Raw genomic sequence first — 72,089 nt, 5'->3', positions numbered from 1 at the left:
CAGGATCAATCTGTGGCTTGCTCTGATGCTTAATCATAACTGGTGTTGCAGAATCCCAAATCTCTCCAAGGTTCAGTAAGGTGCGTGGCTGTGTTTCTTTCTTTGTTACTGTCTTCTCCTCTGGCTTCCTCCACCTTGTTTGATCAGTCACCACCTACCCGATGACCCAATGTGTTCCCCCCTGGAAATGTATTGATGTCCTGCACCCACAATGGGTTCTTATGGCTAAAGAGCTTAGCCTTTGTTTATAAAAATATCTTAGAGGGATCTTAAGGGGGCACATAAATATGGATGTATGGATGAGTAATGTCCTATATTTAAGTAAAGACTCTCTACCCCACTCCCCAAATTATAAATGAGAAAATGGAGACTCAGGGAGAAGAAGCAATTTGCATACAGTTGCATTTAAAAATAGTAAAAAAAGACGGGATTGAAACCCAGTTCAATTGGCACTCAGTCCAGGGCCATTGCCACTAACCTGACTTTGTGGCTTCAGCATAACGACATTGGTAACATGGCTATTTTCTTCAGAAGTTTCCACTCTTTAAAGGAAAAACAGTTCCCCAAAATGTATTGAATTCTGAAAAATAATAAACCCAGGCAACAGTAAAAGTTTTGGGGGAACATTTTACCCTAAGTTTTTGAATTTCTTTTAAAAATAAACTCCAATATTAATAAATGTTTAAAACTGGGATGGTTGAGAGTGGGTAGCTATTATGCTCCATCCTCTGTCAAATGATTACAGATAAAATAGTGATTTCATTCATTCATTTATCCACTTTAAAAAAAAAAAAAAACTATTACCTTAAACTCTTAGGATGAGGACAAGCCTTACAATGGTGTGTGAGTGTGAGTGTGTGTTCATGCATACACTCACATCCCTGTTGTGGGTGTGTGTGATGTCTGTGCATTTCTATGTGGTATGCATTCATATGCATGTGTATTGGGTACACTAAATTTGGGTTTGCACAGAAAAGAATAAACAGAATTGTACTGAAATAGTCTACCTAGTGCTTCCTCTAAAAACAGCACACACCTCATTTGGTTTTGCTGATTTTCATACTCTGCATCCACAGAGCACGCTGAGGTCTTTCCTATCACCTTGACAATGGGAATTTGACCCCAACCACCTTCACTGCAGTTGGACTGACAGGCAGCAAGAGCTGCCCATCAAAGACAGCTCTGAGGAGGCTTTCAGGAGACACCCAGGTGCCAGGCTGGTGTGAGAGAGTGGCATGACTGGGCTGCTAAAGGCACTGAATCCTAGGCTGGGAGGAGAAAGGGTGCTGTGGACTGGGGTTGCCAGGGATCCAGAAGACGGACAGCTGCCTGGAGACGAGGTTGCAAGGAAGAAAAAGCATAGCTTTAGAAGGAGAGTGGGGTTCAGTCATCTCTTACCACATGGGCTCATTCGTTTCGTTTCTTCAAATAGTAAACATTTGATGATAGAATTTCCATTTTCTTTTTCAGCGTTGCCCATACGGCCCAGCAGATAGTTTCTGAATGCTAGTTGACCAATAGTCGTACCCTATTCTCTGTTCCAATAGTACTTACATGAGGATTTCATTCATCAGGCATTCAACAGATAGTTATTGTGTGTCTACTTTGTGCCAAGCAGCATTTAACTCCGGTTACAACAGTGAACATAACAGACAAAAATTCCTGCCTTTATGGGGCTTACATCCTGGGGTGGAAGATAACAAGAAATCAGATAATTTGGTGAGATAGAATGTGAGTGCCAAAGAGAACAAGCAGAAAGGGAGAGTTCAAGTGTGCAGGAGAAAGCAGGTGAAAATTTTTGAGAGGGTGTTCTGGGAAGGCCTGAGTGAAGATCTGAGTGAAGGCCTAAAGATCTCCTAGGCTGAAGATGAGAGGAACTTTCTGTTGGGATCACTTTGTATCAGACCCAGCACATCAACACATCGCCACCTACAAAGTGGGTCTTTTGTGAAACATCTTTCTTTACTTCTCAGAAGAATCCATGTTCTTGTTTCTGTGTCAGTCAATTCCTTCTTGAAGTTCTGGCTCTGCCTCCAGCCTCTACCTTAGTTCAGATAATGAGAATTGCAGTCATAAAGTGCTTAACTCTTTCAGAAGCACTGGATTCCACCATCCTGTCTCCTTCAGTATAGTCTGTAGTGTGTGGTATACCTGTAGTATAGTCTGTAGTATGTCTGTCTTACGTGGTTGAGATAAGGACTGAGATACGCCCTGGTCTCCTGTAGTACCCTCAGGCTTATTAGGGTGGGGAAAAATTCCACCCAGGTAAATTTGTGGTCAGACCAGTTCTCTGCTCTCGAACTCTGTTTTCTGTTGTTTAAGATGTTTATCAAGACAATATGTGCGCTGCTGAACATAGACCCTTATCAGTGGTTCTGCTTTTGCTCTTTGCCCTGTGATCTTTGTTAGACCCTTATTAGTAGTTCTGCTTTTTGCCCTTTGAAGCATGTGATCTTTGTACCTACTCCCTGTTCTTATAGCCCCTCCCCTTTTGAAACCCTTAATAAAAAACTTGCTGGTCTGAGACTCAGGTGGGCATCACGGTCCTACCGATATGTGATGTCACCCCTGGCAGCCCACCTGTAAAATTCCTCTTTTTGTACTCTTTCTCTTTACTTCTTAGCTGGCCAACACTTATGGAAAATAGAAAGAACCTATGTTGAAATATTGGGGGTGGGTTCCCCCGATACCTCTTATTCTTAACATGTCTTGAAGTTCCGGCTCTGTCTTCAGTCCTTACCATTGTTCAGATAATGTGAACTACACTTAGAAATCACTTAACTCTTTCAGAAGCCAAAGTAAGGACATCACATACATCTATGCATTTAATCCTCACAGCAATACCTCTATGAGGTAGGTCCTGTTTTCCTCATTTCACCAGTGAAGAAACTGAGACACAGAGAATTCCCTGAGCTACGTAGCCACATAACTAATAACCCACAGAGCTGGGATCTGGATCTGGGAAGGCATGGGTATGTTAACCATGCTGTTTGATGGCTTCTTTGGCACCTTGGGCTGCTCCCAGCTGACCCAACTCAGCTGGAAGATTTCTGACTGGTGTCTGTGCCCTTGCCATCCCAGCATTGTGCCTGGCACGCAGTAGACACCCAACATGCTCATTATCATCTTTATTTGACATGTCCATCTAGCCCAACAAGCTTGAGTGTGTTTTCTAAAATATACATCCTCCCATGTATTTTCCCTGTTGAAAGCCCTCATTGGCTCTGTCCACCAAGAACCACATCTCAGGTTCAGAAGCAGGCCTTTGCTGACTTGTCTAACTTTACCTGTGAGAACTTTCCTGTGTGCACAACTTCATACACTCTAGGAAACCACTTGTAGTTTCTGGAACACTGGGAACTTCCTCACAGCTTTGCCTCTTTGTATCAGGAGGACCCTGTCTAGAATGAGCCCCCTTCCGCTGCTCATTGGCCAGCTCCTGATCCTCTTTCCAGTCTCACAGCAGGCATTGCCTCCTCTGGGAGCTCTTCTTGAACCCTTCCTCCATCCCCCACCAGAGGTAGACTCCCTCCTGTGCACCTGCAGAACGCTCACCATAATGGTGTCTTTAATGTGTCTTCTTCCAGTGGGCAGAGAATACCTCAAAGGCAGCAGGACGTTCACTTGTTCATTTTTATCTTCAACTCTAGCACAGGTTCTAGGGCAGAGTAGATGCTCAGTAAGTGTTGGGGTTAAGTAATAACTGTTTTCAGTACTCTGTGGCTGGTTGGCATTCAGAGGTCAGAACCTAAATTGTGGCCTTTCTCTGGACACAAGTGTATCAGCTGAGGGAAAAGTTACAGAAACAGAAGACACCTGTGTCAGGTTGACTTTGGAAGGGTAACCTTTGCTGCCTGGCAGTCCCTTGGATAATATAAGAAAATGTTGGCAAAACAGTGTTGGCTGTGCTTGGCTTTGAGAATCCTCCCAAATGGTGGAGAAATAAGAAGTAAGACTCACAGCAAAGGCAGAATGCTAGTCAGCTCCCTGTGTCTTGTCTTGTGTTGGAAGAAAAAGGAATCATGCAAATGTTGCCCAGTTGTTTACTTCATCATGTGAGCTTGTTCCTCACCTAATTATGCACAGAATTTGCAAGTTGCTTTCTACCTTCCTCCCATTTCAAACAGCTGATCTGAACCTTCAGCAAAGATTCATATTAATTAGCAGGCCTCCATATAGCAAATATTAATTTGGAAACTGATGTGAGGCATCAACATCAACTTATAACTTCCATTATAGAATCAGAAAATGCAAATCTTTCCCAGGCCCTAAGATGTGGGGAAGTTTGACTCTATTTTGAGGATCTGCATAAGTACATTTGTTAGTAGGTTGTAACCATTGCTCCTGGGAATGGCCCCACTAAGCAAGGACAGAATGGATGTTCAGCATGGTTTTTACAGAAGAGGTGTAAGGATTAAAACTGATGAAGGAAACCCAGCAGCAAACAGAAGAATTACTATGGACAGTGCTCAGGTAAGTTTCCAGGGATGCTCTGGCTGAGTCTGCTGATTTAGTCTTCTCTTGAACGACATGAGCATAAACAGTGAGTATTCCTCTTGATCATGCCTTGTAGTTAGTGCTTAGGGAAGAGACAAACTGGGAGCATGGCATACGTATGGGGTTCTCCCTTCAAAACCATATGATGCTGTCCCACCCCTCCCTAGATTGAGAAGGAGAAGAGAAAGGGAAAGGAGGGGCTCTTTGGGAACCCCAACACCCCTCCACATATCAGCTGGGAGACATCAGCCAAGTTACTTACCCATTCTGAGCTCCACTTCTTCCCTTATGGAATATAGATAATCACTTCTACTTCCTAGCAGAGTTCCAGGAGAGAGGATGAGAGATTAGAAAGAAAGAAAGAAAGAAAGAAAGAAAGAAAGAAAGAAAGAAAGAAAACACATAAAGCTTCTGGAAGAATCATAAACAAGAGAAGCCATGATTGCAGTTTTTTTGACCAAAAGAGAAGGAGCTGCAGTACCCCAAAGTTCCCAGAGGAAAAGTCTCAGTGGTTAGTTCTGAGAACTGCTTAGCCCCTTTTAGTTCCTGTATTGGTCAGGGTTCTCCAGAGGCACAGAGCTAATAGGATAGATGTATACGTGAAGGGGAGTATTGACTCACATGATCACAAGGTGAAGTCCCACAATAGGCCATCTGCAAGCTGAGCAGCAAGGAAGCCAGTCTGAGTCCCAAAACCTCAAAAGTAGGGAAGCTGACAGTGCAGCCTTCAGTTTGTGGCCGAAGATCTAAGAGCCCCTGGAAAATCACTGGTGTAAGTCCAAGAGTCCAAAAGCTGAAGAACTTGGAGTCTGATATTCAAGGGCAGAAGACATGCAGCACAGGGGAAACGTGAAGGCCGGCAGACTCAACAAGTGTTCTTATCTTATCTTCCAACTTCTGCCTGCTTTATTCTAGCCACACTGGCAGCTGATTGGACGGTGCCCACCCAGATTGAGGGTGGGTCAGCCTCTCCCAGTCCACTGACTCAAATGTTACCTCCTTTGGCCACACCCTCACAAACACACTCAGAAACAATACTTTGCATCCTTCAATCCAATCAAGTTGACACTAAATATTAACCATGACAGTTCCCCTAGAAGATTTCTGATAAAACCCCAACAGATACAAATGTGATTGGTATTTTCGTATTTCATAAAAAACCTAAACCCCCAATTTTCAGCCATTGTTAATGTTTATTCTTCATTGTCTTCTTGGTTCTCAGTCTACTACTTTGCTCAAAGAACCTTGGGGCTTAGTATTGGAGAGCTGATGTGGCTTCAGGAGCTCGACACTGCTTTGGGGATGTGAATGAAACTTGTGTGGACACAAGGGCCCTGCATTGAGCCATCTCTTTCTTGGTACTCCCAACCCCATCCTGACCAGGCTCACCTCACTCACTCTACACCAGGGGTCAGCCCGTATGTGGGAGAATGGGTGCCTCACCAGTACAATGCTCTTTGATCAGGAGCTGCCCCCATGATTAGATGCAGAAATGACAGCAGGAAGGAAACAACAGCTGTTTTAAAGAAATCCAAACCACCCAGTCTCAGGCAGTTTGGTGAAGAATCTTCTCTTTCCCCATCTATGAAAAGTTCAAGGGCCCAGGAAGGTGGCTTTTTAAAAAGCACTCCAAAAGCCAGGTAAATATATTTGTGCATCTTCTAAATTAAGACCAGAGGAGTGACATACTGTTTGTAAGCACTTGAAGGTTGTAAACTTTAAAAAGCTGAGAGGGAAGGCTGAAGGGCTGCAGAAGAAACTGTATCTTAGAGTATCTAGTGGAACAGGATGAACACAAAATTATCAAGGAAATTAAGTCCAGAAGAGTCCTGCTCGTCTGGGGCTGGCACCCTGGGAAGGCATGAAGGCAGCTGTATCTGTGCTGTCCCCATCTCCTTGTTGCATGAAGCCAGGGACCCGAATGGAGGGACCAGCTGGAGCCGCAGCAGGGGAACACAAATTGTGAAGATTTCATGGACATTTATCAGTTCCCAAATAATACTTTTATAATTTCTTATGCCTGTCTTTAATCTCTTAATCCTGTTATCTTCATAAGCTGAGGATGTATGTCATGTCAGGACCACCATGATAATTGTGTTAACTGTACAAATTGATTGTAAAACATGTGTGTTTGAACAATATGAAATCAGTGCACCTTGAAAAAGAATAGAGTAACAGTGACTTTTAGGGAACAAGGGAAGACAACCATAAAGTCTGACTGCCTGCGGGGTCGGGCCAAAAGAGCCATCTTTTTCTTCTTGCAGAGAGCCTATAAATGGACGTGCAAGTAGGAGAGATATTGCTAAATTCTTTTCCTAGCAAGGAATATTAATATTAATACCCTAGGAAAGGAATGCATTCCTCGGGGGAGGTCAATAAACGGCCACTTTGGGAGTGTCTGTCTTATCCTGTTGAGATAAGGACTGAGATACGCCCTGGTCTCCTGCAGTACCCTCAGGCTTATTAGGGTGGGAAAAAACTTGCCCTGGTAAATTTGTGGTCAGACCAGTTCTCTGCTCTCAAACCCTGTTTTCTGTTGTTTAAGATGTTTATCAAGACAGTATACACATAGCTGAATATAGACCCTTATCAGTAGTTCTGCTTTGCCTTTGTCCTGTTCCCTCAGAAGCATGTGATCTTTGTTTTGCTTTTTGCCCTTTGAAGCATGTGATCTTTGTAACTACTCCCTGTTTTACACCCCTTCCCCTTTTGAAACCCTTAATAAAAACTTGCTGGTTTGAACCTCAGGCAGGCATCACAGTCCTACCGATATGTGATGTCACCCCCAGCGGCCCAGCTGTAAAATTCCTCTCTTTGTACTCTTTCTTTATTTCTCAGCTGGCCAACACTTATAGAAAATAGAACCTACATTGAAATATTGGGGGCAGGTTCCCCCAGTATCTCAAGCTGGAGAAAGGGAGGATCCTTCAGAAATCTAATCAGGGAGACAGACAAGATGAGTAAAAGGGGAGTTTTAAAATTTATGATGAATGATTCTTTTCTATTACCTTGACCTTAGAAAGATACCAAGAATGGAATGATAGTAAAGTCATACAGAAGCAATTAAGTTATAGATAGTTATAAATTAAAAAAAGAATTTCCAGCCAGTTCACTATGAGTAATAATTCATGTTACCTTAGGAGAATCTGACAGGTCCCTAAGAGCCTGTGGTATAATCAAGGCTCCCACCAGGAAGTGATGGACTTACTAATCATGAAAGGAAAAAGGCATACATGTACTCTTGAATTTTGCTTTTAATTAGCAGTTCATTACCAATTAGCACTTAATTACTAATCATTTTTAATTATTGTTTTTAATCTCTCCTTAAGATGCAAAATTCCCCTTTGAGCGTGCCTGTTTTCTGTTAAATTAATAAATTAGACTAAGAATAGGGGTTTCAACAAGGAAGTAGTCCTTAAATGAGCATTTACTAAGAAGAGTTATGTTAGCCAAATGGATAATTCCCATAAAAATGACTCTATTCCTAAGTAAAAACATAGCTTTGTTTGAATAAACATGGAGGAACTTACACATATAAAATATATATTGTGTAAGTGAAAGAAACCAGTCAGAAAAGCTCCATACTGTGTGATTCCAACTGCATGTCTTTCTAGGAAAAAAGCAAAATTACAGAAACTAAAAGGATGAATGGTTGCCAGGGGCTGAGGGGAGGAAGGGATGAATAGGGGAAGTTCAGGGGACTGTTAGGGCAGTGAAACTGTTCTGTATGATACTGTAATGGTGGATACATGACACTATGCATTTGTCAAAGCTCATAGAATATAAAATGCCAACAGTGAACCCTAATGGAAACCATGGGCTTTAGTTAATAATAATGCATCAATATTGGCTCATCAATTGAAACAACTGCAAGATGTTAATAATAGGGGGAAGCTAAAGGGAGGGGTGGTGTTGGGGTGGGGAGAAAGAATCTATGAGAACTTTCTACTTTCTCCTCAATTTTTCTCTCAATCTAAAATAAAGTCTATAAATTGAAGAAATATCTTCAATCAACTAGGTGGCTGAGAGCTTCTAATATTAGAAGAAAAACCTAGTGAGTATATTTATCTTATTCTTTTATTTCATTAATAAACACTTATTGTGACTGAGCACAGATTGTAGGCTTGGAGGACCTGAGATTAGACAGAATTGCCACCTTCAACAGTACCAAGCAACACATCATTACCCCAACAACAATGACAAATGTTTATTAAATACTTATAACTAGGCCCTGAGTGCACTATCTCATTTACTCCCACAAGAGAAACAAATAAGGAGACTTACATTTAATATTGGCTTGACAAAAAAAAAAAAGGGAAATGAGTTAAGAAAATTTAAATAAATTGTCCAAGGTCACGCAGCTAGAAAGCAAGAGTCAGACCTGTATTCAAGTAGCTTGACAAAGGTCATACTTAGAAGTCTAATGTGTCCCCTAGTGTGTCCCCACAGAAAAGTGTTGTAAAGCTGCTTTGAAGTGCTTTGTTTGTAGTGAAATATTTAAGTAAAGATATTAGAACGAATTCCATTACAAACAAGAATCAGATATGCTGCTCACCTTAGTCAGTTTGAGCTGCCAAAAAAAAAAAAAAAAAAAAAAATGCCATAGAATAGTAGATGGCTTCAATAACAAACATTTATTTCCCACAGTTCTGGAGGCTTGGACATCCAAGATCAATGCGCCAGTGGATCCAGTGTCTGGCGAGGACCTTCTTCCTAGTTTGCAGATGGATGACTTCTCATTGTATCTTCACACGGCAGAGAGGAAGAGAGATCATCTCTTCTGTCTCTTTTTATAAAGGCACTAATCCCACTCATGGGGTTTCCACCCTCATGACCTAATTACCTTCCAAAGGCCCCACCTCCAAATACCATCACATTGGGGATTAGGTTTCAACATACAAATTTTGGGGGTACACAAACATTTAGTCCCCAGCCAGCACTGTCCTACTTCAAAAAGCAGAATAGCACTTTTATAGAATAAATCTATCAGGTTATATAATTGTATTTCTCCATTCAAATTAAAAACAATTATCACAATTATTACAATTATCATTGTTTCTGGAAACATAAAAGCACCTTAACACAAGGCAGAACTTTATAGCTGTTTGGAATTATAGTACAAAGAAAGTAAGTTGAAAAATGAGGTAAGGCTCAAATATGTATCTATATTTAACTTCATATAAATAGGAGAATTAAACATCACTGCTGCTTAGTACTGTTAAGTCTTTTTCTATTATCCTGGCAATGTTGTTGCTCAGAACACTCCTAAAATGTAAAAAGAATAGTGACTGTGGAAAATTAGATCCTTTCTTTTTCCAGCATAGGTTTCCCATAATCACACTTCAAGGACTCATTGGCTTTCACAATTATGAGACCATCTTGAATTGATGTAGCCTTTCTCCTAAATAGGACACACATAGTCAATCCTCAACAACAAATATGTACCATGCCTAAGCAGTATATTAGGAGTCACGGACTAAAAGAAGTGGGAAGTAAGTTCATAACTGAACTGGGGGACAGACAGATAAACACACACACATGAACAGAAATAGCTAGCTCTCAAAATGAAGAGAATGTTCTACAGGTGGATAACAGAAGCCTTGAAGATGAAAAGATCTTGTTCCAAGGTTTGCGAAAGGTCTGAACCCACAACCTGTAACATCTTTGAAATCCACAGCTCCTGAATGTTGGCCTCCCAAGTTTCTGTCCACCTCTGTAGCCCTCATTGCTTGTTGTTTCTCGAATAACTGACTTTCCCTTATGAAAAGCCCAACTTCATCCATTGCAACCAGTTTCGTCTAGGACACACCTGCCTACTCAAAGAGGTTCTCCTTTGCAAGGTAGGTCCATGGGTTTCCACTGGGCTACATTTGTGTAGAGATCAACTCCTTCCTCTGACCAGGAACTTTATAGCTATTAGGAATTAAAATACAAAGAAAACAAGTTGGAAAATGAGGTGAGGCTCAACTATGTATCTATACTTTATATGAATAGGTGCATTAAACATCACTGCTGCTTAAGGTCGCTAAGTCTTTTTCTGTTATCCTGACCATGTTGTTGCTCAGATTACTCCTAAAATGCAAAAAGAATAGTGAATGTGGAAAATCAGATCCTTTCTTTTTCAGACATAGGTTTCCCATAATCACCTTTCAAGGATGATTATGCAAACAGAGTTGACCATTTCATGGATGGTGAGTAGAGGTTTGGCAGCTTCTTGTTGGAAGGTGACCTTTCCTAGGACAGGTAATCCTCAGAAGCAGTGAAAACAGACAAATTTCCATACCCTGAGACCCTCTCTTCAAGGGCAAAAAGTGACATTTTAAATTTTCTCCTTGGAGTGGTAGAAAATTACTAGTAGCTCTAATCATGAACTTAAATGGTAAAGAAAAAAGTCTACCTGGACTCCTCATAAAATGCCTTTGGGCTTATTATATTTCCCAGTTTGTCCAATGATAGACATGTTCTGTGGTCAAATAAGTCTGGGAAATGCTAAAGCCTTAGGGATTTATACTGCTGAATAAAAAAACACTAACAAATTCTGCAGTAAAATATGAATTTAACTTTTCCTTTCCCTTTTTATGACACCAGCAACATTCCTAGGAGGCTTCTTTGGGAACTCTTTCTTCAGAGTCAAGTGATGCTCATGAATATAAATACTTATTCGGGGTGCCTGGTTGATGAATTTCTTTTTTCTGAGCGACCGTTGTAGGATAATTAGTTCTGTAAATTGTCCTTCATGACAGAAAGTTCATACACATCCTCTCACTGCCCTCCATCCATTACCTGGAGTCTGAAACAGAACAATCGATGTATTATGATGTAAATAGAAAGGGCAATTGTGTCTGTCAAGACCAGGGCTTGTAAGAGAAGCAGAAACGTGCTGGTTTTCTAATGCTCTGAGTCATCTTCCCAGGGTCAGTTACTTCTCAACTTCTGGAAAAATAGACGCACAGGTAACAAAGTCCTTGCCATTTTCTTAGGAAAGGAGGTAAGGCACTCAGTGATGACTCAGGGGTGCTGACAGAATTTTTGATTGATGGGGACCTGTTCCCACCAAAACGTGGACAGCGATGTGGCTGCCCACAGGTAGAGAGTCCTGGGCTCCTGGGACGCTGCCCTTGCCTTCCACACCTCCTGTCATCCCTGGGCCTGTGATGCTCATTGTGCGGAGGCCCAGGGCTAATAACCCAAAGACCGTTAAGTCTCTTTTCTGTCTTCCTGCCCCACCAATGTACCCTCCATACTGCATTCAGAGGGGTCTTTCCAAAATGCATGTGTGTTTACCTGTCATTTCTATGAGACTCCATTAAAATGATAGTATAAACCCCAAATGATGAAAAGAATAGGATAAAAAATGTAAGCAGGTGAGAGGGTTTAGCAAACTTCTGAAATAATGAGAGCAGAGAAGATGGTGTTTGAGGAAGCAAGGGAGAGAAAGCAGCTGTAAGGGGTCCACAAAGGCACAGGAAGGTGGAGGACAGAGAAGATGCAGTGTCTCCCGCGGAAAATGTGGAGGAAGCAGCTGTAGGAGGCAGGCAGCTGAAGGAGGAGCACAACTGCAGAGCCTAGGAGGGGCTCAACGCTCAGAATCTCCAAGTCTCGCCAAAGACAGGAATGAGAAAAGGGTCAAAAATATGAGGAATACTTGAAAGTTTATATATGGAAGAGTCAACCTCTCCACCAGCTTTTCTCATCCCATGTGGAGAAGGCCAGACATTCAAATGTCTGCCTGTTAGGCAAAAAGCAAATAAAGAAATAAACATTGACAAATATATTGTTATTGGCCTAAATGTGTCTCCTCGATGTAGAAAAATTCACATATTGAAGTCCTAACTTCCCATATTTCAGAATATGACTGTATTTGGAAACAGGGCCTTTAAAGAGGTAATTAAGGTTAAATTAGGTCATATGGGTGGGCCCTAATCCAATATGGCTGGTGTTTTTGTAGGCAGAGGAGATGGAAGCATGGACATGCACAGAGGAAAGGCCGTATGAAGGCACAGGGAGAAGATGGCCAACTACAAGCCAAGGAGAGAGGCCTGGGAAGAAAGCAACTCTGTTGACACTTTGATCTTGGACTTCTAGCTTCCAGAATGTAGAAAATAAATTTCTGCTGTTTAAGTTATCCAGCTTGGTATTTGCTACGGCATACTCAGAAAACTAATACATACATTTTTCTTAAATAAAATTGACAATATGACATTCATGCGTATCCCGAGTAAAGACTAGTTCACTGTGTGATCACCCTGGAAGGAAGACTGCTTGGCGAGAAGCAGGCTCCTTACCCTGCACACAGCGTTCATCAGCTTTGTACTGAATAACTATTAAACATGAGGGTGCTACCAATATACACAGGGTCACCTTCAAGGATTTCACAAAGATCTCCAGCATAAAATTGAGAATTTAAGATAAATAATGACCACAGATGGAATAGATAATTCAGGGAAAGAAAGAAAACTTAGAAACCTTCTAGTTAACATTCTTAAAGAAATTGGAGAGAACATTCCACTGTAAAGCAAGAACAGGAGTTATGAAAAAAGTATGGAGAAAGAATAAAAAGTCTGGAGGTTGAATATGCAGTTGTAAAATGAAAGTAACTGAAGAGCTGGAAGATATTGAAGAATATCTTAGAAAGTAGACTTTCTAAACTAAAGACCGCAAACTAAAAGTTCTAACAGGACAGAAAATAGTAAACACAGATGGCCAATAGAGGGGAGAACATCTCATAACAGAAATCTCCAAAAAGAAAAAATAGAGAAAAATGGAAAAAAATTATAACATAAATAATATAGGAGTTTTTTTTTTTACCCTTGAAGAGTAAGAGCCTCCAAATTAAAATTAGTACATAAAAAAAGACCCGAAGACCATTCTAAAATTTCAGAACATCAACAAAAAAAGAAGAGACTAAAAGCTTCAGGAGATAATAATTAAAAAGGTCCTGTGAAAAATGAGAATCAGGCTGGGCATGGTGGCTCACTCCTGTAATCCCAGAACTTTGGGAGGCCGAGGCGGTTGGATCATCTGAGGTTGGGAGTTTAAGACCAGTCTGGCCAACATGGTGAAACTCCATCTCTACTAAAAACACAAAAATTAGCCAGGCATGGTGGTGCATGCCTGTAGTCCCAGCTACTTTGGAAGCTGAGGTAGGAGAATCGCTTGAACCCAGGAGGCAGAAGTTGCAGTGATTTGAGATCGCACCACTACACTGTCCAGCCTGGGTGACAGAGTGAGACTCTGTGAATATAAAAAAGAAAGAAAGAAAGAAAAGGAAAATTAGAATGATACTGGATTTCTTATCAGCAGCACTGGATAATACAACACAAGAGAATAATACTTAAAATTCTAGAAGAGAATTATATTTAACCTGAAATTATATACCTTGGTAAAGCATCACTCAAATATCTGGATAAAATATAACCATTTTCAGGAATGCAAGGAGTCAGAAAATATGTGTCTCATACATCCTTTCCTAGAAAGTTACCTGAGGATGTTCTCTAGCAAAATAAAATTCAGAAATCAAGAGGGAGAAAGTCCTGTTATTCTGGACAGGGAATTCAATCCGGGGAAGAAGAAAAGAGAAGTCCCAGGAAGACACCTGTGCATCAGATTTAGAAAGTAACTAGTTTGAAAGCAGCAGGTTAGCATGCTCAAGGATGGAGGTCTTAAAAAGAGGGAGGGGGAAGACTTAATAGATTACTTATCATGATTGAAAATTTGAAAAAAAAAACAAAATTAGGACAGTTCGTAATTCTAGGAAAAAAACAAAATGGGAATATAAAAAATATAAAAGTGTCAATTGAAAATTGTAGAAAAAAACAAGATAACAAATGTAATCAGAGTCCATGATCTTACTCTTCAGTGAACAATTTACATAGTCAATAGTTAAAAACTATATTGGCTTCCCACTTTTAGAATCTATCTGTCTATCTATCTATCTATCTATCTATCTATCTATCTATCTAGAGCTTCTTAGCCCTTTGGCTAAGATCAAGTGTAGAATCAATTATAGTAAAAGCACAAAAGCATGAAAGATTTAACTATGATTATAAAAATAATTAACATGGACAATCTAGAAGTAAAAGTATAGATGAAAGAGACTGAGAGATCAAGGTGCAGGAGGGTGTCTGAAAAGTTGAAGGGATAAATAATCTCATCTTACAATCTGGGAGTTAAGAGATATTGCTTACATCTGAAGAATCAAGAAATAATTCTGTGGGTATGTTACTTAAAAGTGCAAGAGTAAGATGAAAAAGAATAAAAAGCAGGTCATTTGGGCAGTGATCAACAATGAAGAATGAATAGAAAATTTGGCACATCTTGATGCAATACCACGCAATAAAAAAAGGATTTCATTTGGATATAGGAAAATGCTTGAGATATAATTTTAAGTGGAAAAAAGTAGATTATAAAATTTTAACTATAAAATGTTATTTAGTTATGTCTGGATAATATGTACAGTTTATGGGTAATTTTTATACTTCATTCATTCAACAGATTTTCTGCATTTCATTCATTCAACAGGCTTACTGGAAATCTACCATGTTTGGGGCAAGATAAATGGATATGGCAACTTACAAAGACAATCAAAGTCCTGCTACACAGTTTACTGTCCAGCAAAGGAGGCATATATTGTACCAGTAACTATAACAAAATGTGAGCTTTACAATGAAGGACATTCATGCTGTTAGGAAAATATAAGGCACAGGTGCTAAACCTAATATAGGAACCTGGGGAAGATTTCTTCAACAAATTATTTTTCAATGAATTAATTAATTAATGTAAATTGACAAATAAAAATTGTTTATGGTGTATAACATGTTTTGATATATGTGTATATTGTGGAACGGCTAAATCAAGCTAATGAACATATCCATTACCTCACTTACCAATTTCTGGTGATGAGAACATTTGAAATTTACTCTCTCAATTATTTTAAGTGTTAAAATGAGAGGTGTTTTTTTTTTTTTTTTTAAAGCAGAGATTCAGTATTAAGAACATGGTATTATCTAAATTATGATTATGAGCTCAGGAAAAATGCTCAAGGGAGACAGCAAAATATTAATTATCTGTGATGATCTTTAGATTCTGATATTCTGAGAAATTTTATATTCTTTATGCTTTTCTGATTTTTCTAAGTTTTCTGCAAAGAGCCCATATGGCTTTGATAATCAGAAGAGATTAACAAAAGTTATTGTTGCCAGTGAAGCAGTTAGATATTTTGCTGTTTGAGAACCTTTCCTCAGTCCTCCTGTGGAAGCAGAAGACAGTTACTTAATCTATGTAAAGAACAGTTATAAACAATTACCAAACCACCTGTCCACCCTAGGCATTTCTGAAGGCTGTCATTGGAAATGGTAGATTTATTTCAACAAATGTTTCTGTTAGCCAACTTGGAGATGGTGTTTTTTTGCCACGAGCTATGCTAATAGAAGTTTGTGAAGGTACAAGGTGATGCAAGTGACAAAAATATGCCCACCAGTTACCTATTATTTCTGGTATTTCTTTATTAGACTGTTGTGTCGGGTCTGTTTTAATTTACCTGTACCGTATATTATGTAACCATTTCCCAGCTACACAGGAGGCTGAGGCAGGAGAATGGCATAAAGCCGGGAGGCGGAGCTTGCAGTGAGCTGAGATCTGGCCACTGCACTCCAGCCCGGGCGACAGAGCGAGACTCCGTCTCAAAAAAAAAAAAACAAAACAAAACATGAAGGAATCCCTGTTTTTGTGCCCATGTTTCTTGGATTGTGTTTTTAGGTTTTAAAAGCATTTAAATTGATTCTCCAATGACTCCTTTCCAGAAGTTATTCCTACATGTAAGATCAGATCTGTTAGGGGTGATTTCTACGGATTTGGATATTTAGTTTACTGCACATTTAAGTTATCTGCATTATGTTATTTCTCAAATCATAGATCTATATTATAACTTTAAGAATCCCTTTCACCCTCCATACTGTATCCAAAGATCACTTTTTTCAAAGGTCACCTAGGCAGAATAATCAAATTAATGCATTTTAATTTGGTAATACTGAAAAGTAAATTGCAATGTATGCACACACATTGAAAATCAGGTGCCACAGACATAAGCATGCACAGAGAATTTCTGCATTCTCATGCCTTAGTTTATCAAATAAGGAAAATGTATAAAAAGCTACTCCACAATTGGTGTGTGAATATATTACTTTATTTAAATGCATCTTCTCAGGCCAGGCATGGTGATTGATGCCTATAATTCCAGCTGCTCAGGAGTCTGAGGATCACTTGAGCCCTGGAGTTCTAGGCTGCAGTGAGCTATTATGGTGCCTTCAGCCTGGGCAAGAAAGTGAGATCCTAGCTCTAAAATGTTTTAAAATTCATCTTTTCACCTAAATTTGTGTGCCTCTGCTGGAAAAGAAAGTCCAAAGCTTATTGTTACATTATGCAAATAATATGGGCTGGTAATCAAAAGAACTGGGTCCTAATTCTCACCTTACCACTAACTAGCTGAGTGACTTCAGGTAAGTCACTTAATTCTCTGGTTCTCATTTAAACCGAGTGATCTCTTTAAGTCATTTATAATGTGAACACTGGGTGATTTAATGAGATACACATTTTGGATAATGATACAGTTAGGTTGTGCCCCCACCCAAATCTCGTCTTGAATTGTAGCCCCCATAATTCCCACATGTTGTGGGAGGGACCTGGTGGAAGGTAACTGAATCGTAAGGGTGGGTCTTTCCCATGCTGTTCTTGTGATAGTAAATAAGTCTCATCAGATCTGATGGTTTTAGAAAGGGGAGTTCTCTTCCACATGCTCTCTCTTGCCTGCCACCATGTAAGATGTGCCTTTGCTTCTCCATTGCCTTTTGCCATGATTGTGAGGCCTCCCCTACCATGTGATAATGTGAGTCAATTAAACCACTTTCCTTTATAAATTACCCAGTCTCTAGTATGTCTTTATTAGCAGTATGAGAACAGACAAATACAGATAAATTGTGGCATGTAGAGGCTGCTGTGCATAGCTTCTCCTCCTCTGGGCTTCAGGAACATTTTTTTCCTTACTCCCTAGTTGGAGCCACTTTGGCTCTATTAATGACATACCCCAAGAAAACCTCACAGCAAGGACTCAACAGTGATGAGGGAGCTATACTAAAACAACATCCCCCAGATAGCCCAATGGGAGAGAGATTGGTATGGGAATGGGGTTAGTCAGAGCCCAAAACTTGTGTCTTCTCTTGAAGAAACTCCCAGACCTCCCCAGCTAAACTCATAACAACATCCGTTTCCTAGTTTCTCCTCTGTATCCATTTACTGCACTGAAACTGCCTATTCCAAGTCAACGTTTCACCTCCAGCTTGACATTCAAGCTGAAATCTGCTAATGGGGTCAGAAAACAGGTCATAAAGGAAAGTAAGCAAAAATGTTGAACCCATTGCAGCTTAACAACAACAACAACAAAAAAGCCCACAGTAACAAAATCTAAGGTTCTGTGTGTTTTCCTACCAATATAAAACAGCTTTCTCCCAGAAACTCAACCATTTTCCATAATCATGATCTATTAACAACTCACATCTTTCCAAGTAGGCACATTTCTTTCTCTGTTCTCTTGTGTCAAAAGTACATAACATGGTGCAGTGATCCAACTATGGGCTGGCTTCTCTGCAAACTGTCAGCATTTCTCTCCCTGCCTTCCCTTTGTTCCTAAGAGCAGTTGTGGATTGGTATAGACCCAAAGTGGAAGTTGAAACATGCATTGCATCATTTGCCACATTAGCTACAAAGGAAGCAGCAGAAGTAATCAGAAATGAGGAGCAGGAAATTTCTGATAAACAACTCTGATGGTTATCTGGAAGCTGAATTGAATCACAGGCACAAGAACTTGGAATTGCATTTTGAATTGCAGAATTAGAGGTAACTGCCTCCCACCTATATGATAGTGTCAATTAATTCAAAAATTGAGTATAGTTTTACAGGCTTAGCATTCCATTCCATTCGGCGATATGTCAGAGAGCATTTATTTATTTAACAGGCTCACATGAAGAACATTTGCATTCGGAAAAAGAAATGATTAAAAAGAACCACTCTGGGTGGCCCAGATATGGATACTATTATGGATGTTGATAGTATTTGGAGGTGAAATGAATGAGATTACTTTTTACAGACTCAATATTGATCAATGAAAACAAGTAACTGATGAATTTAGCCCTGTGGTCAAGCAGTTTAAGCCTTTTTCAACATAGATTAGGACGTTAGAATGGACACCTCTCACTGAGTTTGCATTAAGTAGAGTAAGTAAATCTTGTTTAACTCATGCATCTCTCACTGGCCTTCTCTCTCTTTAATTTGGGAATGGAAAAGGGAGTCCACAATTAATTTTAGATTGTGAGAAGAGAGACAAAGGAGGAGCAGAAGAGTTTCTGAGAGAACCTAAAATCTTTGTCACACCCCTTACTAACCCTGGTTTGTGCTCCTTCACCATAGGAGTAGCTCTTGTCATCATTTTAAAAACTTCAACAAATTTTAAGAGACTTATTGGTCTTGCTTCCTCAGGCTCATAACTCCTTTATGTGCTTGCTCTTGGGAGGAAAATGCAGATAGACGTTTAAAAGCTAGATGTCCCTGCACACCCTTCTCCTGATGCTTCATTCTTTTCCAGGCAGAAAGATGGTGGGACTCTGTCCCTAGCAAAGGGATATTTCCAGATACTGAGGTGTTGTCAGAGACACCTGGTCAGGGAGGTTAGGAGAAGGGGCATCCAAATCCACTCCCTCTAACTGGCTGCTGCCTTCCTGGCAGGGCTGCACTGGGACACCTCCCTTCCTTTCCACTTCCCCTTCTTCCTCCCATTCGCTGTCTCTTTGCACACCCCTAATATGGCCTTTCATAGTAAGAGGTCAATATGTTTTCACACTTGGGAAATCTCATTCAAGAATTTTTGTCAATGGACAAGTCATAAGAAGCCCTTCCATTTTAGGGCTCGTTGACGTCACCAAGAGGCGATAAATATCTGTTGATATAATTGGATGTGAGATTCAGTGTTGAGATAGCAAAATTCTGCCCCTCGTTCCTTGGCAGGGCCCTATGATTTATGCAGGAGCAGAGGCAGCACGCAATCGAGCTGTCAAGAGAGCGTCAGCTTATTAGGCAAATGCTGCGTGGTTTTTGAAGAGGGTCGACACTATAAAATCCCACTCCAGGCTCTGGAGTGGAGAAACTCGGAGACCAAGTCCATTGAGAGACTGAGGGGAAAGAGAGGAGAGAAAGAAAAAGAGAGTGGGAACAGAAAAGAGAAAGGAAGACAACCTCCAGAGAAAGCCCCGGAGACGTCCCTCTGCAGAGAGGCGGCAGCACCCAGCTCACCTGCGAAGCGCCTGGGAAGGTAGGGAGCGCCTGGACGGAACACACCACCAACTTTGCGTTGCCTGAGCTGCCGCGATGTGCGCCGCAGAGCCGGCTGCCACTGCCTGTGTACGTGTGTATGCATGTGTGTGTGCGTATGTGTGTGTGTGTGTGTATGCGCGCGTGCGTGCATGTGTGTGTGCGCGCGTGTTCGCGGACTGTTCCTTAAGATTACAATAGTAGCTGGGATGTGGCAAAAGCAAACTTAGACGGCTGCTCTTCTTTACCCGTGCTGCCAGTTGCTCCTAGCTGGCTGTGTAAAGGAGCTCCCCCACCCGCTTCTATCCTAACCCCCGAGAGAAGGCAGCAAGGGCAGGGGTGGAGAGGGAGGACCAGGCGGCAGTAGTTAATCAATTTGGAAGAAAATGCTGAAATATCCGAAAGGGAGGTAGTCAGCGCGGGTAGAATTTTAAATCTGTGGCTCTTCTCTAGGCTAGGGAAAATTAGTTTTGAGGATCATTAGGAAGAGGACGCAGGGACTGTCCCTTCAGAATCTAGAAAGAAGGGTCACTCCTGGCCGGCGAGCGCGTGAGCTTAGGTGCGGAGCCCGGCAGGCACCCCCTTCCCCGCTCCCCAGGTGTTTCAGCACCGCGGACAGCGCCCATCCTACCAACTGAAGCCAGCACGTCTAAGGTAGTCCCGTAGGAGGACATCGTGTGCACCTCCCAGTTGAGCGAACTCTCACCAACTCTTTCTTTCTCTCTTCCCCTCTCTCATTCCGCCCTCCGCCCACCTCTGTGCCGCAGCGAGTGCCCCTAACATGCGGCTGCCGCTGCTCGTGTCCGCGGGCGTCCTGCTGGTGGCTCTCCTGCCCTGCCCGCCATGCAGGGCGCTCCTGAGCCGCGGGCCGGTCCCGGGAGCCCGGCAGGCGCCGCAGTACCCTCAGCCCTTGGATTTCTTCCAGCCGCCGCCGCAGTCCGAGCAGCCCCAGCAGCCGCAGGCTCGGCCGGTCCTGCTCCGCATGGGAGAGGAGTACTTCCTCCGCTTGGGGAACCTCAACAAGAGCCCGGCCGCTCCCCTTTCGCCCGCCTCCTCGCTTCTCGCCGGCGGCAGCGGCAGCCGCCCTTCGCCGGAGCAGGCGGCCGCCAACTTTTTCCGCGTGTTGCTGCAGCAGCTGCTGCTGCCTCGGCGCTCGCTCGACAGCCCCGCGGCTCTCGCGGAGCGCGGCGCCGAGAACGCCCTCGGCGGCCACCAGGAGGCAACGGAGAGGGAGAGGCGGTCCGAGGAGCCTCCCATCTCCCTGGATCTCACCTTCCACCTCCTCCGGGAAGTCTTGGAAATGGCCAGGGCCGAGCAGTTAGCGCAGCAAGCTCACAGCAACAGGAAACTCATGGAGATTATTGGGAAATGAAACGGTGCGTTTGGCCAAAAAGATTCTGCATTTAGCACAAAAAATTTAAAAAAAATACAGTATTCTGTACCATAGCGCTGCTCTTACGCCATTTGTTTATTTTTATATAGCTTGAAACATAGAGGGAGAGAGAGAGAGAGCCTATACCCCTTACTTAGCATGCACAAAGTGTATTCACGTGCAGTAACAACACAATGTTATTCGTTTTGTCTACGTTTAGTTTCCGTTTCCAGGTGTTTTTAGTGGTGTTTTAAAGAGAATGTAGACCTGTGAGAAAACGTTTTGTTTGAAAAAGCAGACAGAAGTCACCCAATTGTTTTTGTTGTGGTTTGAACCAAAGAGAATGCCATTCTCTTGGGTGGGTAAGACTAAATCTGTAAGCTCTTTGAAACAACTTTTTCTTGTAAACGTTTCAGTAATAAAATATCTTTCCAGTCCTTGGTCAGTTTGGTTGTGTAAGAGAATGTTGAATATTTATATTTTTAATAAAAGCTGCAAAGGTAATCATGACTTTATTTTTTCTCTTCAGTGCTCATACACTGGAAATACTCTCATCTCTTAGCTTCCTCCAAATTGTCTTCAGCACCAGAAAAGAAAAACAAAACTTCCTGCATTGTACTTTTCCACTAAAAATGCAAACATATATCAGTGGCTTACACAGACCCTGCAGTCCCGTTGGGCTCATCTCTGTGCCATGGACTACTTCTCTGAGGTTGAGTTAATAATTCAGGAAGTTGCTCCCAGCAGCTCTAAAACATGGTAATTCTAAAAGGGAAGATCATTTTATAATGGAAATAACATTTAGCCCTGATCAATTAAAAGATGTGAAATAATTGGAGAGAGTGGGGAAAAGATGAAAGGAAAAGAGAAGTGTCAAGGTAGAAATTCCTCCAAACTATATGACCAAAATGCTGCATTCTTTTTCTATGAGAAAGACTCACTCTGTCAAACTACTACTTTGGTACCATGAAACAATTTTTTGTAAGCTATTTTCCAATTACTACTTCTAATAAGAGAAACTTAATAGCATCTCCACTTAAGATGACTAAATGTAGTCATTATAAAATGTCACATAGGAAAAATTTTCTTATGAAGAACATTTTGACTTTAATAATTACACAAATATCCTCCACATTTATGCCTAGGCCAACCCTACCCACTTTTATTCTTAGGAACATGAACTACCTTTATTCATTTCTAAAACTGAACAGCACATTTAATTAGTTTTACAGTGCATTTGCTTTTGGTAGTTTAGTTATAGCTTTAAACAATTCAATCAAATATTTAATACTTCAAAATTAATTTGTATGAAGATGCATCTTATCCTGGGACCTTTGAAATACCCTTAACTAATAGATGAATAAGATAATACAGAACATTGAATAAATCATTATAAGACAAAGCTTTTAAAAACATCATTTATTTAAGAGTTCATATAGAGTAAAGTTACACTTATGTTCTGAAGGAGGCATTATGGTGGGACAAATATTAGCAAAGCATGATTTAAATATATATATATATATTTAATGTGTGATATGTTTGTATATATATTTAAATACATGCAATTGTTCTACAGTATACCAGATTGGTGCCACAGTGAATACAAGAGAAAGCAGACAGCTCTTGCTGGAAGACCTTTTTCAATTAAAGTGCCTAATATATGAAAATCTAAAACTAATATTAGAAAAATGTCACAAGAGATGCCCAGGCCCTCAGCTTTCTGGACCATGAAAGTGTCACCAGATTCAAAGAACATTTCTGAATGTACATCCAGTGATATCTGTTATGCAAAAGAGGAAAACTTTGTGAAACATTTCATAGCTTTGGTCAATGATTTACTTTTTGTCCATGTATTGATAAATCAGTCACTTCTGAGTTGACACTGATTTTCACTGACCACCTGCACTGTTAAAGAGTAAAGGAAATGAGAACTACTATAATATAATAACAAAAAGCCAGCGCCTATGAGAGACAAGAGCATAGTGACCACTTTTTTCACCATTTGCCACTTGTGACTGACATACACATATACCACACTGACACACCCTTCACAATGTTTCCCACACAATAAAAGATTTGCATAAGATCAAGTTTATTATTTCCAGTGCTTTCTGCAACTATTTTCTCAAAATATTCTCTCCCCCAAATATGTTAGATAAGTCATCTGGAATTACACTTTTGGGTTATTTTTGCAGAAATCCCGTTAAGAGGTCCCTTTCATCATTTGCATAATATTAATTTCACTTGGGCTTCCTGCTGCCCACATGCATCTCAGCCAGGCAGACAGAGGGGCAGCAGTTGGAATGAATATCATTCATTTAGGGAGTTCAACCAGGAAAAGGAGAAGATATGGCGAGCTGGCTCAGAATCAGCTCCACTGCCACTCGCTGGAGCTGCAGCCTGTCCCTGGAGGGGAGGAGCCTCAAATCCAATCTGCAATGGAAGAAAATGGGAATCAGAGAAAAAAAGAGATTTGTTAATTTTGGATTGGTCCAGTCACTTTTCTACTGAGGAGAAAGTACAATAATAGTAACAATTATTATTATAATAACAATATTATTATATGGGACATAATCATTAGAAATGGAAAGCAAGCTCAGATTATTTTGGCTACAGCCAAGAGTCATGAAAATAATTCACCCTTATGATACAAAAAGAAGGAACAGTAATGCATACAGTGAAGAGAAGTTCTTGGGAAAAAGGAGTTCAGGCTATACTAGTTTTTTTTTTTTTTTTTTAAAGCCCACTTGTAAATGATTTATTCAGATGAGAGTCTCATTGAAACTGCTAGGAATTGGGTTTAGAAAAGCTTGCAGAATTTTAAAAAAACTCCAAATTTAAATGACACTGCTATGCCACATAACATTGTGGGACATAATATAATCCCTCCACTGCTGAAAAAGTTTCTACCATGTACATACATATATATTATCTTACTATAAGTTTTGCAAAACTACAGGTTTAATTTTGGGTAAATCATGATGGGATTTTTTTTCTCTAGGTAATAAAATCTAATAACCATATCCATATTAAATCAAATCCAATATTTGCTGAAATGCAATTTGATTTTATGAGCTCAAACTCTTTACATTTCAAGGTACCATGACAAACGCCATTCTTCTTAGGAGAACTATGGATAAATAAGCAAACACGTTCCGATGACATAACTGGTAAAACTATCCCACCAGATTAGAATGCCACTGATTTCAAAGCAATGAGGTAGCCACATGCATTCAGCTCAGAAGCACTGGATGATTTTATGAAGCTGCGATATGAATGGATAATACCTGGCACAAGCAAAGCAGAACTTCGGTTAAGTACATTGTTTTACTGCCACTCAAAATAGTCTTGAGAGCAAAACAAGTTATTGGCCTGCACTTTACCAGATTTTACCCTACACGTATGTTTGGGGATGATGTTTCAAGAGCAATAAAATTATCCTAAGTCTTTATGGCTTTGGGATAATCCTTTGTGCTGCCACATCATTTCCTGATAGAAAGTTAAAAAGGGTCATGAAATCATATTAGCCACAGTAGAATAAAACTGAAGTATGTAGTTTTCTATGAAGGAATAGTGGAAACATCAAGTGAAATTGGGCTTTTTGAAAAAGAATGTAACTAGATTGTGTCGGTAATGTGTCAGATACCTCAATGTCCTTGAAAGTGAAGTAAAATAAACATTATCCTGACAGAATCCTGCACCTATTTTTACATGTCGAACTCCTCCCTTGCCCACCATAATCTTCCCACCCTGGCTAATAAACAAACAAATGAACAAACAAAAAACAAACCCTTAAGTCTCATGTATGGTTTATGCAAACAACAACAACAACAAAAAACCCAAAAGCCCAAATGATGTGGGAATATCATAAGAAGACTTATTTCTAAACATTCAATTTGAGTGAATAGTGAATTCCGCCTGGATGAACAGACCATCAGAGTCCATTTCGTGGCCTGTTTTTCTTGAAGGTAGTTTCTAAACTAAAGGGAACTTCCATGGCAGCTGTTCTGAAATAGCTGAAGGGTGAAACGAGTGGCATAATGTGTTTTCTGCAAAAGGCATAATCTTTGGGAAACTGCTGGTAGCGAACAAGCCCCTGGGACTGCTTTTGGGATGTGTATAAATTTTTGTGCTTTCCTGTACTAGAGATTAATATCTATCTTCCATTTAAAATGTTTTAATTGTTAACCCACTATTGCCTTCATATTTGGGATTACATAGTTTGGGTTGGCTTCTCTTACACTTCCATGTTTCCAGGAAATTATTAGGTTTTCCTCCAAACAATATGGACCAATGCTGTCTTTCAGAAAAGAAAAGCCAGTACCAGAGTGGGGGGCTATCCAATAGCAGAGGTTATCCTGAGTATCTTTAGATAATTGCACCATCTCCTTGGTCTTGTTTATATCCACTGAGGACCCAACAACCAGCTCAGCAAAGAAAGTTCTGTGCAAAGAGGCTTAGCCTTTGAATCCTATACCAACTATTTATTAGCTGTATGACTTGGACAAGTTAGTTAACTCTCTGAGCCTTAGTTTTCTCTTCTGTAAAATGAGAACCTACCCTACAAGGTTGTTGTAAGGGCTGAATAAATGAAGTAATACACATAAAGCACTTTACACATGACTCCCTTATATTAAGTTGGTCCTTCCTTCCTTCCTTCCTTCCTTCCTTCCTTCCTCCCTCCCTTCCTTCCTTCCTTTCTTCCTTTTCTTCCTTCCTCCCTTCGTTCGTTCGTTCCTTCCTTCCTTCCTTCCTTCTTCCTTCCTTCCTTCCTTCTTTTCTTCCTTCCTTCCTTCCCCTCTTCCCTCCCTCCTTTCTTTCAACAGTGAAGAGAGTCCTCTGCCCTGCAGAATCACCTGGGGACTGTTTATGGCAAACCATATACAATAGCACTGACCCCCAGTAAGAAAAGACAATAGTATTTGCAATCTCATTTTTCCAGAATTGGGCATCATTTCTATGACTAATCCCTTCAGTGTGCTGTAATCACAGGCATCAATGACACTGTTCAGTGTATCTCTAAAAGGCCCAACTTCATACATGGCTACCTCATAAAGGAAGAATGAGTTAAAGATCTAAAACTCTTTTCTATAAGCACAGCCCATCAAATCAAAAGCAGATCTTTTTCCTATAACCTTCCCCAGATGGAGCTGTATGTATGTGTTCCTTCAAATAGTTTCCTAAATGCTAGCTCTTGTTTATCACAGGAAGTGCTATGTCTTGGGAATAGTGACGTTCTATGAAGCAGAACAAGAGACAGAGAATTACAAGCACTGTTCTCCTCTACCTGCTTGGGAGCTTGTCCTACATTCCAGTTTGGTCTGATATGCACACAAAGGTAAACAACAGATTATTAGTTCCATATTACAGTCATGTGTTTTTTAATAACAGGGATACCTTCTAAGAAATGCATCCTTAGATACTAAGCAGACATTAAAAATAGCAAGATCATGTCTTTTGCAGGGACATGGATGGAGCGGGAGGCCATTATCCTTAGCAAACTAACACAGAAACAGAAAACCAAATACCACGTGTTCTCACTTATCAGTGGGAGCTAAATGATGAGAACACACGAACACATAGAGGGGAACAACACACACTGGGGCCTTTCGGAGGGCGGAGGGTGGGAGGAGGGAGAGGATCAGGAAAAACAAGTAATGAGTGCTAGGCTTAATACCTCGGTGATGAAATAATCTGTACAACAAACCCCCATGACACAAGTTTACCTACGTAACAAACCTGCACTTGTACCCCTGAACTTAAAATAAAAGTTTTTTAAAAAAGAAATGCATCCTTAGGTAGTTTTGTTGTTATGTGAACATTATAGAACGTACTTACATGAGCCTCAGTTTGGGTTAGGCAAACACTTTCCGTAACGTGGAACTGTCCTGTACACAGAGACAGATGTCCACAAGGCTCTGTCAGAATGCATGCTCATTAACACCCATCAACAAGAATGATTTTAGATTTAGGTTGCTTCTACCTCTTGGCTATTGAGAATAATGTTGCTTAAATAGGAGTGTGCAAATATCTGTGTGAGGCCCCGCTTTCAATTCTTTTGAGTATATACTCAGAAGTGGAACTGCAGGATTTTATGGTAACTCTGTTAAATTTTTTGAGGAACCTCTATACTGTTTTCCACAGCAGCTGCTAAGGACCATTTTACCTTCTCCCAGTGACACATAAGGGTTCCAATTTTACCACACCCTCACTCCTAATTGTTTAATATTTGCAGGGTATTTTTTAAAAAATATAAATTCGTTGCAAACAAAAAAGCAGGACTTGGCACAGATACTTGCCATGTTCACAGAAACATTATTCGCAATAGCCAAGAGGTAGAAGCAACCCAAGTGTCCATCCATGGAGAAGTGGATAAACAAAATGTCATGCGCACATACGTTGTCAATAATCAATGGAATACAATGGAACACTGTTCAGCCCTAAAAAGGAGAAAAATTCTGGCACATGCTACAACATGGATGAACCTTGAGGACCTCATGCTAAGTGAAATAAGCCAGATACAAAGGGACAAACATTATATGATTCCACTTATATGACATATCTAGATAGTCAAATTCATAGTCAGAAACTAGGATGATGGTTACCAGGGGCTGCGGAAGGGTGAAATGGGCAGTTTTTGTTTAATGTGTATAGTGCTTCTGTTTTGCAAGATGGAAAAGTTCTAGCAATTGGTTGCACAATAGTGTGAACATACTTAACACTACTAAACTGGACACTTAGAATGTGTAATGGGAGTATACACATTATATACTCCCATTTTCTGTTATACTGTTTATACTAACATTTTTTCTGTTACCTGGCCTGCTTTTTCATTCCTGTTACCTTCTTGGCTCCTAAAGGCACACAAGCTTATTGCTCTTAACAGACACTATAGACACTTAGAATGTGTAATGGGAGTGGTTAAGATGGTAAATTTATGTTCTGCATTCTTCGCTAGAATTAAAAACTTTTTAAAATTCAGGCAACATCACATTAAAATCTGGATTTGCAGGTTCTTTGGACAAAGCAGAAATGAACAACGCAGAACTTGCACGGAGAGCTAAGCAGTGTTGTGCCTTGGATTGGGAATGCTTCCTCCCTTCTCCCCATCTTGGTCAGGGTCACAGTGTCCAACACTCCCTTTGCTGCCCCTGCTGCAAGGCTGGTTTCAGTTGCCATTTATCATTGTGCTTACACAGTTGCTATGCTCAGAGTAAAAAGGAAAGCAAGCAATGTCTTGTATTTATGTTTCTATTAACATTGTTCTGTTACCTGGCCTGCTTTTTCATTCATGTTACCTTCTTGGCTCCTAAAGGCACACAAGCTTACTGCTCTTAACAGAAGGTTCATTTTTAGCATGAAGGTGTCAAAGAAAAGAAAGTAAAATGCTCAACAGAGATTTGGCTTGATTTTTATGTTAAATGTGATGAGTGATTTTTTTAAAGCTAAAGTGTGTCTTATGGCAAGATTCTTGACAGCGAAAGCATGAAACTGCCTTTAAAATTCATTTGAGTACAGTTTAGTCCCCAGGATCTTAGCATAGGGGACATAACTGGGTGCAGATTGGTGGATATGTGCTTGTTTGGGCTTGGGGGTCAATGCCAGTAGCCCCCTTTACCTAAATGCATCTCACCCCACCTCTTCTATCTAATGAAACTAAACAAATGCTTTCCTGACATTCACTCTGGCACAAGTTTGGGTAGCCACATTTGGGGGGACGGGGGCATTATTTTTTTAAGCTGCCCCAAAGTAGAAGAGTGAGCTTATTTTAATCAGTGAGCAGTGCCTTTGAGTCTCTAAGTTTCCCAGGGCCTCCATGGCATACCAGCATCAACCCTTCCCCAAATGATCATTCTCTACATCATCCATGACTCTGATCCACTAACGCTTACCTGTCTTGTGTTCCATTCCTTAAGGCTCAGTCAAGCGATAGCAATCAAGTTAAGAAGATGCATTGCAATGAAGACATTAATGGATAATGATGGCCTCATGTATGCCCCTGCCAGATAATACTTTACCTAGAAATATTCATGCCTTATCCTGAGGGATGACAGATGCCAGGCCATTGAGGAGATGTTGGGGGCCTTGAGGAAATTTGTGCCCAGGCCCCCAGAGCTGGGCTGCCATTTCCTCAATCTCTGAGTGCTGCAGGGAATGCCAGTCAGAAATTCAACCTGACACAGGATCTGGTTACCAATGCATGTTAAATGCCTGTCTTTCTGGGTCAATTTAAAGAAACCCTTGCCCATCTATCATGAAATGCCTTTGTCTTAAAGGAATGTGGACAGGAGGGGTACAGCTAGACTTAAGGCTGCTGAGTGGGCAACCACCCAGTATCCATCTCGCACCTGCTAGGCTGGGTCAGAGAACCAAAGCCAGATGCTGGAAACAGGTGTAAGTAGGAATGCTGAGACCATGTTTAGAATGTTTATTCAGAAAGACCAAGCCCAAGCATTGGCCTGCTCCCCTACTTAGCATTCCTGAACCTCAGGCTCTTGGATAGTTTAGGTGTTACAGATTCCTAACTGGGAAGGAGAGTACAGCCAAGAATCCAGGTCAGTCACCCATAGTGAGAAGTAACTGAGGCACTATCTCTGACTTACAGCCAAGGGTCAAAGCCTTAGAAAGTCTGTTACGCAGCTTTGCCATCATGGGTGTCTCTTTCACACGAATGCAGACGTTTCTGCTTGGGACAGGGCAATCAAGGTATGTTAAGAATGAAATGTAGAGCTGTGAAAATATAGCACAGCTAGAGAAAGCAGAAAATAGGAACCCCTAAAAAGAGCTCTGGAAGGAAAACACTCGCTAAAATGCATCTTTTGGCCAGGCATGATGGTGCATGCCTGTAATCCCAGTGCTTTGGCAAGTTGAGGCAGGAGGATTACTTGAGGTCAGGAGTTTGAGGCCAGCCTGGGCAATATGGCACGACCCTACCCCTACAAAAAACTTTAAAAAAAATTGCTGGGTGTGGTGGCACGTGCCTGTAGTCCTAGCTACTCAGGAGGCTGGGTGGGAGAATCATTTGAACTCAGGAGTTCAAAGTTGCAATGAGCTATGATCACAACACTGCATTCTAGCCTGGATGTCAGAGAGAGATCCTTTTTCTAAAAAAAAGAAAAGCATTTTTTCTTGGGAGGATTCACAGCCATACACACTGAGTGATAAAGGGGGTGTGTGGAGTGAACTGACTGGGGGGCTTTGTTGCCATCAGCTTCCTCCTTCTTGCTAAGAGAAAATCGGAAATGAGAATGATTTTCTGAGGCCTATCCAACAAGCAGGAATTAAACTCACTTCTTCCTGACCTGGAGAAGGATGCTGTGGTGTGTACTGTTTGGTTTGTGTCAGGTGTGTTGTCCAGGAATTGATGGGATCAGGGTGGAGAGGACAGGTTATGGAAGTTGATATCACAGCCTGGCAAAACTTGCAGCCAGCATTCTTCTCAGATATGGAGCTGACAGTTGTGTGTCATGTAGAGAGTGTGTATGTATTCTTGTTCTTCCTGAAAAGAGAACTGGATTGCAAAGAATTAGATCATTAATTCTTCACAGACAGGGGTTTCTTACATTTCATTAGGCAAACAGACCCAACAGGTTGCCCTTAAGAACCATGGGAGGTCGACAGTATTATTATCAGTTACAGAAAAGCTCAGACTCAGGAAGTTTGAGGACCTTGCTCAAAGTAACTCTAGGATAAAGTGCCGAGATTTGTTCATAGTGACCAGAAGTCCAAAGGGAAAGAGGGCAGCTGGTGCTGCTGCACACCTAAGACTCGGGACAGGGTCAGCTCTCTACCCAAGGCAGAGAGAGAGGCAGGTTGGTTGACACCACAGGATGCAACTGAAGGATCGGCTTGCCCTCATTTGCAGGGGATAGCCACATCCCTGCCAGCAGTGGAGGCCTAGAAACGACCCACCTGTGCTTGTGAGGCTGTGCCGATCTAGCCTGAGTGGTGAGTCAAAGCAGAAGAGCCCCTGGTCATGCTGATTTTTGCCTCAGTCCCATTAACCGAAGTGAAGTGGGGATTCATCCACTTTTCTTAGATGCTGCTTGGCTTCCATTGCACTGCATGCCCCACTTGGTGGAGGATGAGAGATCGAAAGGCAACAAGCTCCCAGCTACTCTGTGATCCTAAGCGAGTCACGCCTCCTTTAGAATCCTCATTTTCCTCCACTATAAAATGAGGAAGTTAAACAGTTCCTACTGTAGTGGGCTGTTGTGAGGTTTAAATGAGAGAATCCTTATGAAAGACTTTGTAGATGATAAAGCAATGGACACACATTAGTTACAGTCAATGCCATGTGCCATCGTTTTTTGAGATGCATTAACACCTTGGTGGACTAACTCTTCACTTCGTGGGCTGTAGTGGGAGAAAAAGTGTACCATGGAAATCACTGAGATACACATATAAAGACAGAAAAAAAAAACCCACAGGATGTACAACACTAACAAAGGTCTTAGGTTAAATCAGAATAATAAACAATTTGAAAACACAGGAAGCTTAGCTCAGCTAGCTATGTCATAACAGCTCCCCCAGAGAGTTCTCCCAGAGCTCGTGTTCATGGAATTGTAGAGCTGTAGGCACAGGTTGCCAGGGGAAATGAATGAATTCATTACCCTACTCACACACAATTTACATTGTATTTTCCTCTTTAAAATGGATACATCCATTTTAGCTTCCTATTAAAGTGACATTTACTTAGGATGCCATTTGATCCTGAGAAATGTAGTCTACAATTTTATTATTGACTTTTCCTGTCCTTCTGGTAAAACCCCCAAATTGACAGTTAATAAGAGATATAGTGACAGATATTGGGGGCCTTGAGGAGATTGAGGAGATGGCAGCCCAGCTGTAGGGGCCTGGATGTAAATTTCCTCAAAGCCCCCAATATCTGGCACTTTCTCAGCAGGAAAAAAAAAAGCCCAGAAAAACAATATTGCAGTTGTAGAGTACAAATGAAAAAGCATTAATAATGTTAATGTAATGGTCTCATTCAAACTTACTTGTTAAAAAAAACTTACCCTCTCCTACAATTTTTTTTTCTGGGTAAGAATGTCTGCATCTCACTACCATAGCTTCTTATAATTTCCAGGATTATTAGGCTCCAGACAATGTTTTGGAGTAAACATAGGCCAGTCCTGACGACTGATCAGTTTTACTCTATTTTTATCAAGTTGAAATTCCAGCACAGTCAGGGCACCTGGCATATCAGCAATTTGTAAGCTTGAATCTCCTAATTTGTAAAACACGTAGCAATTGTTCTCAGTAGGGATCTCTGTTTGAAAATAATTTGACACCCTGAATCCTTCAATTAAATTTAGAGAACAGAGTTAAATTTTCATTCACTTCCGTTTGTTTTGGAAAATTAAATAGATCATTTCAAAGAACCCAAGACCTATAGTCACACTCATGGGAAATCATGTTCTTAGTCTCTAGTTTTTTTTTTAATGCTTTGTAATATCTTGTGAAATTAATCTTCCTCAGAAAAGCAGCTTCCTGGCCCTCTAGTCTCCTGCATCTCTCACCTCAGTCTCTAGTGGCAGCTGGAGTGGATGTTTGCACTTGAAATCAGAATGCGTAGCTTAGTCTCAAAAATCATTTGCATAAAAACGCTTTTATCTTTTTGCAGGTTACACTCAGTAGAGATGCGGGGCTCACAAAGGTTGTTCTTCCTTGGAACTTTGGCCCATTGTCCATCCTGGCTTAGGAAAATATGAATATTTTCAAGGGCACTGAACCTTGAGTGATGAGAAGGCCTCAGGTCTGGGGACACATGTATTGGTTTCTGAGAGCCTGGGAAATAAACCCTGGACTTCAACAGGGAAAATACTTATCTTGGGATCAATTCTTCAAGAAAATAAATAAACAATGCTAAATATGAATGTACCTAAACAGTTTCCAAATACATGAGGCAAAAACTGATACAGTAAGATAGAAAAATTCACAATTCTAGTCAAAGATCTCAAAATTTCTCTCTCAGACACTGACAAAACAGGTAAACTGAAAATCAATATGGGTATAGTAGACTTAAACAACACTATCAATCAACTGCCTTAATTGACAAGTACAGAACACCATACCCAACAACAGAAACACTTGTGTTTTCAAATGCATGTGGAATATTCACTAAGGTTGATCACATTCTGAGACATAAAACAAATCTTAATAAACTTAAAAGGATTGGAAACATATAAAGTATATTCTAGTTTCTCTCCATAACAGAATTAAACTGCAAGTCAAAAAGAAAGGTATCTGAAAATCTTCAAATATCTGGAAATGAAATGCCACTCATCTAAACAACCCAAGGGTCAAAGAAGAAACTACAAAGTAAACTAGAAAATGTTTTAAATTAAATAAAAATGAAAATACAACATATCAAAATTTGTGGGATGCAGCAAAAGCAGTGATGAGAAGTAACTGTATAGCACTGAAAGCTTATATCAGAAAGCAAGAAAAATCTCATATTAATAATCAGAGCTTTAATCCTAATAAACAGAAAGAGAAGAGAAAAATTAAACCCAAAGCACAAGGAAGAAAATCATTAAGAGCAGAAATGAATAGAATAGAAAAACTGATTAAAAAAAAAAATGGAGAAAACCAATAAAGCCAAAAGCTGTTTTTTTTTTCAAAGATAAATAATCAAAACATTGTGGAAATTATATCGAAGTTGAAGACTACATTGACTTATTTGGAGGCTTCTATTAAAGCTATTATAATCAAGACAGTGTGGTATAGGGGAAGGGACAAACTTACATATCATACATATATATCAATGGTACAAAATACAAAGTCCAGAAATAGACTCACACATATATGGTCAATTGAATTTCTACAAAAGTATTAAGGTAATTCACTGAGGAAAAGGATAGCCTGTTAACAAATAGTGCTGAAACAAATGAATATCTATATCAAAAAACAAATAACAAACTTTCCTTACCTCATCTACACAAAAATTAACGAAATGATCTTAGACCTGATTTAAGAGCTAAAACTATAAAAATTCTAGAAGAAAACATTGGAGAAAATCTTTGTAATTTTGAGTTAAGGAAAGTTTTCTTAAATGGGACATAAAAACCACAAACTATAAAGAAAAAAGTAAATTGGGCTTCATCAAAACTAAAAATGTTTGCTCCTCAAAATATTCTAAGAAATGAATAACAAGTAGCGAGATTGAAATGGTAATAAAAAAAAAAATTGCCAAAAAAAAAAAAAAAAAAAAAAGTCTAGGACCAGATGGATTCACAACTGAATTCTATCAGACATTCAAAGAAGAATTGGTACCAATCCTATTGACACTATTCCAAAGGAGAGAGGAAAAAGGAATCCTCTTTAAATCATTTATGAAACCAGTATTACCCCAATACCAAAAACAGGGAAGGACATTACAAAAAAAAAAGAAAACTACGGACCAATATCCCTGATGAACATAGATGCAAAAATCCTCAATGAAATACTAGCAAACCAAATCCAATAGCATATTAAAAATTGAGTCCACCATGATCAAATGGATTTCATCCCAGGAAAGCAGGGATGGTTTAATATACATAAGCCAAAAAATGTGATATGCCACATAAACAGAATTAAAAACAAAAATCACATGATCATCTCAATAGATGCAGAAAAAGCATTTGACAAAATCCAGCATCTCTTTATGATTAAAACCCTCAGCAAAATTGGCATAGAAGGGACATACCTTAAGGTAATAAAAAACCATTTACAACAAAGCCACAGCCAACAAAATACTGAACAGGGAGAAGTTGAAAGCATTCCCCCTGAGAACAAGAACAAGACAAGGATGTCCACTTTCACCATTTCTATTCAACATAGTACTGGAAATTCTAGCCAGAGCAATCAGACAAGAGAAGGAATAAAGGCATCCAAATTGGTAAAGACGAAGTCAAACTGTTGTTGCTTGCTGACGACAGGATAGTATACCTACAAAATCCTAATGACTCATCCAAAAAGCTTCTAGAAGTGGTAAATGAATTTAGCAAAGTTTCAGGATACAAAATTAACGTACACAAATCAGTAGCTTTGTTATATACCAGCAGCAACCAAGCTGTTCTTGATCAAATCAAGAACTCAACCCCTTTCAAAATACTTGAAAAAAAAAAAAAAAAAACCCTTAGGAATATATCTAACCAAAAACCTCTACAAGGAAAACTACAAAACACTGTGGAAAGAAATCAGAGATGATACAAACAAATGGAAACACAATCCATGCTCATGGATGGGTAGAATCAGTGACCATACCACCAAAAAACATTTAAAAATTCAATGCACTTCCCATCAAAATACCACCATCATTCTTCACAGAACTAGAAAAAAGAATCCAAAAATTCATATAGAACCAAAAGAGAGCCCTCATAAGCCAAAGAAAGACTAAGCAAAAAGAACAAATCAGTAGGCATCACATTACCCAACTTCAAACTATCCTAGAAGGTCATAATTACCAAAACAGTATGGCACTGGTATAAAAATAGACACATAGACCAATGGAACAGAACGGAGAACCCAGAAACAAAGCCAAATACTTACAGCCAACTGATCTTTGACAAAACAAACAAAAACGTAAAGTGGGGAAAGGACACCATATTCAACAAATGTTGCTGGGATAATTGGCAAGCCACATGTAGTAGAATGAAACTTGATCCTCATATTGCACCTTATACAAAAATCAACTCAAGATGGATCTTAAATCCATCTTAAATCTAAGACCTGAAACCATAAAAATTCTAGACAATAGCATTAGAAAAACCCTTCTAGACGTTGGCTTAGGAAAAGACTTCATGACTGAGAACCCAAAATCAAATATAACAAAAACAAAGACAAATAGATGGGACTTAATTAAACTAAAAAGCTTCTGCACAGCAAAAGAAATACCAGCAGAATTAACAGACAGCCCACAGAGTGGAAGAAAATCTGCACAATCTATACATCCAACAAAGAACTAATATCCAGAATCTACAAGGAACTCAAACAAATCAGCAAGAAAAAAAAAAAAAACAACAAACAGTCCTATCAAAAAGTGGGCAAAGGACATGAACAGACAATTCTGAAAAGAAGATATACAAATGGCCAGCAAGCATATGGAAAAATGCTCAATCTCACTAATTGTCAGGGAAATGCAAATCAAAACCACAATGCGATACCACCTCACTCCTGCAAGAATGGCCATAATCAAAACATTTAAAAAAATAATAATAAATGTTGGTGGGGATGAGGTGAAAAGGGAACAATTTACACTGTTGGTGGGAATGTAAACTAATACAACCACTATGGTAAACAGTTTGGAGATTCCTTAAAGAACTGAAAGTAGATCTACCATTTGATCCAGCAATATCACTACTGGGTATCTACCCAGAGGAAAATAAGTCATTAAATGAAAAAGATACTTGTACATGCATCATATGCATGTTTATAGCAGCACAATTCACAATTGCAAAAATATGAAACCAGCCCCAATGCCCATCAGTCAATGAGTCAATGAGTGGCTAGAGAAAATGTGACACACACACACACACACACACACACACATACACACACACACACACATCAAGGAATACTACTCAACCATAAAAAGGAATGAAGTATGAAGTAATGGCATTCGCAGCAACCTGGATGGAATTGGAGACTATTATTCTAAGTGAAGTAACTCTGGAATGGAAAACCAAACATCATATGTTCTCACTTATATGTGGGAGCTAAGCTATAAGGATGCAAATGCATAAGAATAATACATGGGACTTTGGGGACTTGGGAGAAAGAGTAGGGGTTGGGGAGGGATAGAAGACTACACATTGGCTACAGTGTACACTGCTTGGGTGCACCAAAATCTCAGAAATCACCACTAAAAAACTTATTCATGTAATCAAACAACACCTGCTCTCCCAAAACATATTGAAATAAAAAAAACTAAAAATTAAAAGAAATGAAAGAGAAAGCCACAGACTGGGAGAAATAATTTGCAAAACATCTATCTGATAAGGAAATTTTATCAAGAACACATAAAGAACTTCTAAGAAGATAAACAACTGAATAAAAAGTTGGGCAAAAGATATGTACAGTTACTTCACCAAAGAATATATAAAGATGATCAATGAGCACAAGAAAAGGTGCTAACCATTAGTCTTTGTCAAAATGCAAATTAAAACCATAAAGAGATATCATGCATAATCATCCACCCAGAATAGCTGAAATATGAAAGATTGACACAATACCATGCACTGGTAGAACGTAGAGTAGGTAGAACTCTCTTACCTTGCTGGTGGAAACAGAAAAAATTGAATAACCACCACGGAAAACTGTTTGACAGTTTCTTATGAAGTTAACCACAAATTTACCATACAATCCAGCAATTCCACTCCTTCATTTACTCAAGAGAAATGAAAACATGTATTCACACAAAGACCTATATGTGAGTGTTCACAGCAGCTTTATTTATTATAGTCAAAGCTGCTAAGAACACAAACATCCATCAAGTAATGTATAGATAAGTAACTAGTGACATACCCACACAATAGAATACCACTTGGGAATAAAAAGAACTGAGATACTATACATGCCACAAAATAAACAAATCTCAGAAGCATTATGCTAAGTGAAAAAAAAAGCCAGTTATAAAAGCATACAATACTGTATGTTTTCATTCACAGGACCATTTGGAACTGGCAGAACTATAATTAAACGCATTGGTGGTTGCCAGAGGCAAGGATGCAGGGAAGGGATATAATGGTAAAGACACATGAGGGAACTTTCTGGGGTGATGAAAATATTCTACGTCTTAACTGTGGTGGTAGCTATACAATGCTACATATTTGTCCAAACTCACTGAACTGTACACTTAAAAGGTAAATTTTAGTGTATGTATATCTCAATAAAGTTGATTTAAAAAATCACATCTTTCATTTCTTTCTTTTTTTTTTTTTTACATCTTTCATTTCTTCATCCATTGAATGTTCTGTGTCTGCCTCTGCTGTGTACATCCTGTCTTTGCTATACTGAGCAGTGAGGTCTGTAAGTACCTTTAGGTGACTTCAGAGTGGAGTCATCATGGATGTGGAGTTCATGCAATCTTAAGGAGGTAATAGCAGCTGTGTAAACACTCAGCTAAATGAATGCCTAGGGAGAAATCTGGAAAATGGTTTGGGAAATTGGGATTTATGTAAGAGCTTCAAGTCAAGAAACATACTTTGAGAAATGCAATGGACTCTCTCTCTCACTGAGAATCTGTTGTAATTATTGTCACTCATAATGACTTGTGTTAGGCCTAAGTCCATAACCCTCCCAATGAAAATAGCTGAAACCAATTATAAAATTCCTAGTACTAGATTTTACACTGCCTCGTGTGAAAATAAATGAATCTATTCATTGAGTAGTCTCTTTATTTCCCTGATGAGAAAACTGAGGCTCAAAGAACTTAAATGCCCAGAGTCAAACACCGAAGCAGCTCCAGGACCAGATCTGAAGTCCTTTCTTCTAACTTCTGGATCCTTCCACAGTCTTGAGCTTTGGCAAAATTTCTACCCAATTTGTTTGTCTATTTTTCAGGCTTGAAGAATAGAATGTGAAAAGTGGATATTTTTGAAACAACAAATCGCTATGATGTAGTAAAGCTTTTAGGGCCTCTTATCACAGCAACTTTGTGTTCTGGTGAAATACTGAGCTGTGGTTCTATATAGAGGCAGAAATTGCAAAGATTTCAATGCCAAAGTCCCCATCTCCAAAGCAATTGGCTCTGGCTGGAGTGTTTGTGTCTGTGTGTGTGTGTGTGCACGCGCGCTCATGGTGGGGAGATCCTCTTACCTTGAGGCAGCTGCTGTGTCCAGCTCAAGTATCAGCCAGAGCAGCTGCTGAGTTAATCTAACAAATAAAGACACATTTCTCTGGAAACGCCTGTTCCCTGCTTAGCTCCCACTAAATGGTTTGGGCAAATTCTTCCAGGTGAGGCCACTAAGCTGCACCGGAAAGGGAGGAAGGAGAACTGGGAGGGGGCTTTCATTGCTGCTGCTCCCACCTCTATAACAATTTAATTGCCACACATAGCCCCAATAAAATGCCCAACTGTCCATGGGGAGTGGGTGGGGGGTGGAAGCAGACTGGAAAAGCAATGGCCATAAGAAGGCATGCCCGAGAGAAACGGCCTTACAGAGATTGCTTCCAAGGCAGTCAACCCGTCTCACAGCATCCTTCTCCCACCTTATTCATGCCTTGTTTTCTGAGGTTGACTAGGGCACGGTGTAATTCTTTCAAAATAAATTTTAAAATTAACATATGAAGTAAATCAAAGTTTACTTCTACCAAACTCTCTTTGCATTGTCTGAGAACACAGCGGGCCTGGCTGAGAAGGGCAGAAACTGAGAGGATGACTCTGCAGATAAAGATCAGTTCACGAGTGAGGACTTTGCACAGTTTTCTGGGAGGACTGGGGTGCGCGGAGGTTCCAAGTGCATCCTGTAGAAGCCCGAGGAAACTGGGGCCTTTGATGAGTTCAAATTCACCACAAGACTGAATCCAAACCTTGCTTTTTCTTAGAGAATGCCCAAGGGGGAGCTACAACACTCTTCTGATCTAACAAGAAGTAGTGGCCGTGTCCATCACTGGTAGAGGAAGCTGACATTTGTTTTTTGCCATGAAAGGTTTTTTGCCTGTGTACTTGGGTGAAGAGGGAAGGTACATGATAAAGTAGAAATTGTTCAGCACCAGAAACCACAGGCAGTAAAATCAAGGGCATGTTTCACTGTGTACATGGATATGAGGAAAGCACCAAGAAAGAGAGCATTTGCTTCTAAAGGGTTTGCAGTTCAGCTGTTGTGGGCTGAATATAGTTTACAGGTCAGCAAGTGAGCCTGAGATGCTTCTGAGTTTTAAAGGCAATATTACTCTGACATGGGACCACCTAGTAAAGAGAGAGAAGACCACCACTGAATCAAGGAGAACTCTTACCACATCCTAAATGTTCAAGGTAAGCCTAGTGATGAAAAGTGAAATTCCAACACTCTAACCTTGAACAGGACAAATACGAATCAGGTAAACTGGGTTCTGAAGTGGTGAAGCTGAATCAGGCCTGCAAAAAATTCTCAGAGGCTGGGAATTTGCTGCTATAGCGAGGTCTCTATCAACCTGCCCATGTCCCATTTCTGGGATCAAAGAGTAGTACTCCATCATGAATAGGTGTCCTTCTCCATGTGAAAGGCCCTTCCTCAAACACCAAGAACTATACAGCAAGGTTCTTTGCAATACTGGATGTCAACACCCTCCCCGCACCTGCTCCACCTGACCCACCCTCCTCTCCCCAGGCAGGCATGTGGATGTCAGCATACATGACATGGGCTCAATGGATGGCAGCCTTGAAGCATGACACTCCCTCTGCAGCCTCAGAGAAGCAATACAAGACATATATGTAGTGACAAAGCCCCAAACCCGAATTCTCGGACTGTAAACAGAACCCTTCAGACAATTATTCAGATCCACAATTAGGTCCTGGTTCCAATAAAGCATGGAGTTTTCTCTCTCACCATTTGCCCCCCTGAGTCCATGGCCAATACATCCTCCCACTCTTCTTTACCAAAGATAATGTCTGGAGTTGTTGAGCAGCTGAGCAGACTGTAAGGACACTCGGGACACTCTAGGGTGCACAGGTTTCCAGCTGACATTGCGGGCAGGTCCTGCTCACACACAGTTGCAGACACGGCAGAGACCAATGGAGACACCACCGCCATTGCTAAGCACATGGCTAACGAGGCAGAAAGTCTATGATGGGAGCTTCCAGAAGAGTCAATGTCAACCCAGGGAAAAGTCAGTGAGCCAGAAATAGCTGAGGCCTTTGAGCACCACTGACCCTGAACTGCCTGTGAGTTACAGGCACAGGGAGCTGGGTCTCAGGCCTAGCAGGGTCATTTACACAAAAGTACATGGAAGTTGGGCTCTTTAAATATTATTAATTAAACTGAGAAATTTCAAAAGGGTATTAAAGGATTAGGATGTCAGTCCTCAAGCAAATCTCATAACAGCAATCAAGCAAAGGCTTGGCTATGAGAAGGGTGACTAGAAAATAATATACACAGACTGCTTGATGACTTTATGGCTTAGTTCTTTGGTTCTAATTCCTGATGGCTGGTAAGTGCACATTGATCCTCTCGCTGTTAATTCATTCAGGTCTCATGTGGTTGCAATTCCCCAGATAATTCTTCGTTCAGGGCATCTTTCTCTCAGGGACCTCCTCTCCCAGGAGAAATTCTGTAGAGTCTGAGGATTCAAAGAGAACCCACCTGCTCACCTGCATAGGAACTGCCTAGAACAGCATCCCACCAGGAGTCACTTGGCCACCTCCTGGGCATCTCTGGTGTAAGCAGATGAAATGCTTCTTCTTAATCTATGGAAACCTGCATTTTCCTGCAGAAGTCCTTTGCTGCTCCTTTCTCTACAAGCAGTAAGTCCTCACGGCATTATGGACATTTGAAACTGGTCTCCCCTAATGACCATTCTGGAGGGTTTGCTCCTCCTGGATTACTGAATAATTGCCCATGGAGTCACTGTTCTCGGTCAAGGTTCCCCTCCATGCAGGAATAGATAATGGAGCAATTCTCCTCAGGAAGAGGTCTTGAGGCAGTTGCATTGTGGGAGCTTGAGACCTCCAGTATAATCTGAGAACAATGTTATTTTGGGAGGACTGAGCCTCAAGATTTGGGGAGAAATTAATCTCTGGGCCTACAGAAGAGGAACATTATGGAAGAAACTATGTGAAATGTTAGTCAAGGGAAAAGAAAATATTTCCTACCCATTAAAGTAAAAATCAAGCACTGAATCTGACTCCAGATGTAGTGAAGTATAAGAAAAGCCAAAAGCGCTAGGCAGATTACTAACTCCTGTGAGAAAACAAGAAGAAAGCTTCACTGATATTATCACAAATAATTATTTTCAACATTATTTCAATGGACTTTTCGTTTTGGTTTGAGCCCTACTGCATGCTCTTCATGGGGTAGTGCATTGCTGTTTTCAGAAAACAGCCCCTCCGCACTCAGCTTCTACCACCATGTATAAGAATTGCCATACATTTTCTAGAAATAATCAGTCTACTGCATCTTTTACCTAAAAACTACCTCAAAAGATTTCTTCACACCAAACATTTATTTTTGTCACTTTTATCTGTGAAAATAAACATCCAACCCCAAACCATGTTACTTTTAATTTTCCAAAATCATTTCCTTTTATTACCTCCTGGAACTGAAGTCTACTTGAGCAGATACAAACAAAATAATAAGTCATTTTCTGATTTTTGAGAACACGTTGTTTGTGGTTCATAATCAATCACCTAATGACCCAGGAGCATGAAACTGGAGAGTGCTTTCAGGCAGCCTCTTGACTGGGCAACATTCACACCTCACACATCATTTAAGAATGCTCATGAGTATGGAGTCACCATGAACATTCTTCCTTGTGAAGAAATTGTAAAAGATTTCTTCTGTGGACTCTTCGAGATATGCAAACATCTAACCAAGTGTTAGGGAGAAGACATGGACTTCAAACTCATTATATAAAGAAAGAGTCTCTTGAAAAAAATCTCTATGGGGAAGCACCTGTGCTTTTTCCATTTCCAGGAGCACATGCTTAGGAAGCACAGGTTTAATCAAGCCAACACTGTCTCTGTCTAGCTGTAGCAAGCACACTCCAAGAATCCATGAATCAGAGGTTATTCTCCAGAACAGACTTAAAACTCAATTCAAGTGTGCTCCTTGGGGGTTGCTGGGAATGACACAAAAGCAGGGGATTAGTCTTTGGAAGCCCAAGGAGGACACAGGGAAGGCTGAGCAAAGGCAAGTGGCCATTGGTAAGGAGGACTAGGGAGGGACACAGCCAGTCACTGCAGAGGAAGCAGCGCTCAGCAGCATGCCTAAGGGCCAGGCTCACTTGCGCCCCTCCCCTGGGAAGCCAGGTGTGAGGTCACCACGCACCAGCAGAGTGAACTCAAATTTGTTTTGTTTTATGTTTTCTTTTATATAGAGCTCAAAACAAGCCAACATTTGGGGGATGAGTCATTTCTGTACTTTTCCCCTGGCTGAGGTTTCTCTCTGCCCCTTTGAAAGCCCTTTTTCTTCTTGCTGTGGCCTGTTCCAGTGGGACCCTAGGGGGCGCGGGAAAACATAGACACAAGTGCATCATCACTAACCTGAGAAGTAGCTGCAGGCGCACTAGTTTCCTTACCACTCACAGCTGCCCTCTCACTCGTTGCGGCTGCTGCCACTTCTGCCTTCTGCACATTCGAATCCTCAGAACCTGGAGGCCCTATTTGCCCCAGACCTTCGCTCCCTGGGGTGCAAGGTGGGTTGGTGGTGGCTTTCCGGGTTTGGCCTTTATACCAACTAGGGTAAAACAAGGGATCCGCAGTTTCCGCTGCTGCAGGGACTGGAGTTTCAGACTCTGTGGTCTGCTCAGAGCCAGTGGGCACAACCTCCCCCTTAATCAGAACAGATAAATTCAAAAGTAAAAAAAAAAAAAAAAGAAGAAGAAGAAAAAGCAGTCGATTTTAGTTCCCTTTGGGTTTGAACACTGCGCGCTCCCTGCATGCAGTGCCTTGGTGGCCGTTTTAGTTCATCCCACCCTCCAGAAGCACTAAGGGCAGAATGGTGTCCACAGTGCCCCTCTGTCCAGCATCTGGATGTGTGCCCTCTTCTTTTCTGAGCTTGTCTTTCACTTGTTGGGAGCCCAGGTAGGCAGAAAGCAGAAACCTCAGTGAATGTTGCTTATAAAATATCAGACATGGGAAAAGGGTCAAACTATTGACTAGAATAATTTGTTGGCATTATATGTGAGTCCCCAAAGCCTCATTATAAAAAAACAAAAATTAATCTTATTGATCAAGTCCCACCCTCACTTAGTTACTATACCTTTTTCAATTTTAGTACAACTGGAATGCTCAGAATTGAAAAATTCTAGACTTTAAATGTCATTTTAGCCTGGTTTCCTGTGGAGACAGAGCATGGAAATACAATTCCGTCTCTAAGATACCCCTCTGGAGTTTCAATCCACTTCAAAAGCAGTAGTGGAAGCAGGACTCCTCTCTGATGAGTCTGCACTGCCTGCAAACTCAACAGGTTGTGATCCTGTCTGCTGAAGTGTCATGGAATCTGCACTAGGGCTTGAAAACTGGACAGTGACATATTAGAAACATGAGGTCAAACAATTAGATGCAGCATCTGGGGTGAGCTTATTTCCTAAGATACGTTTTAAACAATTCTGTCAACACACAATCTCATCAAATGACAAATTCATAGAAAACCAGGCTTCATTGTTTGCTCACTGAAGGAAAAATACATAAATTGTATTTCAGGGTAAGCAACAGGAACATAAATTAGTGTAGTTTCTCTATTTACCCCCTCAATTATCTATAGAAAGTTCAAAGTTCTGAAAGTATAATCACTTTTATTTCTTACCCTATGTGCTATTTATTTCTCATCCTATACCTTACATCTACATTCACTAAGTAGCAAAGAGCAGACCCAGTTCCTATGATATCAGCTCTCAATGAATTAATATGACACACAGATATGAACACACACACACACACACACACACACATACACACACATATGATTTCCAGACAAAGATTGCCTCAGATCTGAGGGCATTACTGGTGGGAAAGTTGTATTAAATTAAGTTTTGTTAACTAACAACAACAACGAAGAATCTGTTGAATCACCTAGAGGACTTTTCTCCCCGACATGGGAACTGTCCTGAAATCTTTTGTCTACTACATACAAATGTCTGGCATATCTTTTTCTTAAGGCAGAATAGGGTAAATTGTTTAGGCTATTCAGTAAGAAGACACACCAATGTGCCCTGCAGAAAGAGACTCAGTGGGGGTTACCTGTGTCACAGGGGCATCCACAGCAGGTGGCAGGGCTGAAGGTGGCTCTGGAGAGAAAACTGGAAGTGCCCCAGGGGCAGCCTGCAGCTCCACCTCAGAGAGCTCTGAAGCTTTTTCTGGGCTTTCATCTTCTCCTGGAAACTCTGCTTGAACAATTTCTACCTCTTCCACTTCTACTGCTTCTCCTCCCACTTCTCCTTCTCCTTCTCTTTCTCCTTCTCTGCCTTCTTCTTCTTCTTCATCTTCATCTTCTGGTAAGGTAAGGTATCTTGTAAATTGTTATAACTATCCCTGCAGCCATGGACACAGTTAATGGCCAGCGCTTATAGCCCCAATTAAGGTCAAGGCTAGGGAAGTTCTCTCCCACAGACATTTGACAGTGGTCCAAGTGTGCCGTGCCAGGACTTTGTGCTTCTAGTGGAATGTGGACTGGACACATGTGAAGGAACCATCCCCATCTTCCTTGTTCTCCTCCCCAGTACAAAGTCTTCACCTCTGCTGTGCATCATGCCCCTCACCTTCCAGAGCCCGTCCTCATTTTTATTACAGTCTGCCACATCTACAAGCTCCCAGAGGCCTGGGATTGCCACTTATTTATCTCTGTCACATTAAATGGAAGTGCAACTCTCTTCCCTATCTTAGAAAACATACAAAACCCTTCTGTCATTTTAGCTTTCTATCTCTGTTGTTCAGTGAATACTGACTTTTGCTATAATTAATGTCATGACTCTTTTATTTATTTATTTATTATTTTTTGAGACAGAGTCTCGCTCTGTCGCCCAGGCTGGAGTGCAGTGGTGCAATCTCGGCTCACTGCAACCTCCACGTCCTGGGTTCAAGTGATTCTCCTGCCTCAGCCTCTGGAGTAGCTGGGATTACAGGCATACACCACCACACCTGGCTAATTATTTTTGTATTTTTAGTAGAGATGGGGTTTCACCATGTTGGTCAGGCTGGTCTCAAACTCCTGGCCTCAAGTGATCCACCCGCCTTGGCCTCCCGAAGTGCTGGAATGCTGTGACTCTTTTCCTGACCCACTGATCTTAATATTCCCTCAGGCGACATTAAGGACAGACAATATTAAGCGATTTTAAAAAAAGATATGTCCTGAAGATTTGCCTTTAAAATTTTGTCTGTGGATGTTGGTGCAGCCTCATAGCATTACCAGTGGTCTAGCTGAGGGGTGTGAACATCTAGATGGGCTAGCTTGAGTCAAGGTGATCAAAGTTTTGGTCAGCTCCAAGATTATTTTTCACTTTTCAATTATTTAATCAGGATAAAATCTCAGAAATGGGATTTCTGGGCCAAAAGGTAGGAATGTGGTTATAGCTCATGGAGTATAACTGATCACACAGACCCAGGTTTATGTCCAGGTTGTGACTTATTCTATTTATTTATTTATTTATTTATTTATTTATTTATTTATTTTTTAGACCGAGTCTTGCTCTGTCACCCAATCTGGAGTGCAGTGGCACAATCTCGGCTCTCTGCAACCACTACCTTCCAGGTTCAAGCGATTCTCCCGCCTCAGCCTCCCGAGTAGCTGAGACTACAGGCGTTGGCCGTCACGCCCAGCTAATTTTTGTATTTTTAGTAGAGGCGGGGTTTCACCATGTTGGCCAGGCTGTTCTCAAACTCCTGACCTCAGGTGATCCGCCCACCTTGGCCTCCCAAAGTGCTGGGATTACAGGCGTGAGCCACCGCGCCCGGCCGTGACTTATTCTATGAGTTGTTACTGTTCTTATCCTCTCAAGTTTGATTAGGTTGATGTGCTGCAATATCTATCTCAGATGCCTCTTATGTATTGGTTTTATCTCATCTTTAACCTTGCTCCTCTGACACTTAATATCATTTTGGCTAACGCTGTGTATAGCATTGAAGTTGAGATATCATCATTACATCAATTATGAAGCATTTGCTTATCCAGAGTCAAATACTCAACTTGACATTAAAATAGACACCAGGCTGGGCACAGTGGCTCATCCTATAATCCCAGCACTTTGGGAGGCTGAGGCAGGTGGATCACCTGAGGTCAGAAGTTCAAGACCAGCTTGGCCAACATGGAGAAACCCTATTTCTCTAGTAATACAAAAAGTAGCCGGGTGTGGTTGCTGGTGCCTGTAATCCCAACTACTCAGAAGGCTGAGGCAGGAGAATCACTTGAACCGGGGAGGTGGGGGTTGCAATGAGCTGAGATTGCGCCATTGCACTCCAGCCTGGGCGACAGAGTGAAAGTCCATTAAAAAACAACAACAAAAAAAAGCCACCATATATGCAAAGCTAAATGAACACCGTCAACAAACGATGTGATCCTGTAATGAAATAGAGCTTCACATTGGATATGATCCTTGTAAAGTTGTCGACTGATTCTGGAGGTGATTCTGAATCCCCGCTTTCCTCCCACCCGACTCTTTGGCAGCTTTCACACACCTGCAGCTTCGGCCAAATGGTCAAAAGAATAACAAACCTCTGTAAAAGTCAATTTCACGTATTATCTTTTCTTCCCTATTGAGGTTGACTGTGAAGTGGTTCATGTTCTCATAGCCATGTTCTACTTTCTCCATCTGAAATGCCTTTGATGCTTCGGAGATTCTGCAACAAAGACAAGTTGTCACTTTCTATCACTGTTTAAAATTGGATAGCCTTGGGTAAAGGTGAAAATATGCATTTTTCCATAAAATAAAAAGTTCTTACTTTTGTAGCAGGGTTTTGGCATTCTGTGAAAGCAAACAAAAGATAGTCTTACTTAAATCATTTCCATAAAAGACAGTGGTAAGACAATTATTTCCTTTGTTGACTCTGAGAATCTTATAGCTTAGTTTCTAAATGTCATAAATAACTGCTGTCTTATACCAGAACCCTCTTAGATTTAAGCAGTATCACAGACATGGTTTTTAAGTTGTTAGATGAATATGTAAGTATATGGGGTTTATATTTTAGTTGGTAAAATAAATAAAAACTGAAATGTACATAAAATAATAAAAATGTGATAACTAATTTTCCAGCACCCACCTTTTGGGTTGTTACTTTGGTGCCAAAAAGAGACTTACCTGCAGAAACACTGCCATTTCTGGCTCATCCATAAACTGAATTCCTGACTCAACCAACTTTGAGACGTTCTCCAAATGATCAGAATACTTTTTGATCAGAGCACGGACGTGTTCCAGTTTCTCTCCTTGGGTTCGGGTAATGACTTGGGTCATTTCATTCTTCCTCTCCTCCAAAATGCCGTACAGGTAATCAAACTTCTCACAAAGCTCCTGTTTCTGTTTTCTGCAACATTCCTATTAGTTAGGTTAGCTAGTGTTAGAAACTATTTAAAAGAAAGTCAATTTGGAGAAATCACCTAGTCGTCTTGGGAAAGAAAAACATTTACTTATGTAGGATATTTTTTTCTTTTCCCTGAAGTTGTCCATTTGGATACCCACTATGTTGGTGCTTTGGAAATTCCATTTTTAACAAATTTGATATTTAGACTATCTAAAAATCAATTAAATTGGCTACATGAATCAATGGTTTTCCAATGTTCTGTTCTTTATAAATGAAGAATTTCATAGAAATAAAGAATGATTTTCTTTTATATTATATTTGGGTTACATGGGTTATAGGTTATATTTTGCTTTGGAGTGTGTGTCCAAGGAAAATGCTATGATACTTCCTGGTTTGTACCTTCAAGTCTCTTTCTGCTCCACCTATACCAATATTGTCCTAGTTTCAGTACTCCTATATAGATTTTGTAGCTTCCCAAGGGCCTCTGCAGCCAGGATTCCCTCCTCCCCGCCAACTCACACGCTGCAACCAAGTTAATTTTCTCAGAGTACAGTTCTAATCATGTTTTTTTTTTTTCTTTCCTTTCTTTCTTTTTGATACAGAGTCTAGCTCTGTCGCCCAGGCTGGAGTGCAGTGGTGCGATCTCGACTCATTGCAACCTCCACTTCCCAGGTTCAGGCAATTCTCCTGCCTCAGTCTTCTGAGTAGCTAGGATTACAGGCACCTGCCACCACGCCCAGCTGATATTTGAATTTTTAGTAGAGATGGGGTTTCACCACATTGGCCAGGCTGGTCTTGAACTCCTGACCAAAAGTGATCTGCCCACCTCAGCCTCCCAAAGTGCTGGGATTATAGGCATGAGCCACTATGCCGGGCCTTAATCATGCTTTCTGCTATGATGACTCCCCTTTATACAAAGAATAACATTTAAACTTCATAACTAGCTTTCAAGACCCCTCCATGATCTGGTTCCAATTTCTCTCATAACTTTCTACTATCCTCCATTGTATACCCTGAATTCCAGCAAAAATAAACCACTCACTTTCTTTGTTCATGCTTTCCCCTCTGTCTGCAATGTTCTTCCCCAAGTCACCACTGCAAACTCTAAGCAATCTCAAAGACATTGTCGGACTACCACTTCTTCCATAAAGTGTCCCTTGATGTTTATGGCTGAATGCAACCTTTTAACTTTCTGAAATCTCATAATAGTTACCATTGATAGCATATATCTATATCTACCAGATCCTTATTTATCCAATACTGTCTAAGAATGAGAAATACTGCATCCGGTCTATGCTCTTGGAGAGAAAGGCTCTGTTGGAAGTCTGGCTTGCACATTTGTGTTGTGTGACTGAAGTATCTCCAGTACCATCCAGATCCCTTTACTCTGGGCCCATCTTTAAATCATAATTATCCAGTTCACATAGTCATTGGCCTTTTGGTTTTTCAATCCCTGGTAAGCTTGGTGTGCATGTATGCCAATCTCCTTGGATTTGACTGTCTCTGGGTCCAGGATCTTTCTAGCTGAGAGCAGGTTGTGAGCCATAATGATCTAACCTAGCTCTCCTGCACAGTGAGAGCTTCTTGGGAATCCAGCAAATTTATTTCTGACATCTCTGACCATTCTATAGCCTTTATTACATATTCTTTCATTTTGGTAAACACTGAAGTCTTTTATGTCATGTATTGCTTTCTTCCTTTACGTGAATTTCTTGAATATCTAAACTATATTTTTCTTGAGGGTAGAATCTGGGTCTGCCTAGGACACACAGCACCTTGGATAGTAACTGTTCAGAAAATATCTGTTGAATAGATTTTGTGGGTTTTTGTTTTTGTTTTTTGTTTTTGTTTTTTTTTTTTTTTGAGATGGAGTCACGCTCTGTCGCCCAGGCTGGAGTGCAATGGTGGGATCTCGGCTCACTGCAACCTCCGCCTCCCAGGTTCAAGTGATTCTCCTGCCTCAGCCTCCTGAGTAGCTGGGATTACAGGCACATACCATCTTGCCCGGCTAATTTTTGTATTTTTAGTGGAGATGGGGTTTCACCATGTTGGTCAAGCTGGTCTCAAACTCCTGACCTCATGATCCACCAGCCTCGGCCTCCCACAGTGCTGGGATTTCAGGCGTGAGCCACCACACCCGGCAGAATAGATTTTTTTTAATGTGTTTCATTTCCTCTCAATTTCTCTACTATTCTCGGTGTGGAGTGGGGGAGAATGACCTAAACCAAATTGTTGATTATGAAGATACTCTGCAAATGTGCAAGAAATACATCCTTCACTCCATGGCCTTTCTTGGAGCACAGTCAATTCTCATCACAGTTCCTAACCAAATTATAATGCACGGAGATCCAGTGGTGCCAACCATTTTAATAGTAAATGACTTACCACTGGCATCCACCCATGCATTCATGGATTTAACAAACAATGCATGTCATTTGTGTCATGTATCATGCAAGACTCTGGGGATCCAAAAAAGAGTTAAACATCGTTCCTATTCTCAAGGAGCTCACAGTTCACTGAGAAAGACTATAGACCAATAATGTAATTTGATATGTTAGGCTAAATAATGTAAATATTTTAGAGATCTATACCAGGTGTTTTAGAAGCATTTATGGAATCTTTGTCCAACTCTTTGTGTAGATGGAAGACCTTTTAGGGGAGCCAGAAATGTTGACTCAGGAGGAGTTTCTCAGAGGAGTTAGTGCTTGAGCTTGACCTTAAGGAGGAGTAGGAGTAAAGGAGGTTCGTGAGGGGATGAAAATGCTTGAAGTCCTGGCAGTTGTCAAAGTAATGGAACAACGGTCCATGCAGCATGTCAAGATGTGGAAATTGCCTGGCTTGACAAATTTCCATCCATTTCCAGCCCTTTAGCTTGACAGTTGGACTGTTCAACCAGGCCTAGAAACTGAAACCTATTAGTAGTTTTCCAATCAAACTCTCTTTCACTGTATTATCTTTTGTCCCAACCTTCAGGCAACCATGTGCCCACTGTATACATGAAATAAGCCTCTCCGATATTTAGAAGTTCTACTGTGAACATATAATGGTTTCCAGCTTGTTTCTCCCAAATGAGTTGTGCACTTGAAATATGTATAACATAATGAGTATTATATTAAGAGGTAATACAGGCAGAAGGTCTTTGATGCACAAAGGTTTTCTCCTATGTGATTTAATATGTAAGAACATTCAAGTTTATGGCAGCCAAGTCATTTATAATGAGACAGATGTGAAGTCATGTGTAATCTAGTGTACTCTCTCAAGTCAAATAAAAATTAAATCATTTATTTTGATCATATAATTTTTTTTGCCAGTTTAAAGCTTTTTGCAGGAACATGGATGGAGCTGAAGGTCATTTCCCTATGTGAAATAACTCAGAAACAGAAAATCAAATACTGCATGTTCTCACTTATAAGTGGGGACTAAACAGTGGGTACATATGAATGTATAGAGGGAAATAACAGACACTGGTGACTCCTAAAGCAGGGAGGATGACGGGAGGTAAGGGCTGAAAAATTACCTATTGAGTACAGTGTTCACTAATTGAGTGATTGGTACAATGGAAGCCTAAACCCCACCACTACGATATATCCATGTAACAAACCTGCATATATCACCTGAATCTATAAAGATTTTAAAAAATTAAAAAATAAGTTATGTTATTAAATGAACTCACATTTAATACTGCTATAGCTTGTTCAGCTGACATTTCTATCATTATGTAATGCCTCTCTTTATTGTTGGTAATTTCTTTGCTCTGATATTACTTTATCTGATATTAAATTACTCAGCTATCTTTTAAAAAAAAAGGAATAACTAATTTCATTCCTATATTTCTTCCAATTCCAAGCATTATTTTATTTCTATTCTGTTTTTTAAATAACTTATATTGAATGTTAGTACAATTATTAACATTTGTTTATACTTTATAGTGCAGGAAATATTACCCCATATGTGGTCTATGCTTCAATTAAAATTATTATATCATTAAATACTTTGTAAAGTGCTTATAATATTACCTGGCATATATTGGTACTGGATCAGTGTCTATTAAATTTAGGTCCAAATTCCTTAATCTGAATTATGCAGTTGTGGAATTTTGAAGCTGCATGGAATATTAGAAGTAACCTGCTCCAAATCAATCATGTCACTCATGTGGAAACTGAAACCCAGCAGAGATGTCACTTTCTCAAGGCCATCTGATTATTTATTATTGGTGCCTGGCCTAGAGTCAAGGTCTTTGAACTCCTGGGTCATTGCTACTCTTACAACACGCAGCTGGGCCCATATTTTAAGTAACTTTAAAAAATTATATGAAGTGCTTGTAAATGAAATATATGCCTTTTAACAAATTTACTGGCTGGGCACAGTGACTCACGCCTGTAATCCTAGCACTTTGGGAGGCTGAGACAGGCAGATTGCCTGAGCTAGGGAGTTCAAGACCAGCCTAGGCAATACAGTGAAACCCCATCCCTACTAAAATACAAGAAATTAGCTGAGTGTGGTGGTACATGCCTGTAATTCCAGCTACTTGGGGGGCTGAGGCAGGAGAATCTCTTGAACCTGGGAGGTGGAGGCTGCAGTGAGCTGAGATCGTGCCATTGCACTACAGCTTGGGCGACTGAGTGAGACTACACCTCCAAAAAAGAAAAAAAAAAAAAAAAAAGCAAACTCACTATGCTTAAGGTAGGTTTTTTAAAGGCAAGGAATCTTAAATTGTTTCAGAATTATATTCACTAGTTCTTTCTTTCAACGAAATTCACCAGCTACTCACTTTGTACCTGGTATTGTATGATCTAATAACCTGCCATCATTTTTCAATGTTGTGGAGAATAACAAAGAAAACAATGTATCATAAATGATAAATATAAAATTATATTTTCTAATTCCTAATGGAAAAAACATTTTTCTCTCGTTTAATTAGCTTTTAATATAATTCTATGCAAAAAAGGGTAAGAGTTAGATAAATCTGTTTCTGAAACGGCAAAAATACATGCCTCTTCCTTGGAATTATGAAATTGGAACTTACAGACTTTGAGAAATTAACTCAAAATGTTCAGGTTAACCTAACGTCATATTCAAATGTGAAATACTCCATGAAATGAAGTCTTCTATTTTTTCACACTCTTTGAGGTAGAACCCACACACGAGAGATTAACTTAGGTGCCCCCTAACATCAAAGTGCTGTGAAAGTCAGGGAACAATAAACACCTCAGGTTATCAGTTTGCCCTCTAAGCTGATGAGGGAACAGATATGTGCCATGAAAAAAAAAAAAAAAAAAAGTTATCAGAGGCCACCTAGATACTGACAGTGATAACTGTGAATTTCAGTACCTGCTGTGCCTTTGTTAATGTGAATCTGCAACACTTTCAGCAGTAACTTTCTAGCAGCCTGAAGAATGGAATAGGAAAAAATGTGGACTTTTGCATTGTGAAAACATCTGCAGACAGCACACTTTAAATGATTGCTGTTACCTACAAAAGCATGATAGCAACCATATTTGTCTCTTCTCCACAAACACTTCCTCATTTCCAAGAAGGCTCCTTGCTTTTAGCATGCTTCTTTCATTTACTTGAGTAAAAAGGTATGCATCTTTAAGACCAATTTGGAACCATGTACCTCCCCTCTTCTCTGGACAGTAATTCAATCAAAATATATACTTTTTGAGCTTTTGAGTTTATCTTTTCAAATAGTCTCCATTTTCTCCCTTTTGATGTCTGTGGTTCCTACATCCTCTGTGTGTGTGCGCCTGTGTAAGTGTGCTTAGCAAGTGAAGTATAACTCCACCATAAATGCAGCAGGTATTGGCCTCCAGGCGTACTCTGATGCAAAGCCTCTGGCTGCTGCACAGCCTTCCTCCTGGGTCTGCTGGGACAGTTACATTTCTTGGCTTCTTGGGGGAATGAAATTAAAGTTGTCTATAATATTTTAACGAAAATAAAATTCATCCCATTTCTAGGGAGAACGCAGTGTGGATGCAATATACCAAAAGGGGATGATTTTACAAAGTGAAGATTATCTTTCCCATATTGAAATGGTAAGATGATGATGGGTGGGATACTTGTTCCTAACCAATGCCAACATTTCTGGATGTAAAGAAATGGTCATTGCGTTGTTTCCTTAGAAGTGAGTAGGTAACATTTAACATTGATCTAAAGCCATTGTTTAACTGTTGCCATCATGGAAATGTTAAAATTGGCAGACTCCAATTTCTAGTCACCTTTATATTTTAGTAGTAATAAGAAAAACAAAATATGCAACTGCAAAGAGAACCTTTCATGGAAAAAAAAAAAATCAACAATAGATGACCTTACATTAAAAGAGAAGATAGCCTTGCAAGCATAGCACCATCATACCACTGTTTTAAATGGCTAGATTTTTATTGGTTTGCTTTTCTCTCAGGTAATTATCACTCTCTAAAATGATCTTGTTATTCATTTGATTATTGCCTAACTCCTCTGTTAGAATAAAATCTGCCTGTGAACAGGACCTTTCATGTTTAGCTCATCACTAGTTCCCAGCATTATGTGTACAGAAATATGGCATGCATGCACACTTGAGAAATAAAGATTGAGAAAAAGAAAGAAAGAAAGAAAGAAAGAAAGAAAGAAAGAAAGAAAGAAAGATGACTTGCATCTAGAAACATTCAGCCCTCATGCAGAAGTTTCAATTTTGTTCTGTTCCAAAGAAATAGGTATTTAAGTGGATATTCCAAGCTTCTGCTTCACTCAATGTTAAAAAAAAAAAAGACCAAAAAACAAAAAATCCAGTAAAATATGGCTATGCAACCTTTGGGAAACCATTGAACCTCAGGACAGTCATTAGCATGTTTGTATTTCTACAATGAAAGATTGAATTGTATAATTGCTAAGGTCCCTTCTGACTCTACAGCTCCAAGACTCTCTAATTTCAGGTAAATGTGAAGACATTTCAGACAGTCACTAGGCTATGGCGTGCCTCCCTCTGTTCCTGGCAAGTCTTGTGTCATTGACAGCATTAAGACATACATTACAAGTCCTAGCCCTGAAAGCTCAGCACTAGCTTGTGCATGTGTCATGGCCACAATAGGAAAAATCCTAAGGCAACAACGACCACTGCTCTTACCATGTAAGGAATACAGCTCTGTGACCAAAATAGAGCTGAAGATAAGCTCTTAGCCCCACCACTTGTCACTGAGCAACTGGCTTGATTAGGCCCATTTGTATCTACACCACATTCCTCCAACATTCATCGAGACATACTTGTTCAGAGCTATACCTTCATTTGAAATAAGGAACTTCAAAATTCCCTTCATTAAGCAAACAGGATTTCCTCCCACTAACCCTCCAAAAAAGAAAAAGAAAAGCAGCCTGTAGATTAATAATACTGAAAAAAGAACTATACTAAAGTAAGAAGTTCCTTTCAAGAAAATCAAATCCAGCCTTTCATTTATAAAGCTCCAGTTACAAGCACTTGGAGAAGTCCCATGAGTACAGACTAGGATGTCCCTAGAAATAGGACAGATAAACTGGAGAGACACTATCTTCTGGGCACCCAGACTGGGATTCGGCTCTTCATCAGCCGGCCCCTTTGTGTAGTGCTCAGCAAACAACTCCATTCAGTGGCTGGGGTCTCCGGTCTTCCAAACTCAGGCTCTTTTCTACTACTTTATGTTGCCACTCCATGTTCAAAGGATAATTATGCCATAATTTGAGGGATTTCTAACACTTAATCTTGGGGTTCTTGGCATTTGGGTTTTTCTGGGCTAGGCCAGATCATTTAGAATCTTCTTGAGTAGACATTACGAGGGCTGAGGGCCAGGTGGGCCTGTTCTGAGTGGAGCCCCATGGTTCAGCGAAAGCCACTTGTCAGGCTGAGCAGATGTTTATCTCACTCTGGTCTGCTGTGGGTAGTCACCACGTTTCCCAGAAGAGGCTCAGTCTCCCTTGGTTTCCAGTATTTCCTGTTGCCACAAAGCCTCTTTGATAAAGAACGGAAGTCATGTCTAGCTCCATTCATTCTCAACATGTCCCTCTAGAGGAAGTTGCTCAGTTCTGCCATCACAGTCAACTAGGACCTGACCGTCTTCTGACACCATTTAAAACATGCTCCAGAATCGTTAGAGGTGCCAGTTGGGTCACATCATCAGAATAAGTGTACGCTTTCCAAGCTGACTCTGAGGCTGTTAGGTGACATTTACCAAGCCCCTGGCATGTACCTCTTATTTCAACTTCGTCATCATGACAATGCTGTGAAGAAGGTATTATCATTCCCACTGTAACGCTGAGGAAACTAAGGGGCAGGAAGCTTAAGTAACGTGCCCAATGTCATGTAATTAAGCAACAGAGCTAAAACTCAAACTCTGAAATCTGTTCTTTTAAACATATGCTATATTGACTTTACAATTCTGGCAAGCTATTTAAACAATTTTAATTACATTCATACTTCATATTTGTGAAGGCATGGACAATGTCTCAGAGATGAGAAAAGGTCATTTGGGGTAAAAATCACTGCTTTGGAAACACAATGAATTTGTTCTCACTGCACAATCATTGGAGGGTTTTATTCAAGTTGTCCTTTTTCAGAGATTGAAAATGCTCAATATCAAATACTTATTATTCAACTTGGAACAATTTTCCCTAGACAGGCCATACAAAACAGGGATGTTTCTAGGCCTGCCAGCCTGCCTTTGGGAGGGCTAGTATTAACAGCCTGTGCCCTTAAGCATCCAGTGACATAGGATAAGTGCCATTGGTAAAGTTTACAAGAGGTAGATTATGTTCTCTAGGGATGAGGAGTGAAAGTCAAGCATGTTTTCCTGGAAGCAGAGAGCTCCCCATGGACATTTCCACTGCCTGTAGGCAGCCCCCCATCCAGTTCCTTCCTGTCCAGAACATCTCCAGGCCTAGAAAGGCAAGTGAACCTTCAGATCATGCTGGGCTCATAGAACAGCCCAGAAGCCCTCCATCAACCTGCAGTCCAGAGTTCAGGGATTGTCTTAGGCCAAGCCACTCTCAAGAAGCAGAGGTAAAAAGACTCATGGCTCCTTCACTCACCGTCAGCCCACAGCACAGAAGGAAAATGCCGCTCCCCCTTTCAGACCGCCCTTTTGAACTACAGTCATTCTCAAATCCTTCTTCATTATCACTGTAAATTCATGTTAACTGCAGACACTATTCTTAAATGATAACAAGGAGTCCACAAGGTAATTTACTCTAAGCTCAGCATTGCTCCAGGGCGGGTCCTGGGACAGGTGCCTCCCCAGGCCAGTCCTGTGCGATATTACATGATTAGGACAAAATTAGACATGTGCAAGGAAGGCACTGCCACCAAAGGGCTCTGGGGCAGGTGTCAGGGCCCAGGGCGGGGAGAGGTTGTGTAATTATGAAAGGATAATACCCACCCCAGGGACTACTTCATTTCCATCCCTAAGGAGATCTTCACCAATTAGAAAAGAGAATTCTTTAACAACAGATCCCCACCCCCTGGCCAGGAACTACTCATAGCTTCTCAGAAAATGTTTCTGGGCAGGTGGTGAGCAAAGCCAGAAAGGGAAATGAACTTCGGGCAGAACAGGAGACACAAGAGCTCTGTGGCCCTGACACCGGTAGAGAATCCACCCGGCTCTCAAGCTAGGACCATTTCACTGCAAGCTGAGGACCTGGTTTGCTCCATGATGTCCTGCCTTCCAGGCTGGCAAGAAGCTGAGCCTCTGGGCTTTGCCCACTGATATGGAACCGGCTCTGGGAGATCACCCCAGCAATGACAGATGCACAGGGTGGCCATCTGGAAGCGTCCCTGTCCTCAGGGACACTTCAAACGAAGGCTAATGTGTCAAATGGGAATCATAAAGTCGGAGACCTCCATGCGGCTTGAGACAATCTCTACATCTCCAGATGAGCCACCTTAACTGATCTGAAAGAACTATGCTCATGTGAGTCATATTCACTCATTCTTTATTTTGCTGATTATTAAAAATGTCAGACTCACTTCATAAAAATGTGAATACAGGAATATAAAAGGGAGGCACTGAAAATCACCTGCAGTCCCACTATTCACAAGCCTTAAGCTTTTGATGTTTTTCATTCCTGATTTCTCCACATGAATGTATAGAAGGTTATATGTAAATATCCACAGTCACCTGTTGCTTAACTATGGGGTATGTTCTAAGAAGTGCATCCTTAGACAGTTACATTGTGTGAGCATCACAGAATGTACTTACACAAACCCACATGGCAGAGCCTACTGCCCACTTAGGTTGTATGGCATGATCTATTGCTCCTAGGCCACAAACCTGTACAGCATGTTACAGCACTGAATCCCACGGGCAAATGTAATACATGGTATTTGTGCATCTAAGCATATCTAAATATATAAAGGTACAGTAAAAATATGATAAAATATGATATTATAATCTTACGAGACCTCCATCATATATGCAGTTCATCACTAACCAAAATATTACACGGTGCACGACTGTACTTTCTATACTGTTATATATGAGTATACATCCTAAACAACAAATAAGACTGTATACTTGCTATGTTTTTTCATCTTATAAAAACAGGTATGAAATAAATGAAAGAAATGAAATTAACAGATAAAAAGATTGACTTTTAAGACTCCTGACAATTTGCAGCCTCATCGTAAAGTCCTGCAGAGAGTGATTACATACCCTCCCCTAGCCACCTCTGAAAATGCTTATTAGAAAAGTGCGTCATGTTCAATGAATGGTATTGCCAATAAGAATGGGGGTAATGATCCTGCCCTTCCCTGCCAGGCATTCTTCCTGACATCTGCACTAATCCCTACTGCCGATTTAACTTCAAACCTGTTCCTTCTTGTCATTTTGGTGAATAAAAACAGCACTTCCTACCGCACCCTTGACTGGCTTCTATGAGGAAAATCTGTTGTCAAATCTCTACGGCCCACTCGGTGTCCTCTGATGCTGGCTAAAGGGAGCCCCAATCATTTGCATTTGCTCAAGAATCAAATTGCTTGAGGCCCAGATGGACCCCTCCAGGGCTCTTCTGTGCATTCTCCAGCTTCTCCATCCCAGACAGAAAGCCTGTTCCTTCCAACAGACATCTCCAATAAAGCCTTGAGATCACCTCACTCACCCACAAGCAACATGCCCCTATTTATAAACTCAAGACTCAGGTTGGTACTACCTGGAGTGCTGATTCACGGTGTTATAACTGAATTGTATTTTGCCTTTATTGTAAATAAGTACAAAGAAAAAAGTTTGTACTGTCTGTTTCCGAATCTCTTTTGGCTCTTCACCAAGAGAAAACTTTCCTCCTATAAATGGGTCCCAGACTGATCATGGATCTTTTCAGGAATATGAGTGTGGAGAAGAAACGAGATTGATTTTAATAAAGTGCAAATTTAAAATGAGATAGGTATAGCTAAAGTTCTAAAGCCCTCATTTAGAAAATGACCTTTAGCTTTCAATAGAATTTGCCTTTCTCATGATAAAATAATAAGAATAGTATTTATTGGACACTCACCACACGCCAGGCACTGTGCTAAGCATTTTGCTTCTGCTTATTTAATTATTCATAGTAACTCTATAAGGTAGGTACCATGATTGCCCCATTTTTACAGAGGAGAAAACTGAGGAACTGAATCTCCTTGTAGCAACACAAATGGATCTTAAAAACAAAATGATGGTGGCTCATCCCTGTGATCCCAGCACTTTGGGAGGCCAAGGCGGGCAGATCAGGAGGTCAGGAGTTGGAGACCAGCCTGGCCAACAGAATGAAACCCCGCCTCTACTAAAAATACAAAAAATTAGCTGGGCATGGTGGTGGGAGCCTGTAATCCCAGCTACTCAGGAGGCTGAGGCAGAAAAATCATTGGAACCCGGGAGGCAGAGGTAGCAGTGAGCCGAGATCACGTCATTGCACTCCAGCCTGGGTGACAGTGTGAGACTCCATCCCAAAAAACAAACAAAAACTCCAAAAACGTAAGGCTTGGTTTTTTAAAAAGTAAGAAGCAGAATGAAAAATACCACATAATACCATTTACAAAGTTTTTTAAAAAGTAAGAAGCAGAACGAACAATACCACACAATATAATTTATAAAATTAAAAGACATGCATATAACACAATACATATTTTATAAGAATACAAACAGAACATCAAACATGTTAGAGTGGTGATCTATGAGGAAGAGAACAAGAGTGGGAAATGAGGATAATGGGGAATAAATAGATAACAAGAGAGGCTTGGCACCCAGCAATGAGAACTATATGCCATGAACTGAACAGCATCATTCCTCCACCCTCTGCACAGAGGTCCAACGACACAAACAATGATCCCAAAGCTTAGAGCAGGGAGATTGTAATGGACTGCTCTGGGTTACAGAGCCAGGGCCTGGACTTGAACCCAGATATCTTGCACCTGCCCCAGAGCAACATGGCTGTAACTAGTCAGTGAATTTTCAATTCCTGAAAAGATATCTGCCACATAGCTAACTCTCTTTAGGCTTCCACACTTTAAAGGCCTCCAGTAATGACATACTTTATATTTGGTCTTGAGGGACAAGTCGATTTGCTCTACTTACTATACGGCAAGCACATATATAAGCTAAACAACCAGCCACTCATCTATCCATTCAGCAAGCTTTTTTTTTTTTTTTTTTTTTGAGTGTTGATTATGTGCCAGGCATTGGGCCAGCCAGAGGGCAAGTGGTGATGAATGAGCCTGAACTCTGGCCTCCATGAGCTCACAGCCCCCGAGCCATTCTCTAACCACAGCTAGGCAGATTTTTCTCCTCCTGACAACCACTTCGCAGTATTGCTGTGAGAGCGGAGAAGTGCAGCTCAGACCTGCCTATGACTGTCTAAAGCACCGACGAGTATTTCCTAAGACAGTTTGGATTTCCACCAAGAAAGTTTGCTCTAATAGCAACAACACTGATTTCCACGATGGGGGATTTATTTTTCTTGTAGCTAATCTTTCAAAAGGAAGAAAGAACAACACATGCAACAATAGCCCTAGTAATTGTGGCAACATCTGCCTCAGTGACTCATGTGGTAATGTCTCTTTTTGTGCAGGAGGTGAATATTTCAGAGACATATCAGGAAGGAGGCCATTCTAGAAGCAAAGGATGAAAGGTCAGAAGAGGGATGTCTAATGTGGCACTGAGGAAGCCACGAACCCCCGGGTATTGCAGGCTTGGTGGAGACCCTGTGAGAGTCACCTGACTCACCTCGATGGTTTTGCAGGTGTCTTCCAGCTGGCTGATCACTCCCTGGACTCGATCGTTGCTGCCCACGAGGATAGCGATGCCATCGCTGAGCTCAGACTAATGAAGAGAAAACATGAACCCCATATCTTAGGGATTTCCTAGTCACCCCAACTGTGAACTGGTCATAATATTGTCTTTACAGGTTCTTAATTTAGGATACATGCAATCCCTAAGGACTAACAGGGAGGCCTGTGGACCTCCTGATATTGCAAGCAAACTTTTGTGTATGAATACATTTGTGCAGGGAGAGGTTTCACAGTTTTCATCACATTCTTAATATTGAGATCAACATGTTCAAGCTAAAGAATTGTAAGTATTGCTTATAAATGACATGAAGACAAATATGCGACGTCAGTGACCCAAATGGAATTATTTACCTAGTGGAACTAAGGGTCAATTTTACTTGGGAAATGTGTATAGTAAATACTCATTTATTCAACATACACTTATTATGGGCATAAGAATGTAGTGTATACAGACACAAACACACATTAGACTAAGTCATTACAAACTTCACACTGAAACAAAGAACTGGTTCTAGGAGAGAAATGTCAACTTTGAAATTCCTTTGCTCTTTTGACTTAGGCAGAGATTCTACTGTTCCTATTTACCCCCTTCCCAAGGCTGGCTGATGGAGCCACTGGGAACACTGGATGGGCACTTGGGAGACACATGTACTTGGTCCAGTTCTACCCCCAACTTCTCTGTGATGTTGGGCAAAACATATATTCAATTTCTGCCTAATTTTCTCACATTTAGAAGGAGAAGATTGGACCAGAACAGTGATTATAAAATATTTTAAAGCTGCAGAACCTTCTTCAAATGAGAGCTAATATGGAGGTGAAGCTACTTTGGCCAAACAGGAGCAAGGGTGAGGGTCCCACCAGTCTGTCCTTCTGTCTATCTCACATGAGTCTATGGGCTCTGAAGGAAGGACTGTGAAACAGCTACCATCCAGTTCTATCATGCTATGACTTTGGGGGAGGTGGGCAGAACAGAAGGGGGAATAAATTGTAACTGGATTGAAAAATAAACAAATGTTGTGGATAATTTGCAAAATCCGGCTTTAGCACTTAGTGGCCACTAGTTGTAGTTGGAGTTGCCCAAGAGTTTTACTTCCAAATTTGATTCCAGTGCTGACTTTCACAGTAAAACACTGATCAAATGTGGAATTGATTATTCTAAATGAAATAAACTGAGAGGTGGAACTGCTCAAATTCTCAGTGCCTGGAGTGGCTGCACCTATTGGAGTACCCAACTCTGCTTTTATCTGCACCAGATGGATAAATACTGACCTGCTTGTGCATGAAACCAGGTTGGCAGGTTGGTAAAGTGTAGAGGGGGCTATGGCTGAGGCCCTGGGGTCAGGGGGATGCACCACACTCAGAGGGGTCTTTAGGCAACTGGCCCCGGTGACAGGAGGGCCAGCACAAGTCTGTGTTTTAAAGCTGTTCTGTAACTGTATGTCATTAGTGTAACCCTCCCTCACTAAGAGTGCGAGAGAAAAGGCATTGAGGAGGACCAAAGAAACCTTTCATGGGTGGATGAAGAAAAGTATTCTGTGAGTAGGGTAAAAAGCTGTCCTTTTCTTATCTGTAGTCTAAACTTCACATAATCTTGAGCAGTTTGAGCTTTTGCTGGGTCCCCTAACATTGCTCATCTTCAGCAACCTCCAAAGGGCACAAAAACAGGGATCCTGCCCTTCTGTGCCCCTTCCTGAACCTGGGCACCCCTGCCCTGTCTCTCCTTTCCCCCCACCATCCAGGGAATTTGGTGTGCGCCTCGTGCACAACTGTGCACACATCTTCCTGCAGACCTTGTGTGCCCCCAGTGTCCCTTGGCCCTGTGTGGCTTGGGTTTCCTCCTCCACCAGAGGAGGCCACTCACATTGGCCCCAGCAAGGCCCTGAGGTGTGAGGATGGGAAGGGGGTGCGGGAGGGAGGGAGCAGCTCTGTTACCTTCTGTCTCTGGAACACATGAGTGAGGGGAGCCACCTGGCAGTCCTTGTGTGCACCAAACACCTTGCACAGAGAGCAGGTGGGCACTTCGCAGTTCAGACAGTAGATGTTGATGCGCTCCTCTTCATGCTCCTCGCACATGGGCTGGTCGGACTTCTTTTCTGGCCTGGGAGGAGGTAGGCAGATAAATGTCCATCAGCTCTCACTGGGCCATGGCAGAGACTGTTGCTCTGCCTTGCAAATTCCTTCTCGTCCCTGTATGCCCAGCAAGTCTATTCCAGAAGGCCCCCAGGGGCCCTTTTACGTGCTCAGAGTTCACCAAATTCAGCTTCCCCACAGGTATAGCAGGGGAGTGCTGGCAAATCTCTAACAACTTGCTTGGGGTAGGGACAGAGAAGTGGAGACCCTGATTTGTACCATTTGCCCATTTCCATGGTGTATTTCCACATGGCCAATTTAAGGTTATTTAAGGTTTAAGAATCTGCTAGTGAAATTCCTGAAAGTTTGAACATCGGACCCTGGTGAGCCATCAGGAATGTGGTCCAGCACTGTGTCCACATGTTCACGAGTTTCTCAAAGGACACTTTCCCATTATGGACCAAGAACAGGAAGTTGTTGATGAACTAAAAGTCAAGTTTGCACAAGTTTTGGGAGGAGCTAGATCACACCCCTCCAGCCTCTGGCCCCAGGAAACACCCTTTTCACTTGAAGGAGTGAGGATAGGCGTGGCTCACATGGAACCGAAATCTTCTGATTATTAATTCAAGTACTGGTTGGATGCAACTGTGTATGAGAGGCAAATGTGGGTGTACCTCCTTATATAAACCCCAGGAATTCTGATATATCCTATCTAAGGACTGAGGCTGCTAATAGTTTTCAGAAGTATTACAAAAATTCAAATCCAAATCCAGAAGCTTTCTTCAAATTTCCAAACACATAGTTATTTAGCAATATCTTAGATTTGGGACTACATTTTTTTGTTGTTGCTATACAGATCCAATTTTTAAAAACTACAGGTTTTTATGAGCCATGAAATCAATTTAGGGAGCTATGATCCGCATTGTTAAAATAAAAATAGAATGGAATAGCAAATACTGTGAATTACATGTAGTAAGAAAAAGTATAGCTATTCGAAACTTTTGTTTCAGGTGTACATGTGTATATATATGACTGAAACAAAAGTATGTGTGTTTGTGTGTGTGTTTGTGTATATGCGTATATATGTATGTACGTGCGTGTATATATATATCCATCCATATATGTAAGTGGTTACAATGTAAAATGCACTTCCTACTGTGAATCATGAATACAGGTGTTGAAACCCATTGTTTCTGATGTGTGGTATCTTGTAGCTGCAGCCCCAGAACTCAGAGAAAGGCAGAGAATATACTGATGTACCTCTGTAAGAGACTAATGTTCCTTTATAAGTTGCTAGGTGGATGTCAAGTACTTGAGATTAGGACAAACATTGGGAGAATCCCTGGGTCTCATAAGAAAATTGCATGGACTTCCAGTTTCAAAATATTAGAATCTGATTGTTGCAAAAGGAATTTCTGTCTGGTTTTGCAGCAATATGCTTTCCTTGAAGTCTATGACCTTCTGATTTGACCACATATTTGGAACTCAAATAAGGAAAGTCAACTCCACAATTGAGAAAATTGTTCCCCTCTCAGGTCTGTCTGTTTCCTCCACTAGAAAATCAGCTCCATGAGGGCAGGGGCCATGATGAGTCTTCTTTTTTGCTGCATCTCCAGTACTCGGAACAGTGCCTCGCACAGAGGCAGTGGCTCCGTAAATATTTGTTGCACAAATGAGTGAGACAACGAAAGGGAATTTGACCTATTAATGGACAGTATTCTCTGTGCTCTAGTGTAACACCACCCAGCTGGAGAAGGCATGGCAAGTATGGGGAAAGCCTGGGATCACCTGGCACTCCTGAGTGGCAGAGGAAGAGACCAGACAACTTTCTGATTACTCCTTTAATAAATGACAGTGCCCTCTCGGGTTTGGACTGGCAAGTTGGTCTCCGCCTGCTCAAAGGCATCTTCCCCTCTAAATCCTTCCCTCCTAGCTATCTCCACCTTATTATTAACGTGGATTAAGCAAGAGTGGGCAGTCTGGGTCCCACATGCTGTTCTGATATCAATAACTGTGACCAGAGATAGTGTCACAGAGCATGGGTCTATGCAGTATGTGCAAATATTGAAAATGTGAAACAGCCATAAGGCTCTACATTTAGTTTTGTTTGTGATTCAATTTATTTATTTATTTATTTCATGGTGCTGTATACACTGATTACCTGTATTCCTCATTGGGTTTTTCCTATTTAGGTTATAGCCCAGCCCCAGAGGCACCACCCATTCATAGATGAGCGTATAATGAGACCTCTGTACAACTTAAAACATGTAACAGACTTGGGACAGATTTGGCATGTAAAAAAAAAAAGACATAAATACATTTTTATGAGGTGAGAGCAGCCAAGCTCACAGCTGTGGTAAGGGCCCAATGCTAAATGTTGGCTGTGGCCCCTCACCGTTCAGTGTAGGCTGGACTGAGTCTGTAGCCTGCTGTCTCTGGTCTCTGAGGTTCCTGAGGCCACCCTAGAGTTTCCTGAGGAGTGGGCATCTGGTCTTGGTGAGGCAATTCAAGTAGTAACTTTGTAGTCAAACTGATTTTTTTTTTTGAGATGGAGTTTTGCTCTTGTCGCTCAGGCTGCAGTGCAATGGCTCAATCTCAGCTCACTGCAACCTCCACCTCCCAGGTTCAAGTGATTCTCTTGCCTCGGTCTCCCAAATTGCTGGGATAACAGGCATCTGCCATAGCACCTGGCCAATTTTTCTTGTATTTAGTAGAGATGGGGTTTCACCGTGTTGGTCAGGCTGGCCTCGAACTCCTGACCTCAGGTGATCTGCCCAACTCAGCCTCCCAAAGTGCTGCGATTACAGGTGTGAGCCACCGTGCCCAGCCAAACTGATCTTAAAGCTTCATTCCAGCTCAGCTTCTCCATGTAGTGGCTATGTGGCCTTAGACAAGTTACTTAACCTCTTTTGGTCTCAGTTTTTACTCGTATCAAAAATCAGATTAAGGGTCTTCTAATTAAATGTGGCAGAATGCACACAAGCACGTATTTATTTATGTATTTATATATGTATGTATGTATGTATTCCGCTGAAATCCCAGTGAAATGAGGATAAGGAAATTAAAGGGCATAAATTAATAAGGACAAAAAGTGAGCACGGATGACAGCAGATGAGAGATGTCAACCAAATGTTGGAAATTAGGAACATCTGGATGAAGGGACATGACCTACTTGAGTTGCACCTTAGTTCTGTTACGTTCCTGCAGTGAGAAGCTTACAATAAGCAAGCTGACTTGAGCTATGAAACCCTGGAAAGGCTCTGGAACTGCAGGAGCCAGGAGTCCTGAAGGCGGAAGTAGGCAATGACGGAGTGGGAGAGGCTGAAAAGAGGAGGACTTTGTGCACATTTCAAGAGATTACTTGAGGATAGAAACAAGAGAGTAAGCCACCAAACAAGGAGACCTGGAATCCAGGACGCAAGGGGTTCAACCCAGGGGAGAGTAAAAGAATTCCCAAGTAGAGGGTAAAGCCTAGCCATGTGAGGACTCAGTCCTAATTGTCTACAGTGGAAAGTCAATAGGAAATGTCTAAAATTGAAAAGTCAAAGAATAGAAGCATACCAGTAGTATGCACATGTCACTGGTGATAAATAGCAGAAAAACAGTTAAAAGAATTAAAAGTGGTTGACTCTGGTGAATGAGGCTTGGGGGTAAAGAGAGAATAGGGTGGAGATAGCACTTCTCTTCAGAGGCCTTGTATACTGAATTTTAAAAAGTGTGTATTTTAGTTACTTTAAGACACTAAAAACTTTAATAGGATAGCAGTAATTATAATAATCAACACCTCACAGGATTATTGTAAGAATTAAAGAATTGCATATGGGCCAGGCGCGGTGGCTCATGCCTGTAATCCCAGCACTTTGGGAGGCCAAGGTGGGCAGATCACGAGGTCAGGAGATCGAGACCATCCTGGCTAACACGGTGAAACCCCATCTCTACTAAAAAAAAAAAAAAAAAATTAGCCAGGCTTGGTGGTGGGCACCTGGAGTCCCAGCTACTGGGGAGGCTGAGGCAGGAGAATGGCATGAACCTGGGTGGTGGAGCTTGCAGTGAGTGGAGATCGTGCCACTGCACTCCAGCTTGGGCGACAGAGCAAGACTCCGTCTCAAAAAAAAAAAAAAAGAATTGCACATGATTCATGTGTTAGGCACCCTGAACAGTGTCTGGCACATAGCACATAGTAGTTTTACTTGTTATAGTTTAAAGTTAATTATTATTATATTAATTATTAATATTAGCCAAAATAGTACCTTCTCTTACCGTCTCTCCCTCCCAACTGTGGCTAGTCTGGCACCATGCAGAATTCTGGATAAGAATGCCAGGTTTTGGCTGGGCACGGTGGCTCATGCCTGTAATCCCAGCACTTTGGGAGGCCGAGGCGGGCAGATCCTCCGGGTCAGGAGATCGAGACCATCCTGGCTAACACAGTGAAACCCCATCTCTACTAAAAATATGAAAAAATTAGCCGGGCCTAGTGGCGGGTGCCTGTAGTCACAGCTACTCGGGGAGGCTGAGGCAGAAGAATGGCGTCATCCCGGGAGACAGAGCTTGCAGTGAGTGAGCCAAGATTGTGCCACTGCACTCCAGCCTGGGCAACAGAGTGAGACTCCATCTCAAAAAAATAAAATAAAATAAAATAAAAAAAGAATGCTAGGTTTGGTGGAGACTTACAGTCTCCAGCCTTTCTGGAGGAGGTCAGAGTTGACCAATAACATCCCAGTCTGTGACTGGTCACCCCTCCACCCCCTTCCAATGGCCACAGCTGAACTCTTCGCACTCTGTATATCCAAGGTCATTCTAGGGTTACCTAATGTACCCTGAGGCTCAAGGTTCTGGTCTAGTAAGGCTGCCTGCCCCCAGGGGACACCTGCGTTTCTTCCCAGACATATGGCCAAGTGCTCTGTGCGACTTGTGGTTCTGCTACCAAGTAAAATTGTCCCACAAGCAAGTCTCAAGTTCAAGAAAAAACAGCATAACAAAATCATAGAAAATCACAAAAGCATCCCTAGTCCACTCAACTATGAGCTTTATTGTTGGAAATTTCGTTCATTGCTTTTGTGCAATTTACTTCCTAGCCCTGGGTACTATTTTTGGCAGCTGCACCAAGCCAACTTCATAGTTAAGGTGAAGATGTGTTTTGTAGTTTTACTAATACTGCAAGTTTTAACATCTCTTCTCTGGATTTCATAAAAAGTATTGCTATTTTTTCATGTCTCAAATTCCCACTGTGACAAGTAACAAAACATAAATTTATTGCAATAAATAGAACATGTAAGAATATTTGTGGTGTTGCTTAATCAGCTGGGATTTATGGGGCAACTATTCTGTGCAAGGCACTGTACTAGCTCTCAAACTTGTTATGTAAGAATATTTGTGGTATTGCTTAATCAGCTGGGATTTATGGAGCAACTATTCTGTGCAAGGCACTGGACTAGCACTGGAACTCTTGTTAATATAAACTCTCTTAATATTAGGTTGGTGGAAAAGTAATTGCTGTTTTGGCCATGAAAAGTAATTGCAAAAATCGCAATTTTGCATCAATCTCATAATTAATTGGTTTTTAATTGGTTGGTTAAGTTTTTAAGAGACAGTGTGTATTTGTATTTTAAAGTAGTGAAATACAATGAGATCAAATCTGTAAAGTAACAGCAACAGCAATAGTACTTTTGTTCTTGTCAAGAGACTTTGGAAGCAAGGGAAACAGCCAGCTGCAATCTCTGCAATATGTCATCAGCAATTCTTCCCCAAACCCATCTAGATCCTGGTACTGTCTAATTTAGTTTTGGATCTTTAGCGGAAATTAATAGCTATAATAATTATAATAATTATGTTAGATTTATAGAACAGCTTTCCTTCCAAGAGCACAAGCCTCTTAGAGCTCTGCAGATGTTCCATAAATACATGTCCCCTAATGGAATCACAATGAGGCCACTTCTAGATGGTCTCAATATTGCTATCAAGCTTTGTGGACTGGACTGACCTGTGCACAATTGAAAAGGGGCTCTTCACATCATGCCTTCTAGGAATAAGCTTCCCACAGCGTTGTATCTAGGAAAGGAATTCTATAGCCAATGCGGTTTGGTGAAGAAGAAGCCTTTTTTGTTATTTTTTTAAATGAATGGATGATACATAATGCTATCACAATGCTATTCGCAATCAACAAGTGAATGCTGACTATGCAGTAAATACACTATAAGGAATAGGGAAACATAACCTGAATTTCATCTTTTTTTTCCTCATGTCTCTGAACTTTAAGTCCCTAAAGCCCAGGGTTTTGCCTTGCTTTGTGACTTCCCTTAGAGTAACTACAGTGACAACCTATGTTAGAGGATTTTGTTTTTATTATTACCATCCAAACAATTTTAAGGCAAAACTGTCTGAATTAGGAACTGGGCTATTTTGGAAGATGCCATTTCTATTACTTTTCTATTAAGTTTTTACTAGATTTTTTTTCTTTGCTTTGTAGAGATCTGGAGCTACAAAGGACCTGTAAAGTGCAAAAATGTGTAAAATGGATGTAATACCAGGATTTAAGGTGTAGAGGGACAGCAGTATGTCTCTTTCAACATCACTATCTGGAATGGATTAGTGTTAATGAGTCACTTAATTCTTAAATTGGTACAAAAGCATGGGCACCAACTCCCCTCTCTCATGCTGTGAGCAACTCAGTCTCACTGGGAAGGACTGACTTGGAAAACCATTTTTCCATAAAACAGTCTGTGATTGATAAATAAGCATTCAGTGCAGCAACCCATTAAACCAAACAAACAAAAACAAGTTTCAGATGGCCTTGACACATGGAAGAGTGGAAGAGTGTTACCTGGTGGACTCCTGCTTGTAGATGTCAATGATATTTTCCACCAGCAGGTTCCTCTGAAGTCCATATACCCCATGTCTATCCAAAACCACTTCATGTCTACAGGATGGGCAGCGGAATCGGCCCCCTGATGCCATGGTGGTGCCTCCTCTTGTGGGCAAATACGGGTTAGAGGCCTGTTCTTGCCAAGTAAGAAAAAAGGAATTGGGTAATGCCACAAGTAGCTTCTCCGAGACTTGTTTTCACTCTCTGCTACTACAAACAACATGAACTTCTACTTTAAGCTTGCCATAAGATCATCCCTCAGGGCTTTCTCAGCAAGTGGTCCTGAAACACAGGGTCAGACCTTATCCACAGTCATATGCGAACATACTACTGTCTACATAAGATATTTTTCCATTCAACATTTTCAGAACCAAAAGTTCCAGCCAGAAACTCCACATTAAAGTCTTCAGCAACTACTTATTTATAGCTTTGAAACACATTAAATGGTTTGATTTTTAAAAATATATGATTCTTAGTATTAAAATAAAACTAGATTTGGGAGTAAAGAGGACACAAACCAAATCATTAAAAGAAACATGTTTTTCTTGAAAGTAAATGCAACTTTATAAAGTTTTTTTTTGTTTGTTTGTTTTTCTTTTTTTGAGACATTGTCTCACTCCGTTGCCCAGGCTGGAGTGCAATGGCACAATCTCGGCTCACTGCAACCTCCACCTCCTGGGTTCAAGCAATTCTCCTGCCTCAGCCTCCCAAGTACTTGAGATTATAGGTGCCCGCCACCATGCCCAGCTAATTTTTTTTTTTTTTTTTTTTTTGTATTTTTAGTGGAGATGGGGTTTCGCCATGTTAGCCAGCCTGGTCTCGAGTGCCTGAACTCAGGTGATCCACTGGCCTCGGCCTCCCAAAGTGCTGGAATTACAGGTGTGAGCCACCGCACCCGGCAACCTTATAAAGTTTTTTAAAGGATTTCACCTCAGTGTTAAGCACTTGATTCCAAGAGAAGGGAATCTTTTCCACCCCCTTTCCCCAACCAAATTCCAAACAAACCTACCTGGAAAATATCACTGGCACATTTCCTACACAGGTTGTGCTGACAGGGGAGAATGACCACGGGTTTCGTGAACATCTCTAAGCAGATGGGACAGATGAGTTGCTTCTCTAAGTTATCCATGGTCTGCTGCTCTTTGGAAAAAGACTTGTAATTCAGGGATGCGCTCATCTCCTCGCTGTCCCCAAGTGTGCTGCCAGGCAAGGGTGCTGCAAGTGGCTCCAGCAAGTGTTTCCTGGATATTATTCCAGGGATTGTGTGATCAAGTGTCCTTTACGTTTCTCTCGGTGGAGGACATTGTTTCAGGCCCTGGTTTGGAGTGGGTGCCGGAGCTGTTTTTAGCAACCTGCAGTCATGTGATGTGGGCTGACTTGTCCATATAAGCCAGTGACAGGAGGATGGATCCTGACAGGTGACGAGCAGGAGTCAACATTCTTGCCCCAGGGAGTGAAGAGAGTGGGTAGGAAGGAGGATTACAAACCCCATTTAGACAGGGTTGTGAAGAGAAGGAGGTCAAAGCTGACAGTTGTCAAC

The 72,089-nt window shown here is 40.9% G+C and overlaps 2 protein-coding genes across 5 annotated transcripts; one reads left to right on the top strand and one right to left on the bottom strand.

The window, feature by feature from the left end:
* Nucleotides 1–20,635: 20,635 nt before the first annotated feature.
* On the top strand, nucleotides 20,636–21,712 carry CRH (corticotropin releasing hormone). Its single transcript, XM_008000769.3, has one exon. It carries the CDS (start codon nucleotides 20,636–20,638, stop codon nucleotides 21,224–21,226), a length of 591 nt encoding a protein of 196 aa, XP_007998960.1. The 3' UTR covers nucleotides 21,227–21,712.
* A 918-nt stretch (nucleotides 21,713–22,630) lies between these two features.
* On the bottom strand, nucleotides 22,631–71,866 carry TRIM55 (tripartite motif containing 55). Of its 4 annotated transcripts, XM_038000448.2 has the most exons (11): nucleotides 71,559–71,866; nucleotides 70,508–70,680; nucleotides 63,550–63,715; nucleotides 61,553–61,648; nucleotides 48,140–48,373; nucleotides 47,784–47,806; nucleotides 47,557–47,681; nucleotides 45,090–45,340; nucleotides 43,392–43,679; nucleotides 42,003–42,090; nucleotides 22,631–23,659 (listed from the first exon to the last, which is right to left on the bottom strand). In XM_038000448.2, the coding sequence occupies exons 1-11, from the start codon at nucleotides 71,724–71,726 to the stop codon at nucleotides 23,649–23,651; spliced, it is 1,623 nt and encodes a 540-aa protein (XP_037856376.1). In that variant the 5' UTR covers nucleotides 71,727–71,866; the 3' UTR covers nucleotides 22,631–23,648. The 4 variants fall into 4 exon arrangements, with proteins under 4 accessions (XP_037856376.1, XP_007998961.2, XP_037856377.1 ...); XM_008000770.3 differs by lacking the exon at nucleotides 42,003–42,090; XM_038000449.2 differs by lacking the exons at nucleotides 42,003–42,090; nucleotides 43,392–43,679.
* Nucleotides 71,867–72,089: the final 223 nt, after the last annotated feature.

Source organism: Chlorocebus sabaeus, chromosome 8 (assembly GCF_047675955.1).
Source record: "Chlorocebus sabaeus isolate Y175 chromosome 8, mChlSab1.0.hap1, whole genome shotgun sequence".
Lineage (NCBI taxonomy): Eukaryota > Metazoa > Chordata > Mammalia > Primates > Cercopithecidae > Chlorocebus > Chlorocebus sabaeus.
This window is presented reverse-complemented; position numbering and strand designations above follow the sequence as displayed.

Bases quoted from the DNA above. Each gene is read 5' to 3' on its own strand.
- CRH (XM_008000769.3), top strand. From the start codon at position 20,636: ATGCGGCTGCCGCTGCTCGTGTCCGCGGGCGTCCTGCTGGTGGCTCTC.
- TRIM55 (XM_008000770.3), bottom strand. From the start codon at position 71,726: ATGAGCGCATCCCTGAATTACAAGTCTTTTTCCAAAGAGCAGCAGACC. The intron at 48,374-61,552 runs GTGAGTCAGGTG...CCTAACTAATAG, and splicing joins ACACCTGCAAAACCATCGAG to GAATGTTGCAGAAAACAGAA. The intron at 43,680-45,089 runs GTAACCCCCACT...GTTCTGATTAAG, and splicing joins TGGATGCCCCTGTGACACAG to GGGGAGGTTGTGCCCACTGG.